Below are 72089 nucleotides of genomic sequence, written 5' to 3'. Positions count from 1 at the left end.
TTTCATCAAAATGAATCTAAAATCAAATCTCGACCAAAACATTTAATTTGATTCTAATGCCAAATTGAATCTACCAAATTCTCTTTAGAGAATAAAGAAAATAAGACATTTAAGATGTTTACATGTATTTTTAATTGAAAAACAAAATTAGGGGGCGTGTCCTGGAGCTCGACCAAGATGGCCGCACGTTGAGTTGCTCCTGACTCACCCGCCGAGAACTTCCGCTTTTTTCAGCGCTAAACGCTATTTATTGCGCCCCATCTCGACAGGCAAAGATGCCTAAACATCCCCCGAGGGATTCGTCGACTGCGGTCGCTTCTTACTTTCGGAAGAAGGATTCCGCGACACCACGTGCCTCGAGCAGCCCGGATCCTGGGGATGAGGATTTGGATTCCCCGTGCACCAAGAAGGACATAGCGGACCTTGCTGACCTCCTCAAAACGGTCAAAAAGGACCTCCACCGTGATATCAAGGATGGTCTGACGACCCTAACCAAGGAGGTTCGTGACCTGCAAACCCGCACCACAGAGCTCGAACACGGCCACGTGGCTATGGCCGAGGATCACCAGGCCGCTGCCGCGGACATGGCAAACCTCCGGTCCAAATACCACGCTTTACAGGAACAAGTCGAGGATCTGGACAATCGGTCGCGACGCTGTAATATTCGGGTACGTAATGTGCCTGAAACGGCTCTCTTACCTGATTTTATTGACCGCTACCTCCGCCTTCTCTTGCCCGGGGCCTCGGCTGAGGATTTACATTTGGACCGGGTTCATCGTGCGCTTCGGCCGCGTCCTGCACCGTCGGATAATCCGAGAGATATTATCCTTAAATGCCACCACTACACGACGAAGGAGGCGATCTTTCGGGCGGTTCGCAATGGCTCTCCGTCTTTGGACGGTATTACACCTCATCTTTACGCGGACGTCGCTCCATCTACGCTGCAGAAGAGGAAGGTGCTTAAACCCATCACGGAGCTCCTTAGTTCGAACGGGATAAAGTACAGATGGGGGTTCCCGTTTCGCCTTATTGCGCACCATGGCTCCACTCTTCATGTTCTCCGGGACCCCTTCGAAGGCCCGGATTTTCTGAAACACCTGGGGATCACCGCCACCCAAGAAGTCCTGCGCCTGCAACATTTGATGGATCCTCGTCCTCGGTCTACTCTGGCTGCTTTGTCCTCTTCCTCACCCGAGACTGTTTTGGGGGCCGCTGACATTGTCGAGGATCCCGCTCCGGCGCTTCCTACCCAAAGGGACTAAGAGCTTTTTTGGGGTTCTTTTTCCTTATTGCTCGCTTTTTCTGTAATTTTGGTTTGTTTGGGGTTTTTTTATTATTATTATTATTTTTTTTTTATTATTATTTTTTTTATTATTATTATTACACGTATGTATATCTCCGGTTGTTTCTTTTTACATGTGCGTTCTCCATTCCTTTGCTCAACTGCTCCCCTGGTGGCGCCTCTCCCCTTAGGGGGTTACAGCCTTTGTAGGCGCATGCTCTACTGTTCATGTCAGGGGTAGATAGGCTCCACCTACGTTGTTACTATGTGCTCTGTATACCTTTAAGTTTTTTGTTTTTTTCTTGTTTTTTTTTTTGTTTTTGTTTTTGTTCTCTCCCCCCTCATTACATTTATTTCTCCTCAAATTGTAGCTTTATGGGCCCTGACGTCTCTCGCCTTAGGGGGCTTCAGGTTGCTATTGCCTCCGATCCTTGACCACCCCTATTAATTTTTTTATTTTTTTTTTTTAATTTTTTTATATACACATAAGTCTGCACACACCACGACACACGGCAGTTTTCCTGTTTGAGTTAACATTCTGTTTTATTTCCGTTGCGCTATATTATTCTCGGCGGGGGGTTCCGTCTGGTCTCCCAGGTCCCCCCATAGAACAGGCTCGCCGGTCTCGGTGTGGGTCCTGCTCTTCGTTTGTGATCTCAGTTCATAGGCACTCCCTTTTCACTCCTGTGATTGGGGTGCTTATCCCTTGTTACGTATTGTTTTTTTGCTACATTTATACTTTTCTTTGAGATCGTTCCACGATCCCCTTTACTGGGCTCCTGTAGGTGGATTCCCCTTCCCAGCCCCTGTGGTACCCCCCCCCTTTTTTTGTTTTTTTTTTTTGTTTTTTTTTTGGTTTTTCTCCTCTCTCCTTCCTCTGTTCTTCTTTTCCCTTTTATTTATTTTGTGTTCTTCTTTTCAAGGGTCACCTCACGCCTCTTTGATTTTGAGCCGGCCGGCTGTGGTGCCTGATGGATCCGCTGGAGTCGTCTGGGGGGTCCACCCTGAAGGTAATAACCCATAACACACATGGCCTCAATTCCCCACAAAAACGTCTCAAAGCTATCAAAAACTATTCTGCCGTTCGCGCGGACGTAGTCCTCTTGCAGGAAACCCACTTTAAACATGACCATGTCCCTAGGTATTGGGGCAAACATTACCTCCAACACTTTCATGCTACCAATCCCACGAAACACAATGGGGTCACGATTCTGTTACACAAACGGCTCGATTTTCTCCTTACTGGTTTGGTCAAGGACCCTGAGGGCCGATATTTACGCTTACAAGGTACCTTGTTTGGCAAGGACGTTTGTATCCTCAACGTTTACGCGCCCTCTCCCAACCTCTCGGGTTTTTATTCGCGTCTGGAGGCTCTGCTTGACGTGCCCAGGTCCACCGCCCTGATTGTAGGGGGGGACTTTAATGCCACTCCGGACCCTTACCTGGACAGGTCTGACTTTCGTCGTGTCGCTCTCCCCCGGTCTTCGTACAAACCCCTTCAACTTTTCTTACGCCGCATGAATCTGTTTGATGCCTGGCGCGCGCTCCACCCCAGTGACAGGGACTACTCCTTCTACTCCAACCCTCATGATAGCTACTCCCGCATAGACCACATTTTTATATCGCAAAATTTATTTGGCTCTTTGTTGTCTTCCCGAATCCATGAGATCACCTGGTCTGATCATGGTATAGTCGAAGGGACGTTCTCTGATCTTTCCCCCCGTCGCCCGAGCTCCACATGGAAGCTGAATGACTCCTTATTAGCGGACCAGACCATGGGTGCTTTTGTGGCGGACGCCCTGGAGGAGTACTTCCGCTTGAACTCCTCCCCCGATTTGGCTGTGGGGACATTGTGGCAGGCGCACAAGGCAGTTATCCGCGGCACCTTTATTCGCCTGGCCTCCCAAAAGAAAAAGGAGAAGCTCCGTCAGGAGCTCCTCTTGAGGACCGAGATTTGCGACCTTGAACGTAGGCATAAGTCGACTGGGGACCCTCAGGCCCTTCGTTCTTTGTTAGTCAAAAAGGGGGAACTTAATTTGATCCTTTCGGCTGATGTTCTGAAGGCCATTAGCTGGACGAACCAGAAATTTTTTGAAAAGGGCAATAAGCCCGACACCATGCTAGCGAGACGCCTTCGTTTAGCCGCGAGATCCCATCATATTCGGCAAATACATACGTCCTCGGGGGGGACATCCTCTCATCCGGATGTCATTTGTAAGCAATTCACTAACTATTACACCTCGCTTTACGATGGCCATAAGACCTCTCATACACCCCACACTGCCCAATCTATACGGGATTTCCTCCGTGACTCTCGGTTACCGTCGCTTTCCCCGGCCGATGCGCTTCATTTATCCGCTGCGATCACTCAGGAGGAGGTAGATTTGGCCCTAAGTACCATGAAGGGCGCTAGGGCCCCCGGTGTGGATGGGTTCACGGCCGCCTACTATAAACGCTTCAAACACATTCTGTCCCCACATTTGACTGTACTGTTCAACAAATTCCTCTCGGGATCCCCGATACCTCCAGAGATGCTTTCCGCCAAAATTGTTGTGATTCCCAAGGAAGGGAAGGATGCTTCCTTTTGCTCCAATTACCGTCCCATTTCCCTCATTAATGTGGACGTTAAACTCTACGCTAAGATTCTGGCCATGCGGATTGCCCCATGCTTACCAAGCCTGATCCACCCGGACCAGGTGGGCTTTGTCTTGGGTAGGGAGGCCCCTGATAACATCCGCCGCGCCCTGGGTGTCGTTCATGCGTCCCGGTTGGCTCGGTCTCCGACCTTGTTACTTTCTCTGGATGCGGAAAAAGCGTTTGACCGGGTCGACTGGGACTACATGTGGGCGACGCTCGGGACTTTTGGTTTCACTGGGGGTATACTCACTGCTCTGCGTGGTCTTTATTCTTTCCCTAGCGCGGTGGTGGACACCAGAGGGGCAGTGTCTTCCCCGTTCCCTATCCGCTCTGTGTATTGAGCCTCTGGCAGCTTCTATTCGCCTGAATCCCGACATTAAGGGGGTGCAGGTGGGAGGCTCTAATTACAAAGTTAGTCTCTTCGCAGATGATGTGCTCCTTTCCCTCACATCCCCCCTGGTGTCCCTGCCGAACCTGTATGCCCTTTTGTCCCGCTTTTCGGCCATCTCGGGCTATAAGATCAACAGCTCTAAATGTGAGGCGTTGAATATCTCATTACCTTCCCACACCGTTGAACTTATAGCCTTGAACTTCGATTTTAAGTGGCAGCCTCATCGGCTTTGCTATCTGGGGGTATACCTGACTGCCCGCCTTCCCGACCTCTATGCTGCTAATTATCTCCCGATGCTGCAGAAGCTGAAGGGTGACCTCCGTCGGTGGATGCCCTATAATATTTCTCTACTCGGTAGAGTTTATAGTGTTAAGATGACACTTTTGCCTAAAATTCTCTACCTTTTTCGTTCGCTCCCTGTCCCTCTGGTGCTTCGGGACCTGGACCTTCTGCAGGCGGAGATCTTTCGCTTTGTTTGGAGGGGGGCCAGGCCGAGGTGGCGACGTGCTCATCTCTACCGGTCGCGCGTTATGGGGGGCCTGGGGGTCCCTCACCTTCTGTCCTATTTTCATGCTGCCCAGTTGGCGCAACTGGCGCTGGTCCATCTCGGTTCTCAAGCCCCTAGATGGGTTGCCCTTGAGGGGGCTCTGTGTCACTTACCTGATGTCTCGGGGGTCTGTTGGCTGGGGGGGAGCGCGCGCCCGTCCTGTACCGATAGCCCTACGCTGTCCTTTTCCCTCTCTTTATGGGACCGACTTAAAACGAGCCGCGCTTTGTACCGCACGCCGTCTGCCCTTACCCCTCTGTTCCACAATTCTGCTTTTCCTGCAGGGTTGGTGTTGGCTTCCTTCCACTGGTGGAGGTCTCATGGTTTTTCGAAGGTTGGTCACCTATATCACCAGGGCTATTTACACACCGTGCGTACTCTCACTGGCTCTTTTCAGATGCCCCCTGCGGAAACGTATCGTTTCCTTCAGCTTCGCTCGTTTTTGGCGGGGCTCAAGCTTCCCCGCACCTTCCCTCTTATGACTCCATTCGAGCGGCTGTGCTGGGCTGGGGAGAGACGTCCGGGCGCGATTTCGCAGCTTTATGCCCACCTTACAGCGCATACCTTCTCTGCCGCCCCTTCCCATTGCCGTTTGTGGGAGAATGACCTTGGGATATCTTTCACTCAGTCAGACTGGACGGAAATATACACTAACACGTTCTCACTTACCGCTAATACTCTCATTAAAGAAGGCGCGTTCAAGGTGGTTGGCAGGTGGTATCTTCCTCCTTCCCGGGTTGCCCAGATGTTCCCGGGCTCCGGTGATGGCTGTACGAGGGGTTGTGGAGAGAGGGGCTCGTACTTTCACATGTGGTGGACGTGCCCTCTGGCCGTGGATATGTGGACCTGGGTCTTTGATCTTCTCAGTGAACTTGTGGGCACCCGGGTTGATAAGTGCCCTTTGACGGCTTTACTCAATAAGGATCACCCTGACCCCCAATTTCCCAGATGCACCCAGCGGCTCATTCACAGGATATGCGCGGCGGCGCGACTCTCTATCGCTAAACATTGGAACACATGCATCCCTCCCTGATCACTAATTTTATCTAAGATTTGGCATATTATGCACATGGAAAAACTCACTGCATACATACACGATACTACTGAACGCTTTCTGAAGGTGTGGACCCCCTGGATGTCTTCCGCCTACGCTGATGGCTCCACAGGCCGGATTGCTGCTCTGTGAGGTACCATTCGGGTGCATGGTGTGGTCTCTTTCTTCCCCTTCTTCCCTTTTTTTTTTTTATTTTTTTTTTTTTCTTCTCTTCTTTTATTTTGCTCCCTCGCTTTTCCGCCCTGGTTTCCCTCTTCTTCCCTCCCTTTGAGAGTCCCCCCCTTTTTTTGGTTTTTTTTTTTTTTCCCCTGGTTCCTGTGCTGAGACCTCTGCCCAATAGGGCTGCTCCGCCTTTCTTTTTTGCTGCCCAGTGGTTTGTGAGGTGTCCGCCTGGGGTTTCTGCCTACGGGTTGGCCCGTTCCCTGTTGAGGTTTCCCTTCCCCTGTTTGTTCCCACTACGAATTATCGTGTTCTTGTTTTCCGGGCATGCTCCTGGGGGCCGCTGTCTATGGGCCTTTTTTCTCCTATTTGTCTCCTCACTACCACCTTATCTTGCTGAGGCCTGTGACTTTCCGTGACATTAGTGATGTCGATATTACTTTTTGTATGCACTGGTTCAATGATACCTATGTTGATGACTGCTGATGTTTCTGCTACTTGCACATTGTTATCATGTTAACAAAAAAAAGGAAATGATGTCTAGGCGCCGCTTTACTCTGACCTGTACGATTTTTATTTTTGCATATTCTGTCGTCTGCTGTGCCTGGATGTCAATAAAAAACTTTTCAATCGAAAAACAAAATTAGAATATAGCTAAGAACTATAGCAATATTTAGAGAAAATATATATATATGTTTGTGTGTGTTGATTATAATCGGTGACATACCCTAAATGAATGTTTTACCCTTTTTCAGTGGCGGCATCATTTCCAGAATTTCTCGATATTTATTTAACATATATAATATATACACATTTATTAATACATACACTCAGACATGCACATTTACACGTATTCACACATACTGACACTTTTACATGTACACAGACACACAACCCTACTTTTTAGGAAAGTCTTATCTAGCAGCCAGTGACAGCTCTCTTCTGCTTCTCACTCACGGCCCACACTCACTCCCCGAGTCTAGCTCTGGAAATGACATGGCTGAACGAGGCCTGATGAGACTCAACCTATCAAATTTAATCAGCAACAATTTGATTTGAAAAATTCTTTGCAGGGCTGTAAATTTTCCTTTACTCCAAGCAGCAGTTACGTTGTTTGGCCATTCTTACAACGCATGCTGTGGCGTAATTACGTGATACAGTTGCTTACTGCTTATTTGCATTTTGGTTGAGGACAGTTGCTCATTTGCTTTTAGTCTGGGGAATTTAATTGCTATGTTTATACATAGAAAGGCTGCCCTGCATTTATAAGACTTGATTTATTCAGGTGACTTTATTGAGCCCACTGTTTGCACCTTGCTAATGAGACACAGGACATAATTCTCAAATTTGCAAATTACTAAATGAGATCATTCCATTGTTAAGCCCATGTAGGGACAAATAAAGCCATGGGTGTTTTTTTTGTCCCTGAAAAAAAGGCTGACTAGAGCAGGTTCTCTTACATCCCTGGCTTCATATTGTTCAGCTGAATCTGCCTAGTGTGCAACTGGGGGAATTAAGCATTGCCAGGATCTTATTGTGTTAGAATCTTAAGTGTTGTTGTCAGCGTATATGCTGTTTCTGTGATGCACTTAGCTTTCCCGCTATCTGTGACAAAACGAGGAAACTATTTTCAGTTATCAGTTCTTTTCCTTAAGGGAAAGTTTCATGGAAAAACAAGTGTTTGTCCCTCAGCATTAATTATAGTCCCGTGCACAGGACTTTATTTACTTGCAGAACTGGAGGCTGCTATTGTAGGTTGCCTTGTGATGTTTTGAGTGACTTTCCCTTCTCAAACATCACACTCAACCGACTTGCCGTGTGATTGGCCATTCTTTACATAACATTGTATGCTGGCTATAATAGTTACCCCACCACTCATGTGGCACATACCCTGTGTTTCACATGTTGCCATTTTCAACTTTCATTCAACAAAACAATGGAGGTGGACATATCTGTTACAAAACACATTTTATTATTATTTGTACACACGTTTGACACTGTCTATAGTTCATAAATATTAGTTTATACTTAAATACAGGGATGTTGACAAAGGGGCCAGATGAGTTTTTGTTATGCAAAATGGTGTATCATGCCAGAATTATGTTAAGGCAACAGCTTTTTTGTACCACATTGTTCATCAAAGAAAACACGTGGGAAGAGGCAGTCTTGTTCCTGCCAGCTTGGAGAAAACACATCTGTGGTATGGCAGGCCCATCCTAAAAAAGTCAGTAAATTCAATGCAGCCCTTTTCTTTTCTCGTAAAGACAGTTACTGAACGGGTTTCACCTTATCGAGGAACAAGACAGATGCTTCCTTTAGAAATTCCCTACGACTCAAGTGGACACTGGGATCATTATTACGGAAAGCCCCATCCATGACTACAGCCAAACAGTCTGGTCCCAGTTTAGAGCCAGCTTCTAAGTAGCTCGCTGGGACACAGAGGTCACTAGCAACCAGTGCTTCTTCTAGAGTTGTCAGCACGGCATGGCAAAGTCTTTGGTCAGCCTGGCTAGGACCATCTAAAATAGTGAATAAAGTATCCGCTTTGCACATAAACTCCAACATCACAAAGCAGGTTAGCACACCATATCGGAAGACATCAAATGGTACAGCCTCATGGTCTCGGCACTGTATTTTCTTTAGAAGTGCGGATGATATTTCCTCAGGAAGGTCACCGTCTCGGCATATCCTACGTAGCAACTCTCCGTAACTCTTCCCGTTCAGGCCAGGCATTCTTTTCTTCCCTCCTGCACTCAGGCACTCATACGCAATGCTTAGGTTATTGTTAAAGGCCGTCCTGTTAGAAGACACGGGTACAGTCACCATTATCATATCTTGTAAAACATTACTTGTAAAAATGAACAATCCTTCAAGACAACATAAATGTTTAACGAAAAAACCTGCAGCCGCTTCAAAATATAGAATGTGTACGCATTAAAAAGCCACCTAATGCGTATAACATTTCCTTCTCTCAGGTCATTTTTTAGGTTATTGGTTCTTGATTTGTTTGGACAGCCCTTGTAAAGGTGAATGAGGAGGGGGGAGAAAACTTTAGGAAGGAAAAGAATTAGACAATTCTATCTCAACTACAGATCTAAACTTAGTGAACCAATAAACCAAATATCTCAGAAAGTTGTTACAATGAAGGGAATGATCCCAAAACATGTGATGGTGACAGAAATGTGCTTATAAAAAGGCACACTCCAGTGTACCAGGGAGCCCCTGTACTTAGCATATATATTTACATTGTTTTAAGGTTGGAAAAGATAAATAAAAAATGCATGCCTTTGGCAGATTTTAAAGATTGCTCCATGCATCTGAAATGGGGACGAACATAATTTTAAAGACTTGCAGCTGTCATATGCTTAAAAGTGCATACAATAGCTTGAGTGCCCCTTTAATAAGGATCGATGCCATAGCACATATGGAGCAATGAGTGATGTTCATTAACTGGATCTTTATTAGGGCCATATAATGAACCAAGGTAGGGAGGGACGGGTGTACTGCGTTATAAATGTGTGTATTTCAACTTGAGGAGCGGATCACAGGAACACTGTATTGTGTTAAATACCAACATTTTCGTTTGATATCAGGATAGTCATACAAACTCGCAATATCAGTGCTAAGAGCCAAACACAGCACATCTCCATGCGCTTCAAGAAATCGGTGTTCTCTATTGAAGACAACAAAGCAAACCTACCACACCCTTTCAAGAACAGCCAGCATTAACCAAGCACAAAGCAACCGCCCTCCACGGTGTTTAGCAGACTTGCCGAAAAGTAAACCTTCTATGCCTTAATAATCTAATGCCTTTAACTAGGATAACAGCCTTCCATTCTAACCTCATCCCCTACAGTGTCCTGCAAAACCCTACATACAGTGGATCAAATTCACTGGTGTTTTCCACACCAACCATAAAGCCTGCAGCCTCCCCAAGCAGCCAGGCACCACTGGTGTCTCCCGGACCTTTGTGAGTGATGTGCTAGCCTCAGGTACCACATGGCACGCCCGAATCGCTGCTGCCCCGGCAGGTGTGATCCCTGTTCCCCAGGCACCGCTCGCCCATCTCCCGACACCTGCCCCATCTTCTCGAAGTAATCCGCTAGGAAAGCAACGGGCTCCTCTGGCCTGGCTTCCAGGAGCTTCAGCACAGCCTCCCTCAGCATGTCACGAACCCCTGTCTGAGCTAGAAAGTCGGCCTCGCTGGCAGGGCTAGGGGTAGGTCGAGGAACAGGGGAGCCTCCAGCCGCACGTCTTTTCTCCGTCGCCATCACTACGTTCTAATGAAACCGGACAGGTGCCATCTCACGTGATGGCAACAGGAACCTATCGTCCACAATCGGGTGTCGTGTCATCGCCATCTTGACTACGGGATTTGTCGCCATGGCAACATACACTTGCCACTGTTGCTAAGGATGCAGATTTGATGTCTTAATAGGCAGCCTGTGAATACCAAGAGGCTCTATTTTAATTAGTACCGTTAAAAGGCAATATAACTAGTCAATAATTACGATTAATTAAAACTTTAAATACATATTTAAATATATTTATGGTTATTTGACATTTTAATTGTACTTGTAATACTATACATTCTCTGGAATACCTCTCCAGTCTCCACCATCACCATCACTTTTTTCTTGTCTTCTGATTTCTTGATTTTCCTCCCCACACACAAAACTATCTGGCAGCCCCCATTCTCCCCCACTACCATCCTTCAAACACAACATGATGGGCAACCCAGATCCTGCTCTCATACTCACCTGTGAGAATAGAGTTAGTGGTTAGGAGTATTTCTTTGTCCCTCCTAAATAACATGCACCATACGCCAATACATACTAACTCTAATACCATGCACTCATCACCCCAGAGTCCTTGTCCTTCAGTGTATCACACCTATCTTTCTCTCCCTCATGTAGCAACCCCTGAATACTGTATAGATCAACTGAATAACACATGCAAACCCTCTAGTTTAGGTATGGATATCTAAACAACACATGAACACAGAATTGCAGGTATAGATCAATTGGAGAAGACATACCGTGGTCGCAAAGGTCGCACACCCCTGACACTATCCGCTAAATCATGCTAACACCATACATGCACAACCTTGTAAACACAATGGGCAAATGATGTGGCATGCTATCTGACAAACACACACTATCCCGATCTGCCGCTTCTGCGTGTGGCCAGCAGTTGGATATGGCTGGCCCCATACAGCTGGTTCTCAAACATATACACCACAACTTGATCTTTCATTCCGCTTTCCTACAATCTGCAGACTATCGTTGGCTTCTTGTATAAATCTTTTGCATTTGCATCATTAAAGTATTGATGGCTCACTGATTTACCATTAGGTATTTATTTAACGACTTGGAAGTGCACGCATGTAGCTCCCCATTACTGGAGCCTTCCATGTGAGTTTATCCATTTTTGTATTTTTTTACATTTTTCATACAGTTTAGTGTTTATTTTTTCTACATTGCAAAACGTTTCGCTCTTTCGTTTCCTGGAAAGGTATAGTATACTATTGGATTATACCTATAATCTGGAATCAGTCTTATTTTTGTAAATTCAGATTTTTTATAGCACTATTGGGTGTTTTCACAGCGTTTTCTGTATGATCTTGTATAGGGCTATCTGGTTTTGTGTTTGTATGCAGTAGGTGTTGCGCACTATTGTTACCTCAGCTGCATGATTTAACATCCTTTTTGGCCACAATTCATCCGTTGTTCTTCTGTCTGGGATCTCCGACTGCGCCCCCTGTTGGCTGATTGCATGCATTGTGATCCTTGCTTGCTGATCACAGTGTGATCAGTGCAGGGGAGAACAGAGGAAGAGAGTGAGGACAAAAAAACCCTAAGTGTTATTTTATTTAACGCCTTAATGACAATTGCCGGTTCTGACACGGCATGGAAAAACAAGTCGATTATGACAAATGACGTGCCAGAACCGGCACGCCTTTAAACGGGTGCAGAAAGCGATCTACGTTCGCTTTCTGCACCCAAACGGTGTTGCTGTAACGCCTCGACCTCGAGGCATTCAGCAACGCCACGATCGGCCATGTCTGGCCCCTCCCCGGGACGCCCGTTTTAAAAGCGTTTAGCAGGCGATCAACGATCACCTCCTAAACTTAAATGGTGTCGCTGGAATGCCTCAATCAGGAGGCATCCAGCAACACAAAACACTTACCTTTGGATGGACTGTGACCGCTCCGGAGAGCGGTCACAGCCGCAGCTGCCGGTGAAAAAGTTCGCTAGACGGTCTCCTGACCCTCTAGAGAACTCTGGCTCCACTTGCAGGTTGAATACAGGTACTGCATTCAACCATGCAAGTCAATGGAGCCCAGCTTTCTAATCACAGTGTGATTAGTAAAAATAAATTAAAAAATAAAATAAAATTAATAATAATTAGAAAAAAATAGTAAAAAAAACAGTAAAATGTAAAAATAATTTCCCACTGATGTCACTATCAGGGGAACCTTCAAGTTGAAAAAAATTTTTACATTTTTTTTTAAAAAAGGCAAAAAAAATAAAATATATATATAAAACTATATTTTTGTGAGCAAGTCCTAAAATTAGCACATTAGCTTAAAACAATTCTCGCATGGAAAGAGTTAAAATACTGGCATATTAAATGCCCATGAGGTGTCTACTTTTAAAAAATTTATGATTTGATGGGGTAAATTGAATTGGCCGGGTTCAACAATGTCCCAAATAACACGGGGGGAAGGATGGCCACACATCTAATTTCCAATTAGAAAAATGCACACGTACCAACTGTGGCCTTTTAGTTCCCCCAAAAAATGACAAACCCATGCATGTGGGGTATCACTGCGCTCAGGAGATGTTGCTGAACACATATTGGGGTGTCATGTGACAGCGGCATAAACCAGGAGCTGTAAATTCATACATAAAGTAGGTGTGTGGGGGAAAAATACACACAAAAAAATACTACTGCAAACTTTGAAAAAATGCTGGTGGTAAAATGTGTGCATGCAAAGAGTTAAGATACCAGCATTTAAAATACCCTGGGGTGTCTAGTTTTCAAAAATATATGGCTTTATTGGCCACACTGAAATGGGCCGGCTCAAAGATGTACCAAATAGGGCATGGGCAGTGGATCCCCAAATGCCAAAGTTCAACATTGAAAAATGCGCATGTCCCAAATGTGGCCCTTTTGCCCCCAAACAGCCTGGCAAAATCATTCATGTGAGGTATCGCTGTACTCAGGAGATGTTGCTGAACACATATTGGGGTGTTTTGTGATAGTGACATATACCAGAACCTTTTAATTCATACCTGAAGTAAAATGTGTGTGGAAAAACAAATGCAAAAAAATGACTACCACAAAGTTTGACAAAGGCTGGTGGTAGATATGGTGCATGGAAAGAGTTAAAATACTAGCATTTGAAATACCCTGGGGTGTCTAGTTTTCAAAAATATATGGCTTTATTGGGCACACTGAAATGGCCCGGCTCAAAGATGTACCAAATAGGGCACGGGCAGTGGATCCCCAAATGCCAAAGTTCAACATTGAAAAATGCGCATGCCCCAAATGTGGCCCTTTTGCCCCCAAACAGCCAGGCAAAATCATTCATGTGAGGTATCGCTGTACTCAGGAGATGTTGCTAAACACATATTGGGGTGTTTTATGATAGTGACATATACCAGAACCTGTTTATTCATACCTAAAGTAAAATGTGTGTGAAAAAACAAATGCCAAAAAAATTACTACCATAAAGTTTGACAAAGGCTGATGGTAGAATTAGTGCTTGAAAAGGGTTAAAATACTAGCATTTGGAATACCCTGGGCTGTCTAGTTTTCAAAAATATATGACTTGATGGGGTAAATTGCATTGGCCGGCTTCAAAGATACCCGAAATGGCACATGAGGGGAAGAATTACCAGATTTGGAAAAAATGGCTTTGAAATAGCAAAACGCTACCTGTACTTTTTGCCCCATAATGTGTAGAAAAAAGCAAAAAAACATAAAAACATTGGGTATTTCTAAACTCAGGACAAATAGTAGAATCTATTTAGCAGGTTTTTTCATTACCTTTTATAGATGAGTAAAATATTTTTCAACTAAAAGTTAGAGTCATTTTTTTCTAAATTTTTCACCATATTTTATACTTTTTTTAATAGTAAATAATATGATACAATCAAAACAATGTCATCTAAAGAAAGCCCTTCTTGTCCTGAAAAAAACAATATATAATGTGTGTGGGTTCAGTAAACGGGAAAGAAGAAAATTACAGCTAAACACGGGCAGCGCAGAAATGTTAAAACGGCCATTGTCACGAAGGGTACAAAAAGTAAAATCAGCCTTTGTCACGAAGGGGTTAAATTAAATATTAACAAAACTTAAAAATAAAATAAACAATGCAGTCATGACATCACTGGCATACATAAGATGGAAGATTGTTCGTTGGTGGCACCTACTGTTTAGAAAAAAATCAGCGTAAAATTGCAAAAAATATTGTTAGTATGGGTTTTTTTCTTTACATATTAGCACTCACAATTATTATTTTTTGTGTGTTCTGAAATAAAACATGTACAATTTGTGTGGGTACATCAAATATGGAAAAGGGGAATCTTGATTAAACCAACATATGGGAAAAATGGGAAAAAAATGCACGGTACATAGGTTATTAAAAAAACACAACTCAGTAGTGAAGGGGTTAAATCCCACCTTTTAAACTGTGATTATTACAAAATAATGTCTTATGTATATGAATACATTTTACATTTTCTTGGTCAAAGTAGGTATACAGGTAGATCTCCTAGAGTCAGCCGTCACATTGACTCTTTTCAGAATATTACTATTATTATATGACTTTATTATTTACATTTATAAAGATTCTAGTTGATCTCTCTCCTCTGCAATATGTATATATATATAATGTGTATGTGTATATATAATGTGTATAATAAACTATAATATAATATCTTATTGCTGTCAACAACCGAACTTCCTGGTTGGAAGAACTAAATTCTAAAACTGCAAGTCAAGCAACAGCTAAACCGGAAGTCGCCTGGGTCCGGAAGTGTTTGTGATAACCTATGTAACGCTGTTTAGCCGATAAATTTAACGGGGAGGAGACAGACGGTGGATGTATTCCGGTTACTGTTTAAACGTTCCCCGAATAACGAAAAAGAAAGACCTGGCTTGTGTATTCGGTGCTGGTAAAATATTAATATTGACTTCATGCGACTTATTTGCAATTACCGCAGTTATTAGTATTGCGAGGGTAATTAGGGCATGTATATCACCGCATACGGTTTCTCTTACTTCATCGTGGCGGTGGTGTAATGTTTCACAGCCCGGCATCTGTTCGGTAAGTGAGAATGTGCCGATATATTGATATAAATATTAATTAAATCCAGTGTTGCAATGAGACGTCTCATAGCTGAGCATCGTGCATTTGCTATAAAGGTTATATTTATGGTTAATCTTTCCTGCGGTAGCTACCATGCCTGCAGCTATATGTGTAACGGCAGCTGCTCTTAACCCCTTAAGGACAATAGGGGTTTTTACTCGTAGTATATTGTGGGACAATGGCTCTTAACATTTTTCAGTGTTGCTGTTTAGCTGTGATTTTCTTCTTTCTCATTTCATGCTCCCACACATTATATATTGTCTTTTTTTGTCAGGAAAAACAGGGCTTTCTTTAGATACCATTAATTTGATCATATCGCCTAATTTACTATAAAATAAAAAATATATGGGTATTTTTTGTTAAAATTACTTTTTCTCACTTTTTAAACAAAAAACTTTTACTCGTCTGCAAAAACGAATGAAAAAACCTGCTAAATAGATTCTACTATTTGTCCTGAGTTTAGAATTACCCAATGTTTTCATGTTTTTTTGCTTTTTTTTTTCTGCACGTTATGGGGCAATAAGTACAGGTAGTCATAAAGGGCCTCTGTACTCTTATTAAGAGGCATACGGAGGCCCTTTATATTCCATTAAAATCAGAAGTAATATATATATATATATATATATATATATATATATATATATATATATATATATATATATATATAGGGCTGAAACAATGAATCGATAACGGTGGGGGCAGGGCAGGAGACTGGGTGCAGGACAGAGTGGGGGGGCAGGGTGTGAGTGTGGGGGCAGGGCAGAGTGGGAGACTGGGTGCAGGGCAGAGTGGGGGTGGGGATGCAGGGCAGGGTGTGAGTGGGTGCAGGGTGTGAGTGTGGGGGCAGGGCTGGGTGCAGGGCAGAGTTGGAGACTGGGTGCTGGGGCAAAGTGCTGGGTGCAAAGTGCCAGGGCTGGGGCAAAGTGCTGAGTGCTGGGTGCAAAGTGCTGGGTGCAAAGTGCCCCCAGTAAAAGTTTGGTGTTTTTTTTTTTTTTTTAAGGAAAAAGTTTTGCAATAGATATGCTGCCACTCTGCCCCCCCCATATGCTGCCACTCTGTCCTCCCCCCCTCAAGATATGCTGCCACTCTGCCCCCCCCCCCGACTTACCAGAGCAGACTCCTGGGTGTCTTGCGGGGCCGGAGGGGGACATCTACGCAATACGCGTATACAACTCCCGGTGCCGGCACTCAGTGGAAGTGCCGGCACCGGAAGTTGTATACGCGTATTGCGTAGATGTCCCCCGCAGGACACCCCGGGAGTCTTCTACGGTAAGTCTGGGGGCAGAGGTAAAATGCATCGTGCGGACGTTCACCGGCTGCGGCGATGCGAGTAAACGACCTCCGCTGCCGGCACGTCTGCACGATGTGCTTTAACAATCTCCATTGCAGACATGCCGGCAGCGGAGGTTGTTTACGCTCGCATCGCTGCAGCCGGTGAACGTCTGCGCGATGCGCTTTGCCACGGGGGGAGTGCCGGCACGGGAGGCTGTCTCAGTGTATCAGAGAGTAGGATACGGGTTCCCTGCACCGCTGCGGGGGATCTATATCCTAACCCTGCTGCCTGCAGGGTTACCCTGCTGACATGCAGTTACCGGGCGTCGGGCGCTAGACCCCGAATATAGGCCGCACCCCCACTTTAAAGACTTAAAGTGTGGGGGGGGAGCGCGGCCTATATTCGAGCCAATACGGTGTGTGTGTGTGTGTGTGTGTATATATATATATATATATATATATATATATCTATCACACACAATCTCTATAAAATATACACACGCACACACTTGAAAATTATTGAGAATTGTTCAATTTCCTAAAGATGGCAACTTTTCTAATTTACACTCTTCCACAAACATTATTTACTCAAAGAAATATTTTTCTTCCTATCAGATCACCATAAACAGGCTTATGGATAGCACAGTGGCAACAGACAGCAGGTCATTTGGACCAGACATATGTTCTCCTTCAGAAGATCTCAAGCCTTTAATGGGGTGCTCTGAACTTGTTTCCCCATTTGTTGTAACCAAGCAAGTAGATGTGAGCCCTAAAGAGGAACCCTTGGAATGGCTGATATCTGATGTGAGGTCTGTGGCTGAAACACAACTTAAAATAACTTCTGGAGAATGTCTTGGACCAGAATCACTCTTACCGACAGTAGAGCAGGTTATTAAGGAGGAGCCAAATTTGCTGCCCAATGCACAAGATTATAGCTCAGTAGTTACTAACATATATATTGAAAAAGAACAATTTGAAGAAACCACATGTGCAACAGGAAAATTGGAGAAAGAAGTGCAAAATGTGAATAATGTGTGGAATTCTACAGAGGAACGGAAGCCTTTAAAATTTGAGAGGGAAGAAGGATGCCTGCATTTAAAAGGTGAACTCAGCAGTTGTGAGATGTCTAAGCAGAAGCTTGGGCCAAGAAGGAGCATTCGCCTTTCATGCAAAGCTAAAAAATCATGTCATCCGCCATCTAAGGCCCCTGTGATGCTCTTTAAGCGTGAGGCGTGTGATAAAGTCTCGAACCATCTGGCAAGCTTCCGGGAGCATCAGAGAATACTTTCAGGAGAGCACCCCTTCAAATGCAAGGTACGGGAATATGTGCATGTGTTATATATGTATGTGTGTGTATATATACAGTATCTCGCAAATGTGAGTACACCCCTCACATTTTTAAAAATATTTTATTATATCTATTCATCTGACAACACTGAAGACTACAATGTAAAGTAGTGAGAGTACAGCCTGTATAACAGTGTAAATTTGCTGTCCCCTCAAAATAACAACACACACAGCCATTAATGTCTAAACCTTGGCAACAAAAATGAGTACACCCCAGGCCCAGACTGGCCGTCAGGCATTTGCCCGGTGGGCCAGGCGGCCCAGGGCCGGATTGACGTAGGGGCTGATGGAGCTGCAGCTCCAGGCCCCTACCTTAAAATAGGCCCAGTCAGGCCTCTACGGCTGCATTAACGCAGAGGAAAAGGGCCCGCCACTCTAGGGGGCCGGCAGCCCCCACCAGAGCCGGCCTTAGGGGTGTGCGGCCGCACAGGGCTTAAATTAAAACATCGGATTTAAAAAAAAAACAAAACAATTTAACATCCTCCATGTAAAACAAAAAACAAAGTCCCGGGCAGGGGCGCTGATCGGTCGCTCGTGAAGTTTTGCAGCAACTACTCGGCGCCCCTCACTCTCCGTGACTCTGTCGCGGTGCCGGCATTTCATGCTGAGCGCCGGATGGGGGGGGTGCAGTGAGAAGGGGCAGAGGTGGTAGATAGTGAGAAAGGTGGAGAGGGTTTAGATAGTGAGAAAAGGGGGGAAGTGATAGATAGTGAGAGGGGGAACATAGTGAGAAGGGGCAGATAAGAAGGGGAGGGCTAGATGGGGAGAGGGGGTAGTGTGAATGTGTATGAGAATGAATGAATTAATGTGTGGATGAATTGCTTGAATGATTTGTGAGACTGCATTAATGAATATGTGTAAATGATTCATGTGAATGAGCAATCATGAATGTTTAACCCCTTCAATCCCAGGGGTTTTTGGTACCTCAAAGCCCGGAGCAATTTTGCCATTTTTGGGGTATGTCGGTTTAGCGATTATTCTCCTTTCCTGTGAATAGTGTACCCATGTAAACTATATATTGTTTTTTCAAGGAGAGATTGAGCTTTCGTTTGATACCATAGTTGGATGATTAGCTGAAAATTTAGAATGAGAAATTTACTAAAAACTAGCGAAGATTAGAAAAATAAACAGTTTTTTTACATTTTCCCTCTGAATCCTCACAAAATTAGGTAAAGTGATGGAAAATCCCCTCCAAGTTTATCAATTCAGGTGTCCTGATTTCAGAAATACCTAATTTATATAGATTTTCCAGACTTTCCCAGCACCAGGGAGCATACTATAAGGTGTACAATTTTGTATACTTTTTATGCCTATTGCTTAACGGGTTTGGGGGCTGTGAACGGGGGCCGAAGGGTTATACTGGCTAGCTGTTATGCTAGGGCAATGGGAAGTAAGGTTTTTTAAAAAAAAATTTTTATATATATATATTTTTTTTAATTTTTATTTTATTTACATTTTTTAACATTTTTTTTTGTTTGTATTTTTTTATATATATTTTTTTAACACAGAAATGGTTAGAGGTCCTCTTAGGGACCGCCTGAACATGCCAGTGATGTCACAATGACATCAAAGCTCACATTATAATTTTTTTGAGTATTATTTATATTATTATTTTAATGATTTAATATTTTTTTAATGAATTAACTTTTTTTTTGCCAGCTTTTCTGTTACAGGACGGGAGGGGGAGTGAGAGACATGGTTTCTCACTCCCCTCCCCGCGATCCCCCTGCACCGATCACACTGTGATCTCTATGCAGGTCCTCACAGACCTGAATAGAGATTGCAGTGTCTCTGTGCCTCATCGGAGGGCAGGATATCCCCGCAGGGAATGCCCGATCGCGCGTTTTGCAACTGCGCGATCGGGCAGTTTACAGTGTAACAGCTTACCGGCTTTCATGCCGGAAGCTGTTACAGGAGATCGGACAGCAGAAAGCCGGCAATGCCGGCTTCTGCTGTCAGTGGGGAGTCCAGGCTGTTAAACGACATCCCTGACGCTGCACGAAGGACTGGACGTACCGGGACGTCCATAGGGGATTCTTAATAGGCGTTTTTTTGGACGTCCCGGTACGTCTATAGGGGAATGAAGGGTTTAAGTGATTTGGGGAAATGCAAAGATGGTACATGAAGGGTGGGCTGTTTGCCGACAAAGATGTCTTACACTGGGCTGTTAGGGGACAAAGTTGACTCATGCTGGGCTGTAATGTGTGTAATCTGGGTGCTGATCAAGTTCTATGTGGGCAATGTGGACACCAGGGCTGGCTTTGGGGTGTGCAACCTGTGATCTATGCTGTAATTTAGGGGGTTATCTATACCTGTAATGCTGAATTTATATGTGAATTCCAATTGATTTTATAGTTGCAAAGCTGGGTGTTTGTTATTCTGTTGATCTGTATCTGGTATGGTTTCCATACATTATTATTTAGGGCTGAAACAACGAATCGCTAAAATCGATAACGGAAATCCTTGTCGATGATTTCCGTTATCGATTAACGAGTGATCGATTCGTTGTTGGAGCACTCTGCTCGTTTTACCTACCTCCGCGAGCGTTTCCCCGATTCTGCTACGCGCTCTGCAGTCTCCGCCTTCTTTGAGCTACGTGACCTCGGATGTGACACGCTTCAATTAAGAAAAGGGTGTTGGTCTGCAGTTCAAATAAAGTTTTCAACTTCTTGAAGGTTGGAAGTGGAACGAGTCCATAGCGGAGGTAAGTGATTCTCTATGTGCGAGTGGGAGACTGGGTGCAGGGCAGAGTTGGAGACTGGGTGCAGGGGGGCAAAGTGCCAGGGCTGGTGCAAAGTATAGGTGCAGGGCAAAGCGCTGGGGCAAGTGCAAATATGGGTGCTGGGAAAACTACACTGCAATAATAATTAATACACCAAACTTATTTTTATATTCTAGCTGCAAAGAACACCGCACATAATAATAAAAATGGCTGAGGGTTCTGGCAAGGCAACCGCTGAAAAAAGTGTGCGACCCAAGTCCTCTAAGGCATGGGAGCATTTTACTTTAAATGCTGCAAAGAAGGTTGTAACCTGTAAAATTTGCAAAACGGAGCTTGTGTGGCACGGAAGCACGACCGTGATGAACGAGCACATGAAAAGGAAACATGTGGACTTCACGCAGGAAGGTGAAACATCAGGACGGTACGTTAAACCCAAATGATAAATTGAGTTACACAGAAATAGCTTTTTCTGCATTCTACTACCAATCATATAATCTATAAATATATTAATATATATATATTTTTACTTTTAGGAAGAAACAGGGTACCATGACAGAATGTGTGCAGCAAAATCCCCAGTGCACTCCACAGCAAGCAGCGCTTATAACCGATTCCATTCTGAAAATGCTGGTAACTGACATGCGGCCGCTATCCATGGTTGAAGACCAAGGATTCAAAAGCATGGTCAGTGTACTAAACCCCGGATATACTCTTCCCTCAAGAACTGATTTCACCAAACTAGTGGAGAGGAAGTACCAAGAGGCATTTCAGAATGTGAAGCATGCCATCAGCGCTAATGACTGCAGAATTGCTTTTAATTGCCTAGAGACCCCCATATTAAATTATCTAAACATAAACTAGTTTAACTTTGAAAGAAAAGAAAAAAAAGTTTAAGTATTCTAGCTAAATGATCACTGTGGTAGCCAATGTTACCACAGTGATCATATAGCTATGAAAAGTCACATTCCCTTTTTAAAAATGGCCGATACTAACTTTTAACCCCATGATCCCTTTGATCATGGGGTTAAATTTAGCCAATGGTAGAGAAAAGACATTTTTGAAATCTTGATGAACTGTAAATATTAGTAAAATCAGCCACTTAGCCTGTGCGGTACGTGAGTAACCATCTCATCCTTGGAGCTCCTTGCGTTTTTACTGCAAAACTTATTTTTGCTGTTTAAAGTGATTTTTATTTTTTTTTTTCTCCCTTTACCATCATTTCTTTGGGATTGTAAGGGGAAAGAATGGTGTGTGTGCTTCTGTGAGTGAATGTACGGATAGTATGGTGTGTGTTTCTGCGAGATATGAAAGGCGTGTGAATGGTTAGTAATTAGGGTTGAAGCCTTGACGTGGCATTACTGCTCGCGTAAGAAGTTAAATTATGGCACAAAAAGTACACATTTGCACAAACTACACCCCTTGACGCATCAAATGAGGGGCTGTATGTGTTTTTAGTACAAACCTGGAGGCAAGTGCAAATATGGGTGCTGGGAAAACTACACTGCAATAATAATTAATACATCAAACTTATTTTTGTATTCTAGCTGCAAAGAACACCGCACATAATAATAAAAATGGCTGAGGGTTCTGGCACGGCAACCGCTGAAAAAAGTGTGCGACCCAAGTCCTCTAAGGCATGGGAGCATTTTACTTTAAATGCTGCAAAGGAGGTTGTAACCTGTAAAATTTGCAAAACGGAGCTTGTGTGGCACGGAAGCACGACCGTGATGAACGAGCACATGAAAAGGAAACATGTGGGCTTCACGCAGGAAGGTGAAACGTCAGGACGGTACGTTAAACCCAAATGATAAATCGAGTTACACAGAAATAGCTTTTTCTGCATTCTACGACCAATCATATTATCTATAAATCTATTAATATATATATTTTTTTATTTTTTTTTTTTACTTTCAGGAAGAAACAGCGTACGATGACAGAATTTGTGCAGCAAAATCCCAAGTGCACTCCACAGCAAGCAGCGGTTATAACCGATTCCATTCTGAAAATGCTGGTCGCTGACATGCGGCCGCTATCCATGGTTGAAGAACAAGGATTCAAAAGCATGGTCAGTGTACTAAACCCCGGATATACTCTTCCCTCAAGAACTGATTTCACCAAACTAGTGGAGAGGAAGTACCAAGAGGCATTTCAGAATGTGAAGCATGCCATCAGCGCTAATGACTGCAGAATTGCTTTTACAGCAGACATATGGACAAGTGTAGCTACTGAGGCTTACCTTGGCATTACATGCCACTACATAGGGGATGACTGGAAGCTGTCTTCTCTCTGTCTCACTACAATGCCTCTTGAAGACAGACATACAGCCGCAAACATTGCAGAATGGATAGAGGAGGTCGCCGCAAAGTTTGAGATTCCAGATAAAAAAATAATTGCCATTGTACATGACAGTGGTGCAAATATTGTGGCTGCTGTAAACATCCTAGAGGACAAGCATGGGTGGGCCGGTATCCACTGCACTGGCCACACATTGCAGCTGGTGATCAATGCTTCATTAGAGCACTCTGGAATTCAGAGAGCTGTTAGTGCTGCAAGAGGAGTAGTTGAACATTTTAAGAAAAGTGAGCTAGCCAGCAAAAAGTTGAAGGAGAAGCAGAGGCAGATGGGTACACCAGAGCACAAACTTCTTCAGGATGTAAGCACTAGGTGGAATAGCACTTACTATATGGTTGACAGACTTATTGAACAAAGGTGGCCCGTAACTTCCACTCTGTCTGACCCGTCTGTTACTCAAAGGGGCAAACATTATTTGGAGTTAAAGCCAGAAGAGTGGAATCTTCTTGAAGAACTTTCCACCGCTCTTATGCCCTTTGAATGCGCCACTGTATTCATGAGTGGCCAAGAATATGTAACTGTATCTTCCATGCCTGCACTTGTGAAGGGGCTGTTAAGGTCCAATGAGGTTGCCTGTTTTGAATCATCTCCGCTGAAGAGCTTCCAAGCCACAGTAACAGACCAGCTTCAAAGCAGATGGAAGGGGATCCTTTTTGAAAACGTCCCAAACACTGTTGTTATTTCCTCTGCCCTGGATCCACGATTTAGAAGACTGAAGTTTTTAACACCAGAGCAAATTATAAGTGTACAGGCAAAAGTGCAGACAGAGGCGCTTGCTGTAAGAAGAGAGATGGTGCAGCAGGAAACAACCTCTTCGCCTGTAACGAGAGTTGACGTGCCCTCAACATCTGCTGCTTCTCTACTTGACTCACTCCTTGAGTCTGGGGGCAGCAGTGAAGAGGGGAAACTTGAGGAGGAGGATATTCATACTCTAGTACGAAATGAGGTCCAGGCTTATTTTGCAGAGAGGCCCCTTGCCAAGGAGAGAAGCCCTTTGAATTGGTGGAAGACCAACCAAGAGAAATATCCTACCTTGGCAAAACTGGCAAAATCCTACTTGTGCATCCCAGGCACCTCCACTCCATCAGAGCGCCTCTTCTCTGCTGCAGGCAATATTGCTTGTAAAAAGAGAGCCAGCCTCAGCCCTGAGCATGTGGACATGTTAACATTTTTGCATTCTAATGCAAAGTTTCTGGAACAGTAATAGTCCACCTCTTTTCAGAATGTTTGGGGTTATTTTGTTGAGATACTTGGGAACCCATGGTTTAGGTATTAAAACTAGTTTGATAAATATTGTGTTTGGGTTCTTGTACTTTGAAAATATTGTTTTATATTACATCATAACAAAATAAGAACGTTAATGTAAATTTTAAGTTGTTTTTTAACATCCAGTTCATTAAATTATTTTAACCCCTTGATTGCTAACGACGGCATGGTGCCATCGCTAGCAGTCCCAGGCAGGTGCTAACGACGGCACGGTGCCGTCGCTAGCACTCTTACCTTGATGGCGGTCTGTGGACCCCCCCATCACCACCTACCCCGGCGAACTGCCCCTCACACTGAAGGGCATCACCGGGGCCACCCGATCCGGCCAGGTGACGGCACGCGCAATGACATCACCGCGCAACTTTATTAATAACTGACAACTGTCAGTTAAAGCGGTATGGGGGCATGCTGCTTAGATACCCGTATCTAAGCAGCTAGAGACCCCCAACATATACCGTTGCAAAGGTAATCGCCTCACCTTTCCAACGGTATAATGCGTGTGAAAAAATAATAAAAAATATTAAGTTAAAAAAATAAAAATGCAAAAAATGATTTGGGGGTCTCTAAAGGCAGATAAATAAAGATCAAAATTGCCTAGAGACCCCCAAATTAAATTATCTAAACATAAAAAACTAGTTTAACTGTGAAAGTAAAAAAAAAAAAGTTTAAGTATCCTAGCTAAATGATCACTGTGGTAGCCAATGTTACCACAGTGATCATATAGCTATGAAAAGTCACATTCCCTTTTTAAAAATGGCCAATACTAACTTTTAACCTCATGATCCCTTTGATCATGGGGTTAAATTTAGCCAATGGTAGAGGAAAGAAATTTTTTAAATCCTGATGAACTGTAAATATTAGTAAAATCAGCCACTTAGCCTGTGCGGTACGTGAGTAACCATCTCATCCTTGGAGCTCCTTGCATTTTTACTGCAAAACGTATTTTTGCTGTTAAAGTGATTTTTTTTTTTTTTCTCCCTTTACCATCATTTCTTTGGGATTGTAAGGGGAAAGAATGGTGTGTGCTTCTGTGAGTGAATGTACGGATAGTATGGTGTGTGCTTCTGCGAGTGAATGGAGATAAGAAAGGCGTGTGAATGGTCGGTAATTAGGGTTGAAGCCTTGACGTGGCATTACTGCTCACGTAAGAAGGTAAATTATGGCACAAAAAGTACACATTTGCAAAAACTACACCCCTTGACGCATCAAATGAGGGGCTGTACGTGTTTCTATTACAAACCTGGAGTGCGCACGACACAAATGAACATGTCGCTATGGTTAGAAAAAACATATTTTCTAGCCAAAGCGACATATTCCGTCATTATTTGTGCACTCAACTTTTGTCCTAGAAAATCATTTGAAGCTCCAAGGGGTGTAGTTTCTTGAAATGTGTACTTTATGTACCCTAATTTAACTTCCCAGATGTCTGGACCAACTTAACTTCAGAAATGGCAGATTTGAGAATCTTGTTAAAAAATTGTCTTAAAACATTTAGGGGTGATGCCTGCAATTGGACAGCTCTAGACAGCTGGGAAGTTAAATTATGGGACAAAAAGTATACATTTGCAGAAACTACACCCCTTGGCACATCAAATGAGGGGCTGCATGTATTATTAGTAGCACAAGACTGGAGTGCGCAAGACACAAATGAACTTGTCGCTTTTAATTTTGTGATGCTAATACAAATAAGACCTCATTTGCTGGGGGTGTAGTTTCTAAAAATATATAGTTTTGTTGGCATATTTTAACATCCCGGGCAGCTAGAGCTGTTTAATTGACGGCAGCCATGCATTAAATTTAAAGATTAATTTTGTGATAGTCTAGTAAATTTAGAACTTTTAGCAATAAAATATTAGAAAAACAGTCTACTGTTCTCAATGTCTGTTTATTTTAGACCGGTTACCTACTACAAATATTTAGCAACACAGGTTTTGATATTAGAATTTAGAAAAATTAAATTACAAACTCATTTTTGAGTCAGAAGTGAAAAAATAAACCTTTTGGCTTTATTTTGCAAACCTAATGACATACACATATAAAAATGGTATATTTTTTTGGGGGAAAAAATGTATGGTTTGTATAGTTTATTCCCAAGAAATGTACTTCTAAACGCGTTTAAATGAGAGATGCACCAAAATGCCGAAAACCAGCTTAGCATCCAGGTGGGAAATGGCTTAGCAGCTAAGGGGTTAAATAAACAAAATATTTGCATATTTTTTTTATCTAATTAATCGAAAAAATAATCGGCCAATTAATCGATTATTAAAATCGTTATTTGCAGCCCTATTATTGTATACCTACAAATAGAGGGATTGTATGTCTCATTCTGTTTATTTATCTATACCTTCAACGCTGAGGTAATATGTGATTTTTCAATTGATCTATACCTGCAAAGCTTGTTTTTTGTGTTGATTCTGTTTATCTATACCTGCTATGCTATGTTTCCATACATCATTTATGCATACCTACAAATATAGGGTCTGTATGTGATCTATACATGCAGGTGCTGTTTATATGTGTTTTGATCTATAGTTCACAGGGAGGAAAGAAAGGAGAGGTATGGCTTAGTGAATGAGGGACTGGGAATGATTTCAGGGGAGAGGACCTCTCATGGTCAGGGTGAGAAGGGGGGGGGGGGGGGGAGACTGCACTGACTCTCAGTCTTCCCCTAATCTGCAGTCAGTGTGGCAATTTTTTTGGTGTGGGAGTGATTATATGCTAGCAGGGCTGGTCCAAGACAAAATGCCGCCTGGGGCGAAGTTTAAAATGCCGCACCCCCCCCCCATTATCTACCATTCCTCTCCCTCCTTCCCTATTATCTACCCTTACTCCCCCCCCCCCCCCCTTGTACTTACCTTTCAGCAGTCCTGCGGCGAGTCTCCCTGTACGGTCTCGGTGCCGACTTGTAATGCTGAGTGCCGGAAATGACGTTATCGTCCGGAGCTTAGCATTACAAGCCGGCACCGAGACCGAACAGGGAGACTCGCCGCAGAGGAGAGAGAGAGGGGCGCCGAGCGGGTACTGACAACTTGACCACTCCGTGCCCCTGCCTCTTCCGCTTTAAAAAAAAAAAAAAAAAAAAAAAAGCGCTTGGGGCAGCAAAGTGCCACCCCGAGCCGTTGCCCCACTTGGCCCCATTGCCGGGCGTCGTTGGGTGTCGGTGTGGCAGAGCCTGTCCTGATGTGTGTGGGTGTCAGAGCCCGTCCTGGTGTGTGTGTTTGGGTGGTGTGGCAGAGCCTGTCCGTGTGTGTGTGTCTGGGTGGCAGAGCCTGTCCTCTGTGTGTGTGTCTGGGTGGCAGAGCCTGTCCTTGTGTGTGTCTGGGTGGCAGAGCCTGTCCTTGTGTGTATTTAGTCATCTGTTTTCTGGCCCTTTACTTTCTGTAGGAATAAATTGAACTATTTAATTTTTACTTATACAGAGATAAGACGCCCTCCTGAATTTCTAGTCACTTTAGAGGACAAAGCATTCTAGGCTCAGAAATCAGTGAGAGCAAAAGTAAAGGTATTGTGTTATGTACTCTATTTCAACCTGCGTTTCTTATTAAAAAGGATTAGTGGCAGTAAATTGTGGCTTCAGGCGTCCCGTGTAAGATTACTTTTTTTAGTCACATTGCTCTGCCTAGAGCAGGGCTTGACAAATTTGTTCTGAATCTAGGCGCCAGGTAAAAAAGTTAGGAGCCAGGATTTTTTTAAACTAACAGTTGGTTAGGAGTGATCTGATCATCATCAGTCCACTTACTAAACTCACAGCGTTTGACCTGGAAGCACCCTGGACTTTCAGGTCAGTGCTGGGGGGGGGGGGTTATAATTTTTTTATTTATTTTTTTTTTAACACTTTCAATGCTGATGTTCCATTGGAGCACAGCATTGACTGATATTTAGTCCCCACAAGCTTGTGGGTACAAATGTTAACCCCTGCAATGCCACGAATGTGTCATACACAATTGTGGCATTGAAGGGGTTAACGCTGCACTGTCGCTCTCAGGGAGCGATCAGGCAGCAGGGGAGGGTTGGGGCTGCTCTCCACACTCATGTGGAGACCACAGAACCCTCTCCCCTGTCCCTGAAGCTGCCTCTGGCAGCTGGGACACAATTACTGGTCTATAGACCAGCCATTGCAGGGGTGAGTCTCTGATGACTGCTGTAGGCTTCCATGCCTACAGGAATCATCACAGGGCTTGTGGGGGCTCGTTTTAGCTGTTGCTGGCTTGCCTGGGCTTCCAGGCAGACCACCAGCAGCAGAGCCCCATACAAAATGGGAATTAACCCCTAAATGCCGCAATCGCATGGAGCGATCAGGTAGCTGGGGGGTGTTGGGTCAGGTCACCCTGAAGCTGCCTGTGGCAGTTAAAAACACGATTGCTGGTTTTGCAGCAACCGCGTTTTCAGCCTACAGAATCACTCCGTGGATCTCAGGCTCGGGGGCGGGCTCGGAGTAGCGGTGCTGTCTGCCCAGACTCCTGGGCAGACAGCAGCAGCGCCCCCGTGTGGTGACAGCCTCTTACATCCACAATTTTTTCTGGATGTTAGAGGCTGACAAAACCTAGACGCCAGGGCAAAATTCTCTGTCGCCATGGCGACCTGGCGCCTGCGATTTGTCGAGCCCTGGCCTAGAGGATTGGCTGAGCTGCAATTCATTTGGGGTGGTCTGATTTTCTTCCCTGCTCGTCGTGAGGGTGATCTGACCAACCAAGGCCCAAGGAGTGCCACGCTGCCACTAGTTTGCCAACTAAATGGTCAGATTAGTTACTGTTTTGAGTCTTTCATTAAAGATATAGCGCTTCATAAATTGCATGATGTTATGATTTATTAAATATTTATGTAATGCTAATTAGTGACAAAAGCATGCTGAAATATAATTAATAGACAACAAGAAATGGTATATTAAATTTGACAGAATTTGGTTTAACAAAAATAAATAAATAAATAAAAATAAATGGGCTGCTCAGTCTTACATGCCCGGGCCTATTTTTTGTCCCAATCCGGGCCTGGTACACCCCTAAGTGGAAATGTCCAAATTGGGCCCAAAGTGTTATTTTGTGTGGCCACCGTTATTTTCCAGCACTGCCTTAACCCTCTTGGGCATGGAGTTCACCAGAGCTTCACAGGTTCCCACTGGAGTCCTCTTCCACTCCTCCATGACAACATCACGGAGCTGGTGGATGTTAGAGACCTTGTACTCCCCCACCTTCTATATGAGGATGCCCCACAGATTCTCAATAGGGTTTAGGTCTGGAGACATGCTCGGTCAGTCCATCACCTTTACCCTCAGCTTTTTTAGCAAGGGAGTGGTCGTCTTGGAGATGTGTTTGGGGTCGTCATCATGTTGGAATACTGCCCTCTGGCCCAGTCTCGGAGGGGAAGGGATCATGCTCTGCTTTAGTATGTCACAGTACATGTTGGCATTCATGGTTCCCTCAAATAACTGTAGCTCCCCAGTGCCGGCAGCACTCATGATTTAGTGAAATAACCTGGGTTGCCTTCTCTCTAAATACAAAGTAGACCTAGCTGTTCAATACTGTACACGTAGCACATTGAAATGATCTACAGACTTTGAGCTCTTTCGTTGTCCAATATATATGTTTTTTTAGAATTGACATAAACATGATTTTTAATAGAAAAGCTGTTCCTTTTAATATCAGCTTCATTGGAAGAGTATTTGGTGGACAGGGACATGAGTATGAAATTAGTCGTGGCAAATGCACACTTTAAAAAGACCTACATCGATCTCTGTGTGGAAAGACATTTTGGAGTGGTAGGTTCCAGGCATTCTCAGGTTTCTGTAAACAGAAAAATATTAGGTGAGAAAACACATTGAAGACTCAGATCTTCAAATAAAACTACCAGGTGCAGAATGGCCTGCCTCCCTTGGGCTCAAGGCCAGGTTTTATCAGTGCATATTAAAGCCTGGTTCTTGTAACAGAGAACCACTTTGCCTTAAAAATTCATGTACATTTATGTTTTTTTGTTGTATTTTTATGCCCTCTACCTTTACTTTGTTTCCTTGAGAAAAATGCAATAAAGTGCATAAGAAGTTCCCTTTCCTTACATCAACTTCCTGGCCTGGTCACCAATATTTTCATGAGCGTGCTTATGATGATTTCACTTAGACAAACCATTATTTGCAATTTCTTCTGTATAAAGGGAGTAAGCTTTAGCATATGTTATTTTAGTCTTTTCTCTGAATAATTTATCACAGAATATCAACACAGAATACTTAGATATCTTACTTTTTATGACAACCCATTTTTGTGTCACATTACATGTGTTAAGGGATTCAATTATTCATGAGGCAGTATTTTACTTTATTAAAGAAATATGTCTGAAAAAAGGATTTGGATTTGAATACCATAATTGATACCTTAATCAGTGTTAAATTTAGGAGAATAGATGGTATAGAACACTGAAATATTTTTCTTTCCTTCAGATCACCAAAAACAGGCTAATGGATAGCACCGTGGCAACACAAAACAGGTCATTTGGACCTTCAGAAGATCTCAAGCCTTTAATTGGGTGCTCTGAACTTGTTTCCCCATTTATTGTAACCAAACAAGTAGATGTGAGCCCTAAAGAGGAACCCTTGGAATGGGTGATATCTGATGTGAGATCTATAGCTGAACCACGACTTGAAATCATTGCTGGAAAATGTCTTAGATCAGAATCATTTTTATTGAAAATAGGGCAGGGTATTAAGGGTTTGGTGCCCAATGCACAAGATTTTAGCTCAGTAGTTACTGACTTAGATTTTGAAAAAAAAAAGTTGGAAGAAACCCCATGTGTATTAGGAGAATTGGAGAAAGAAGTGCAAAAAGTGAACAATGTGTGGAATTATACACAAGAACTGAAACATGAGAGGGAAGTAGGATGCCTGCATGTAAAAGCTGAACTCAGCAGTACTGAGATCTTTAACCAGATGCTCGAGCCAAGAACGAGCAATCTCCTTTCAAAGAAATCATGTCATCCACCATCTCTGGCCCCTGAGCTGCTCTTTAAGTGCGAGACATGTGATAAAGTCATGAAGAATCTGGCAAGCTTGCGGGAGCACCAGAGAATACATACGGGAGAGCGTCCCTTCAAATGCAAGGTACAAGAAGGTACATCCATAGGCTCACAGTGTGTGTAGGTGTAATCTATAAATATTACTCACACAGTGTCCTCTTAATATTGGTACCTTTGGTAAATATGAGCAAAGGATGCTGTAACTATTGTCTTCATTGTTTAACCCTTTGATCTTTTACCCTCTGCTCTTTATCAAAATAAATGTGTGGCAGTTATTTGCACCTCTTTTGTGAAGATAAGAGCTCAATCTTCTCCTGTAATGCCTGATGAGGTTGGGAAATACATGGCAAGAGGTCTGAAATTCATTTTGTGTCCAGTAAACCATTTTTGTGTTGCTTTTGATACATGTTTTGGACCATTGTCCATCTGGAAGATCCAACCACGACACATTTTAAGAGGAAGTCGGGTGTTCTTTTAATATCTGATGATATTTGATAAAGTACATGATGCCATGTATCCTAACAAAATGTCTTGGTCTTCTGGCCAAAAACACTAAAGAGCCACCACCACTTGTATTTGAATTGTAGTTTTGGACACTTTTTTTGTTTTACTTCCTTGAGGATGTTTTATTATTATTATTTGTTTTATATAGCGCCATCATATGCCGTAGAACTGTACAATGGGCCACTCCTCTTCACAGTGTGTTCAGACAATAGAGACAAACATCCTCTTCTTGTTGGTTCATAACATTTCCAGTTGACTGAACTTCTCACACTGATTGCGGATATAGGCACTTAATGCTTTTGCTATTTTCTTATACCTTAAATTTTTCTTATGAATTCATAGAGGTGGCAAACATATATTTTACTTTTTATTTATTTTTTTAAAACCCAAGTTTTCAGTTGTTTGATATCCACGAAAGCGTATTTGTGTTTTTTTTTTGTTTTTTGGTTTTTTTTTTTAGAAAACAATGAAGGCAATTTTTTTCCACACCCTCCTAATGTACGCACACTTTTAAAAACATTTTTTTACACCTCTACATTTGTTGGGTCAAGACAGCTGTTCTGCTCCTTTGCAGTCCTCGTGCAGCTTGCATCTGAGTGACAGGGAAATTACGTCAGTTATGCTCAGGCTTGATGTGCTGGGACTTCAATATGCCTGCTCCATGGGGTGGGGGGGTCGAGGGGAAACCACAGTGCTGGTGTTGAGGGCTACCTTGTCAAACCCTGGGCGCCAGGAAAAGATTTCTTGCTGCTATTGTGCATGGGGTTTGTGAAGTCCTGCTGTGTGTGTGTGTGTGTGTGTATGTATGTGTATATATATCTCAGTACTATGCAGAACTCTAGGCAGGTGTAGCATTCTGCTGTAAAGTAAGAATGCTTTCAAAAATAGACATGTTAAAAGTTTTTTTTTATCATTTAACAAAATGCAAAGTGAGTGAACAGAAAAAAAATCTAATTAATATTTGGTTTGCCACCCTTAATTTAATTCATTAAACTTGTGACACCAAGACTCTATGTAATAGAATGAAGACTGAGTAATAGAATGGCATTTTGTAGTTGAATGCTGCCTGGTTCTCATTCATACTGGGACAAAGATGCAGAGATTACTGAAAAAGGTAAATCATGTCACTGTGGAGTTGTAATCATAAGCAGGGTATTTTGTGATCAAGTTACTTTAATTGCAACCCACTAAAAATGCTTTCCCAATGATCAAACATTTTACTTGTTGTTATATCCATAGGTGTGTAAAAAGCATTTTATCCGCTGCGCAGACCTCATCAAACACGGCCTGGTTCATTCCAACAGTCGTCCACACAGGTGCAAAGAATGTGGGAAGAAATTTAAATTGGCTGGAGACTTGCGCAAGCACAGCAAAGTGCACTCTGATCAATTTCCTTTCAAATGTGAATCGTGTGAAAAAAAGTTCAAGAGGGCAGCCTGCCTTAATAAACACATGCGCGTCCACACCGAGGAGAAACCATTCCCTTGCCCTGTATGTGGCAAATGCTTCAAGTGGGAGTCATCTGTAAGAGAGCATCAAAGGATCCACTCAGGAGAGAAACCTTTTCAGTGTCCAGACTGCATGAAGAGGTTCACTCACTTGTCCACTTTCCTCCAGCACAACAGGATTCATAAGGAGAGTCCTGCCTTCACCTGTGACATTTGTGACAAATCTTTTAACCACAAGTCAAACCTTCGGAAACAACAAAAAGCACTTCACGCATGATTGTATCTGTATTAATAATGGGGGGGATGCCCTCTTGAGACTGACTTTGTTAAAAAGTGTGGTTATACATTATGCCCAATAGCGGTTAAATTAAAGCAACTTGTCACTGTTAACTAAAAATTTAACAAGAATCAATTATTAGAAAAAGGATTGATATAATTTTATCGTAGAAGACATAATAAGGATCTTTGTGGTTATTTGAAACTCCATTATGAAAGACATTTTTATGTTTCCTGTAACTTTTATGATGCACCCTATGGTATAATTAGTGATTTGGTTATTATGGCCATGATGTTTTCATATGTGGAGTCATGTTTTTGTCATCAGCTAACACATGGAGGTATGGGGTTCAGTTCAAGATGAGAATTATTGTGCGGCATTAAGTTAAGAGGTTAATGCTAGAACGTATCTAAGAAAATAATACATGTTATTTATGCTTAAAACTGTGACCATTAAAAATGTTTAACCCATTGACTTTCTTTATGTATTACTTTGCGTGGCTACATAGTTCCATTTTCTTTTTGCCAGTTCCCACTGATATAAGTGAGTTACCTTATGTAAACATTAATAGTTACAGAAAACAGGCATGTCAAGAAAACACAGTTAACGACCAATGACGTGTCTGGCGCGTCATGGCACTAAATGAGCTTACAAAGCTGTCAGAGACTCCCCAAAAATAATGCAACACAACAGGTTCTTACTGTTAAGGGGGACGTAGATGTGAAAAGGGTTAATGGCAAAAACCAGACTGTAAGCTCACTGCGCTTTCTCTGCAGGGCCCAAAGCGACTACGCCTTAACCCCAAACCTGTTCGTTGCCACCACCAAGTTCTATGTAAGGTTTAAAAATATTTGAGTGCCTTGGTAACCCCCTGAACTGCTCAAACTATAGGAAAATCTACACAAAAACAACAAAAATAAACACAAAAACTACCAAATTATGACAAATGGTAACTGGCTATCCCCGGAAGCTGTGAGTTCAACTTGGAGCACAAAGACAGAACTGGTTCATTTATATTAAATTTGACAAAACCGTCACAGTACTTTCCAAAAAATATATATAGAGAAAGAGACATATAAAACAGTATAAAATAGGGATAAAACAAAACTCAAATCATGTGTGGGAATTTCCTGATGATACGGTCCCTTGTGAAAATATAAAGAAATTCTAAGTTTTAATAGGACCCTTGTTCCTTTTGTCTCTGGGAGTCCACCCATTAGGTGTAACCTGGGGAGGGGAGTCTGTAGCCTAGGCACTTTACAAGTTTGGTCTCTAAAACCTGCCTGATATTTTAATACTGCGTATTTTCCTGCCATACAGTGGCAGTACGATCGGGGTATAGCCTCTTCATGGACAAGAAGACGCTACGGCTAAAAAAGGTTTAACAGATAGCAACCCTCCCCCTACCCATAAAACCAGGCTCACCCTGAACGCATCCAGTTTTCTTCTTGTCCCGTTCAGGGACGGACATTTGCTACGGCTGGGGATGTTTCCCCGAAGATCGTCTGTCTGGTGAGGCGCACGGGTTGCTGCCTGGGGGTCTTCATCCTCCGATTGCTCCCCGGGTGGAGAACAGAGCGAGGTCCCCTCCGTAGCGTTGGAGTTACGGAGGGGTTTGGACGGATCGAGTTTTTCTTTGCTTCCGGCTTTGGAGTATGCGCAGTGAGTGGAACGCACGCCCGGGTGGCGTTGCGTTCCACTGAAGATCCGATCGCGCTACTGCGCATGCGCGTATCGGATCTTCTGGAGGGCGCCAAATTCAAACCTTTAAAAGGTTTGAATTCATCCTGTCTGTCTGCATGGGCATTGTTCAGCACATGATACCGTGTCACCAGCCCCCCCACACGGTTCAGAGGATTTGGAGGTAAGATTTTTTATCTTTTCCTTCATTTTTTCTCTGCCTCCAGAAGATTATTTGGTTTCTGTATATATATATATATGTATCTTTTATATATGTGCATGTATGTATGTGTATATATATATATATTTTTGGGGGTTTTGTTTCTACTCTCACTATTTGTTGTCTTTTGCCAGATGTCTAGTCCGGTTTCTCCTGTGGATAAAGACAAGAAACCTGCTCCCATTCCGAGGAAGGCCACTTTTAAATCAAAGGTTTCGAGTAGGTCCTCCCACAAACGCAAAAGATCTCGGTCATCTTCCAGATCAGAGCTATCATCTGGTGAAATCTCTCAGTCCTCAGGCCTCCTGTTCTTCCCAAGCTGAAGCAACTTATGGAAATACCCGGGGAAGAGGGTTTTTCTATCCAGGCATTTTAAACACCTTTTCAGGCTCCAGAGTGAAGAGTGTTGGGATGAGCCCCCCAAAGTTGACGTCCAAATAGCTCACCTGTCGAAAAAAACAACCATTTCCATTGGAGGAGTCTCCGGTTAAGTAAGTCTCCTTAAACACTCGATGGATAGGAGGGTTGAGACTTCCTGCAGGCGTATATTCCAGGCATCAGGTGCCCAATGCAAAGCTGCTGTAGTTATTGCAGCGGTCTCCAGGGCTCAAAGCTATTGGATACAAGCCTTGGAAGAGTGCTTACCGGACGATCAAGACTCCGAAATTTCTCAACTACTAAAGAATTTGAGATTGTCCAATAGTCTTCTTACGGATTGATCTCAGGAAATGGTGAAGATTTCAGCTCGCAATATGGGCTTATCCTCGGTGGCCCGCAGAGCTTTATGGTTGAGATCCTGGTCGGCGGATACAGCCTCTAAGGAATCACTCTGTGATTTACCCATTGAAAGGAATAAATTGTTCGGAGCTCCTTTGGACAACTTGATTAAGCAAATGTCTGACACTAAGAGGGCTCTTCCTCAGGATAGACGTTCCAGATGGAATAGAAGGTATCCATTTAAAACCTCCAGGCCCTTCCAGTCGTCTCCAAGATTGCAGAATTTTCAGAGTTCCTTTGGAGACTGAAAGTTCCAGGATCGTCCCAAGAAACAAGAAAAGAGAAAATTCTGACAAAGTAGGGGGAAGGCTGCAGCGGTTCACTCATGTTTGGGAACGGACGACGCGCAGCAAGTGGATTCGGAATCTCATTTCAGAGGGATACAAGATCAGTTTCTCGTCAGTTCCTGATTTCCTCATACCCATCACAATTTAAAAATTTAGCGCTTCATTCGGCTTGCCTGTCTCTCCTTTCAAAAGGAGTCATAGAGACTCAGCATGGAGACGTCATGGCAACCTTGGACCTGAAGGACGCATACCTTCACGTCCCAATTGCACAGTCTTCCAGAAGATTTCTCAGGTTTGCAATCCGAATACGTGGAGTCGTTCATCATTTCCAATTCAAGGCACTCCCGTTCGGTCTATCCTCAGCCCCAAGAATCTTCACAAAGATTATGTGTCCATTGACTGCATCGCTGCGAGAAAAGGGGATTTACATAGTTCCCTACCTCGACGACTGGCTCATCAAGGCCGAATCTCCAAGGAAGCTCCGGGCAGACCTTGCCACCACAATGCAGTTTCTGGAAGATTACGGCTGGATTATCAACCGCAAGAAGTCCAACCTCATCCCTTCCACCAGGATCCAGTTCCTTGGCTTAGGAGTGGATTCAATCTCTCAACAATTTTTTCTACCATCATCAAAAATCAAGAAGATCAAAAGGAGATCAGGTCCCTTCAATTACACCCAACAGGAAAGCCATGAGCATCCTAGGTCTCCTGACGGCATCCATCCCGGCGGTCAAGTGGATAAGAGCTCAACTGCGGCCCCTTCAATGGGATATTCTACAGAACTGGTCAAGACGAGAGGAAGACCTGGATCTAGATGTTACGATCGCGAGTCAGGTCTTATCCCAACTTACCTGGTGGAGGATGCCTTCACATCTTTCCAGAGGCCTTTCTTTTCGTTCCCCCAATTGGGTAATACTTACCACGAATGCTTCCGGCATCGGATGGGGCGCCCATTTAAATTGTCTCTTCCGACAAGGCGTATGGTGTCCAGAAGATTCGCGTTGTTCATCCAATTTTCGGGAATTAAAAGCGGTTCTTCTTGCCCTAGTAGCCTTCAGAACCCTGTTGGAGGGTCGTGCAGTGAGGATACAGTCGGACAACGCCACGACAGTCGCATACATAAACAGGCAGGGGGGTACACGGGTAAGGAGCCTTCAGGTTCTTTGCTCTGTGTTGATGAGTTGTGCCCAGCTGCATCTGGAAGACATATCGGCTACACACATAAGAGGATGCGACAATAACAAGCAGAGTGGTCTTTAACCAAGGGAACCTTCGCCTCCCTGGTGTCAAGATTTGGCCTCCCAGAGATAGATCTGATGGCGTCCAGGAGAAACAGGCAAGATTCGCCAGACTTCCTGGACGGTCTGTCCATGAAGTGGGATTTCCGTCTGGCTTATGTTTTTCCTCCGGTCGCATTGATTCCTCACGTCCTCCAGAAGATCCCTTCAGACTGGGCGCGGGTCTTAGCCGTCATCCCATATTGGCCAACTCCCTCCTGAAACAACTAAGTCTAACGTGTTGGGAACTGCCTCCTTCAGATCACTTGCTGGACGATGGGGCTGTGCATCTGGATCAGCTCCAGATGTTCAAGTTGACGGCCTGGCTACTGCAAGGATGATTCTGCGGGGTCAAGGTGTTGAGGATGATTTGTCTGACTTGAGGCTCTACTTCAAGGATTTATTTTCGGATCTGGAAGAAGTTCCTTCTCTGGTATGCCTCAAGGGACTTTTCGGTTTTTCCTCCTACAGTCAACTCCATTTTACTGTTTTTAAAGGATGGATTTTCCGCAGGCCTCAGTGTCTCTACCCTTAAAGGTCAGATTTCGGCCCTTAGTCATTTCTTTCTGGAAGACCTAGCTTCTCATTTGTTAGTCAGACGATTTTTTAAGGCCATCACCATTCAGCGTCCGCCAAGGAGGGCTCACTTTCCAGCTTGGGATCTTACGGTGGTTCTTCACTCTCTCTGCTCGCCTCCATTTGAACCTTTGGAGGAAGTTCCATTGAAGATCTTATCATTTAAGACTGTGTTTTTGGTTGCCATTACTTCCGCCAAACGTGTGGGAGAAATCCAAGCCCTTTCTTCCTCGGAGAAGTTTACCATCTTCCATCAGGATAAAGTTGTACTCCTCCTTCAGCCTTCCTTTCTGCCGAAGGTCTTATCCAAATCCGCTATTAATCAGCCTCTGGTTCTTCCATCATTTTTTCCGTCTCCCTCCTCTCCGGAAGAAGCTAAATGGCACATGTTAGATGTCAAGAGAGCCCTTGAGTTTTATATTTCTAGGACTTCCTCCATCCGTTCCACTGACCAATTGTTCATTTCTTGGTCTGGTCGTTCGGCGGGGAAGGCTGCCTCAAAGGCTTCCCTGGAAGATGGATCACGGGAACTATTCGTATGGGCTATCAAGTCTCTGACCTTCCTCTTTTGTCTCCTGTCACGGCCCAGTCCACCAGGGCTGTGTCTACTTCGTGGGCTGAGAAGGCTTCTGCTTCACCAGAAGATATTTGCAAAGCGGCTACGTGGTCATCATTCAATACCTTTGTTCGTCACTACCGGCTAGACGTCTTCTCATCCTCTGCAGCGGATTTCGAGCGTAAGGTGCTCCAGGCGGTTGTTTCCTAGGAGTTTGTTGCCCTCCCATTCTTTAGGGATCTTGGTACATCCCGATCGTACTGCCACTGTATGGCAGGAAAAATGGAAATTTTTTACTCACCGTAAATTCCTTTTTCCTTAATACAGTGGCAGTACGGATTTCCCTCCCTAAATAAATTATTTTTTGCATGCAGTTTTGGTGTTCTTGTTATTTATTGGAATTATTTACTCGTTGAGGGTGAGCCTGGTTTATGGGTAGGGGGGAGGGTTCCTATCTGTTAACCCTTTTTTAGCCGTAGCGTCTTCTTGTCCATGAAGAGGCTATACCCCGATCGTACTGCCACTGTATTAAGGAAAAAGGAATTTATGGTGAGTAAAAATTTTCCATTTTTTCTGTTACGGTACCGTGTATGTTAATAACTCTGGGGTTATCATTCCCCCCCATGTTATTAGAAGAGTACAGGTACTATTTAATTCCCTCCTGCCATGTTTGATGTCATTCTGAAGGGGACACTGTCAACACAAGAAACGTCTTCATGTCATGATTCCACTATGGAAACTCAACCATATTATATGCTCTTCCTGCCCTGCTCATTTTACGATAGGATCTGGCCAGGAATCCAGATGAAATTTATGGCAGGATGTGGCCTAAGAAAACTAATTTTCTCTTCTTCATGCAAGATGCCTTGTTAATCCTTTGTCATGTAAAATGCCTACATCAAGGATTGCTTTCTTTGCTCAAACGGTATTGCTGTAATGCCTTGATACGGAGGCATTCGGCAACACCAAAAACTGCTGCAGCATGTGTACCATATACAATATGGTAGCGACCGTCTGCTTTGATAGAGCTTAGGAGTGCAAAAAATGTTGCTGAAATGCCTTGATATTGAGTCATTCGGCCATACTGAAAACCCACCCAAGGACATTGCTGAACACATATTTGGGGTGTTGAACGGCAAAAGAGTTAAAATACCAGCATTTGAAATATCCTGGGGTATCCAATTGACCGGGTAAATTTAATTGGTCAGGTTCAAAGGTGTCACAAATAGGACATAGAGGCAGGATGAGAATGTCAAAAATGCACATCTCCCAAATGTAGCTGTTAAACTCCCAAACGACCTAACACAACCATGCATAAGTGGTACCTCTGTACTCGTGATATGATGCCTAAAACGTATTGGGTGTTGTTTGGAAATTACTTATACCAGGAGCTGTAAATTCATAACTGAAGTACAATGTGCGAGTTCTGAACGGACAAATATCAGAATCTTTTTAGCAGGTTTGTTCATTAGCTTTTGTAGATGAGAAAAAGCATTTCAAATGTTTCACTTTATTTTACTTTATTGTTTTTATAGTAAATTAGATATTATGATCAAATATTTATTGTCCTGAAGAAAACAATATATACATTAAATGAGAGAGAAGACAATTACAGCTAAAGACAAGCACCTCAACAACTTTAAAACAGTCTTGGTCACAAAGGGTACAAAAAAAACCCAGCCTGGTCCTTAACCCCTTCACGACAAAGTTCGTACATGTATGGGCTCACAATGCAATGCTATTAATGGGCATTGTCCCGCTGTCCGTAAAGGGTTAATACAATAAAATCCAAAGATTTTTTTTTTTTTGAGTAACACCTAGTACCAGTTGTTGAGCTTGTGATGATATGGACCAGTTTCTAAGTATCTATGCTGATTTGCCATTTGTGGCTATAACAATAATAATGTCCTTTGTCCTTTTTTTCAGTCAGTCTGAACTTCCCAAAACATTGAGATCTAAATTAAACTTTCTCTACTCAAAGAAGACCTCTTGGGTATCAAATGCTCTCGGAATGGATTAAATGCTCCCAGAAGGGTAAGTGCTCAACTCAGAATCATCTAACCATCTCACTGCCTTTGAACATTTCAGGAACAGTCTTTGCCCTCAGACTTTCCGAAACACACATTGACTCTCTGCATATGCTGTGTTTTCCTTTACAGTTGTTTTGAAGGATCCCCCACGACTGATGCGTCTCCAGAGTTGAAGAATCAGCAAGAGGCTGCCCATTATGCCCATGGTTGGTAAACTAATCCACAAAAGTTCTAAGCCGCCTGGAATATAAAATAAACCTTTTAATATAGGCTGTCAAAAATAAATTTCACATGCTGCATCCTGAGTCATGCACTTAGTAAACAAAAGTAATGATTATTTACCTTTCCTTGGAGCTACATGCATCCCATATTTTCCTTGCCTGAGGACTCTCATGGAGCTGCATATGAGGGGCTTTATATACGTTTGTCTACTCTAACTATTGTCTAACAGTGGTTCTATCACCTATCTTGTATTAGAAATGTAGTCCATTTTGTTCTCTGCATCTTGAATTGATTATTCAACCCAAAGGCTCCCCATCTTTAGAAAACATAGTGACCATTTTATTACAGATAGCTGTCCTGTCTGTATACTATATATACAATTATGCTTAGTTATGTTGACTGGTCTTTGGATTTTTGTCATAATATAATTTTATATTCTGATTTCTCCTGGCTACAGCCTGCCTTATCTCTCTTAAATAGTGTATGTGTATAATAGTAAGCCCCTATTCAATCTATGTTACCCAGAATCTGACATAACATCTTTCAAATAAGCAAAATATAATTTAGCTTTACAAAGGCTAATCCTGCTTTTTTACTATAAATTTAAAAATAACAGTTTCAGGAACAATGAATCCAGTCCATCTGGCACATTTTAAAGGAAAAATGTATTTTTTTTTTATAATTAAAGCACAATAACCATTTTGCAGGTTGGCAATAGTTAACACCTACCGTCCTATTTTATAGCTCCGTAACCACAGACAGTTGTCCGAAGATCATCAGCTGCAGCTTATATGTAAAAGTACATAAATATGTCTTATGTTATACAGTAGACTTGTGCATTCAAATTTGTACAAATTTAAATTTCATTTCATTAATTCGTATAAATGTCCGAGAACGAAAAGGAACCCCCAACAAAACAAATGAAAATGAAGCCGAGAGTTCCAAATTTTAATTTGCATTTGGTTGTTATTTTCTATCTCTATCTTACACTTTCGACTACCCCAATCGCTTCCTTGTCTCCGTCCGGAGATCAGGGAGAAGAGGACCAAAGAAGAATAGAGAAGACAAAAAGTAGAACTGCAGAGAAAGAGACGGGGACACTGAAGGAGTTGGCAGATAAGGTAGGGAGCCACTGACACAGATCGTTATTGAGGGTGTGATAGAGTGAATTAGAGAATCAGAAATTCACAATCCAGTATTACCTATGGATGTTGCTGGGTTGGGGGGTTCCTCCATAGTAGGTGTTGGGCTGTGGCTTATGGATCCATGTGTTTTCCATGACTGTGTCAGAGAATCCATCGCTTTTTGATTCGGAAAGGTTTTTGAAGATCTTTCCGCTATCACCTGTGTAGTCCTGCTGTCCAAGGCTTGTTCAGTGTTAATGCTTGTTGGAATACTGCTGGTGGTTCCTACAACTTGGGGATTTGTACCAGTGGTAGTGTTTTCAGCTGAAAGTATATAGATATGTAATATACTGAGAGATTTTTTTAGTTGAGCCCCTCCAAGCACTGCCACTACCACAACAGATCATTTGCATCGGGTGAAACGTAATGCTTTTGTTACCCAATTATAGGGGGTGATTACTTTATTGTATATCTAGGTTTTTACAGTAAGCAAGTTTAGGCAGCTCAAAGAATACAGAGCCCAATATTTGCATTAGTACACTTGTCTTGGACCTCCGAGGTTACCAGAATATGTGAAGATACAAAATAGATGTGTTGCTGTTATCAGTTTGTAATATCCATAAATAATTATGTATGTAACTGTGGCCCAAGTATGGCTTTGAAAAATGTAGTACATGAGATATAGATAAATACAGAGAAAAAAATTATGAAATAGAAGCATTTCTGTAGGGCTGCAACTAACATTTATTTATTATTTTCATAATCGATTAGTTGGCCCATTATTTTTTCGATTAGTCAATTAATCAGATAAAAAAAATATGCAAATGTTTTCGTTTATTTAAAATAATTTAATGAACAAACTGGGTGTTAAAAACAAACAGCAGAATAAAAAACGTAAAATTTACATTAACGTGTCATTGTATCTCATTATCACAATGGCATTTCTCTAAACACCTTCCTATTTTACTGACATAATAATAAAAGCTATATTTTAAAGAACCCAAACATAATACTTCTCAAACTAAGTTTTATTACCTAAAAATGTTTTACCAGTAAATATTAATTTACATGTAAACTATTTTTTCATATTTAATAAAAACTGATTGAGAAAAATGCATTTCTTGTTTTTATTTCCTTTTTATTTTCCAACCTGTCTCCAAGTTGCACATCTGCCCCCAGGCTTGCCACTCTGCCCCTGATATGTCTTATACCCTCCATATGCCTTATACCCCCAGATATGCCTTTTGCCCACAGCTATGCCACTCTGCCCTCCAGCTATGCCTTCTGCCCCTCTGATATGCCTCATATGCCCCTATATGCCACTCTGCCCCCAGATATGCCTTATACCTCCAGATATGCTACTGTGCCCCCTGATGTGCCTTATACCTCCAGATATGCCACTGTGCCTCCTGATATGAATTATACCTCCAGATATGCCACATGCCCCGCTGGTATGCCACTCTTCCCCCCAGACTTGCCCCCTGATATGCCACTCTGCCCCCACCCCAAGAAGTGACCTTCCGGTGCTCCATCATAGAAACCCCAGCGGACGTGCTGGCAGCAACGGAGTTTGTCTACGCGCATCGTGCAGACATCCACCGGCTGCTAGAGAAGAGGATCCAGGTCCCCTGCAGCGCTGACAGATCGTTAGTGAGGGTGTGATAGAATGAATTAGAGAATTGGAAATTCACAATCCAGTCTTACCTATGGATATTGCTGGGTTGGGGGGTTCCTCTATAGTAGGTGTTGGGCTGTGGCTTATGGACCCATGTGTTTTCCATGACCGTTTCAGAGAATCCATCGCTTTTTGATTTGGAAAGGCTTTTGAAGATCTTTCCAATGTCACCTGTGTAGTCCTGCTATCCAAGGCTGGTTCAGTGTTAAGGCTTGTTGCAATACTACTGGTTCCTATGACTTGGGGATTTGTACCAGTGGTAGTGTTTTCAGCTGAAAGTATATAGATACGTAATATACTGAGTGATATTTTAGTTGATCCCCTCCAAGCACTGCCACTACCACAATAAATAATTTGCATCAGTTGAGTTTGAGGCAGCTCAAAGAATACACAGCCAAGAATACTCAGACTTGCCCCCCTGATATGCTACTCTGCCCCCACCCCAAGACTTGCCCCCATGCTCCAGACTCCCTGCTGCCTAGTGGGTGAAAGTCTGCACGATGCACGTAGATAAACCTCTGCTGCCGGCATTTTGCTGGAGCTTCTATGACTAAGCACCAGAAGGTCATGTGACGCTAGTGCTCCATCATAGAAGCCCCAGGGGAAGTGGAGGGCAGTGGCAGAGGATGTCTGTGCGTATTGCTCAGACGCCCACCGGCTGCCATAAAGGAAGATCCAGGTCCCCTGCAGTGCCGCTGGGGATGCTCCCCTCTAGCAGTTGGTGGATTTCTGCGCAATGCGTTTAGACAGCCTCTGCTGCTGCCGGCACTTCTGCCGGGGCTTCTATGGTGGAGCCCTGGCGTGACGTGACCTTCCGGTGGTCCATCATAGAAACCCCAGCGGAAGTGCCGGTAGCAGCCGAGGCTGTCTACACGCATTGCGCAGACATTCTCCAGCTGCTAGAGAGGAGGAACCAGGTCCCCTGCAGCGCTGCGGGGTGATCTGGATATTAGTCAGACTATTGGAGGTCGGACTATTTTAGACCTCTATTTGAGGTCGGATTATAAAATGAGGGGTATTTTTCAGAGCGTTTGCTCTGAAAAAACCCCTCATCTTATATTCAATAAAACCGATTCAACTAATTGATAATGAAAATCGTTGACAACGATATTCATTATCGATTATTAGTTGTTGCAGCCCTACATTTCTACACCGCTCTTTTTCCATGAATCCATCTACATTATTCTGGCCCACTGCTCCAATTGGGGGAGAGGGTGTGTGTGATGGCTCCGCCCTTTTATCAATGTGCCCCAAGGGCCTGGACAACACTGCAGATAGCAGGGAGAAGAGGACCAAAAAATGGAGCTAAGGAAAAAGGAGACAGGGACACGGAGTTGGCAGATAAGGTAGGTGGCCACTGACACAGATTGTTAGTGAGAGTGTGATAGAGTGAATTGGGTTGAGTGACAACAAATTTTGTTACTTAATTGAAAAGCTCTCCGAATTTCACCTAAACTCAAAGGCCAGGGAACAAAATTTGTTGTATGAAAATGAATAGACATTACATACATTCACACTCCAATCTCTGGAGATCCCGCAAAAGGAATTAACACTTGTGGGTTGTGGGTGCAGTTAGCCGGAGTGCTGCATTATTCTTGAAATAATTACTTGTGGGGTTTCCTGTATGGATAGGCTTGACTGTGGCACACAGATGTGGTATTGGAACTGGTCCTGTCACACTATGGTGTGGTTCAATATTGGACAATATATTGGAGCCTGTCACACCTTGAACATGATAATGGGAAGTAGAGTGCTCTTGTACCAAATGTTCAGCCTCAGTGTTTGCATTGTTAGGGTTTTCTATAATACTAGTGGAGTTATACTTCTTTCTGTATAGAATAAAATACATTTCATAAAGGACCTATAATATACTGACCAGGTTCTACCCTGACCCTCAGGTCACCTCAGGTCACCTGCACTATACTTTCATATTTAATTTATCTGCATTGACACACATACAAGGAACTGTACACAGAGACCTAAGACGATGGAGACTACTATATACACTAGACAAACTGTGTCTTTCAAAAGGGCTTGGTCCAAGACAGTACTAGTAGCACAGATCTTGCAAATAGATTAAGTACAGTGTTTAGTGCCTAGCGAAGTTATAAAATCTGCAGAGAATTAGGAAATTCACAATCCAGTATTACCTATGGATATTGCTGGGTTAGGGGTTTTCCATGACCATGTCAGAGAATCCATCACTTTTTGATTTGGAAAGGTTTTTGAAGATCTTTCTGATATCACCTGTGTAGTCCTGCTGTCCAAGGCTGGTTCAGTGTTAAGGCTTGTTGGAATACTGCTGGTGGTTCCTACGAGTTGGGGATTTGTACCAGTGGTAGTGTTTTCAGCTGAAAGTATATAGATATGTAACATACTTAGAGATGTTTTAGCTGAGCACCTCCAAGGCTCCAAGTACTGCCACTACCACAATACATCATTTGCATCAGGTCCACTTTTCTTGGACCTCCGAGGTTACCAGAATATATTTTAGGAGGCAGAATAGTAAAGATAAAAAATAGATGTGTTGCTGTTACAAGTTTGTAATATCCATAATCATATATGCAACTGTGGCCTAAGTATGGCTTTGAAAAATGTAGTACATCAGATATACAGTATCTCACACAAGTGAGTACACCCCTCACATTTTTGTAAATATTTTATTATATCTTTTAATGTGACAATACTGAAGAAATGACATTCTGCTACAATTTAAAGTAGTGAGTGTACAGCCTGTATAACAATGTAAATGTGCTCATAACTCATCACACCCCTAAGTGGTGGCAATAATACAATATTTACAAACATGTGAGGGGAGATACTGTAGATAAATAGAAACAGAGAAACCAAAGCATGCCTAAAACGGCTAGGAAATACGGCCTTTTATCTTATGATAAACCTGACTTTATATCGTCACGCAATACAGTTGTGCCTATTGGCAAAACAGACATTAAACTGGAGTCATGCTCCATGCTAGAAGTGAATAAGCTGGCCCCGGAAGTCTACCCACCCTCTACAGATATACATCTGGGCTTGAAGCATGACATGAGTCTGGCCCAGCTGTAGATACCATCACCAGAAAGCCATATAAGAACTCAAATTATTTCTCTACCTGCTACCTTTAAAGAATCATAGCAGCGCATGATTTATTTTATCATTGTGGTATTTCAAGAGTCTGACAGAATATGCTTTGAGTTGTAGTTTATTAACAGCTGCATAATAGTAATCTGCCTGCTCAATACAAGATGGGGTTAACCAGTGCACTGTAATTAATGAAACTGGCTAGCAGAAGCGCCAATGTAAAGGGTCTGCTGTAGACAGTGGCGTCTCCAGGTTTCATATTTAGGGGGGGCACATGGGGGGCCAGGGACCAAAGTAGGGGGGCCAATTATAAAACGGTACATATACACTATATATATATATATATATATATATATACACACACACACACACACACATTAGACGTGCATTTTTAACTACATAATATGCACTTATCTCTTTGAAGTAAAGACTGTGATTAAAATATGATTTCAAAATAACAGCTAAAGTGACAGTTATTTTTCATTATTTAATATTAGCCCCTGCTGACAATATATATAAATATTAGACCCTGCTGCAGATATATAGAAATATTAGACCCTGCTGCAGATATATATTAATATTAACCCCTGCTGCGGATATATATTAATATTAGCCCCTGCTGCGGATACATACTTATATTATACCCTGCTGCCGATATACATAGAAATTATACCCTGCTGCCAACATATATTAATATTAGCCCCTACTGCCGATATATATTATTAGTCCCTGCAGCCAATATATATAAATATTAGCCCCTGCAGCCAATATTTATTGATAATAGGCCCTGCAGCCGATATATATAAACATTAGTCCCAGCTTCCGATATATATTAATATTAGCCCCTGCAGCCAATATATATTAATATTAGACCCTGCTGCCAATATATTTGCCACACTGACTGCAGATCAGGGGAAGACAGTGAGAGTCAGTGCAGTGTTCCCTCCTTCTGACTGCACCGTGACATTGAGAGGTCCTCTCCCCTGTAATCATCCCCAGAGTCCCTTTGTCCCCTCATTCACTAAACCATAGCGCTCTTTTACTTACACCCTGTAGTTCAGGTATAGATCAAATAAACAACACATGGAAACAGCACATGCAACTGAATGAGATTAAAAAAAACGTATTTGCAGGTATACATAAATAATGTATGGAAACATAGCATTGCAGGTATAAACCAACAGAACACACAAACCCAGCATTGCAGGTATAGATCAACTGGAAATCACATGTACACTCAGCACTGAAGGTTTAGATCAAATAATCAACACATGGAAACAGCACTCCAGGTATTGATCAACTGAATAAGACATGCAAATCCTATATTTGCAGGTAAACATTAATAATGTATGGAAATATAGCCGATACAGATGAACAGAATGACACAAAACCCAGCTTTGCAGATATAAATCAATTGGAAATTACATATAAACTCTGCATTAAAGGTATAGATAAACCCCCCTAAATTACAGGCATAGATCACTGGTCACACACCCCAAAGCCAACCCTGGTGTCCACACTGCCCATATAGAACCTGACCAGCACCTAAGTTACACATTATGTCAACTTTGTCCCCAAACAGCTGAACGTACGCCGTTTTTGTCCCATAAAGACCTCTCCCTCCCAATCTATCCTATCTACCCCCTCTCCCTCCCAATCTATCCTATCTACCCCCTCTCCCTCCCAATCTATCCTATCTACCACATCTCCCTCCCTTTCTACCACATCTGCCTCCCAATCTATCCTATATACCCCCCTCTCCCTCCCAATCTATCCTATGTACCCCCCTCTCCCTCCCAATCTATCCTATCTACCCCCTCTCCCTCCCAATCAATCCTATCTACCCCCTCTCCCTCCCAATCAATCCTAACTATCCCCTCTCCCTCCCAATGTATCCCATCCACCCCCATCTCCCTCCCAATCTACCCCCTCTCCCTCCCAATCTATCCTTATCTACCCCTTCTCACTTCCTATCTACCTCTTCTCTCTAACCCCCTCCTAACTTTCTAACCCCCCCTTTGAAGTTCACTTACCTTGGGCTTGTCCAGCGGTGAGATCGCGAGGTCTCTGTATCCCTGGTTCTGCCGGCTTCACTGCTGGGCGCCGGATATGACGACATATACCGGCGCTCGGCTTGAAACCAGGAAGAGGCCTCGCGGTCGCGGAGAAGAGTGAGAGGCGCCGAACGGTTGCTCAGAACTTATTCCTCAGCAACCGCTCGGCGCCTCTCACTCTCTCCTCCGGGTCTATTAAAAAAAAAAAAAAGCCGGCGTTTCAATTGGGGGGGCACACCGGGGGGCACAGCATGATGTAGGGGGGGCCATGGCCCCCTCTGGCCCCCCCCTGCCGACGCCACTGGCTGTAGACCATTGCAGTGGTTTGATTGTGCCACTTTACTTCAGCATGTTGCAAGTGATGGGGTCTAATTGGGAGCCTATGTTTAACTATAAAATACAATAACTGCCTTTAAAAGGGTATAGTCTGTGATGTTATAATCAATATTCACTTCTATGCATAGAATCCTCTTATGCATTGCAGGTAAATGAAAATAAATAAATAAAACAGCCAGACATAAACTCTTATAGGCCACTTCCTTTGTATACCTTTGTTTGGCACTTGTATGGTCCCTTCCCGGCTGAACACATGGCCACCAACACTCAGCTCTGCTTTACACCTGTAAATTGTCCCTGGCAACCACTTTTCCTCTATACTGCTGGTCAGGTTTATCAGCTCGTTACCCTCTTCCACAAGCATCTCTTCTCCAGAGATTTCCAATTTCTTGGATCCACGGAACCAACTCAGCAGAACAGTGGATGCAGGGTAAACACCATAAATGGAGCAATTCAGGGTGTTAGAATGTTCCTCAATATGGGAGGTCAAGTGTAGATATTCAGGCAGGGCTGCCAGAAACAAAGGGAAAAGAACACATCAAGATTCCAATGTATGAAAGCACAAGCTCTGCTTCTGAAATCCTGTCTTCAAGTTTTTATGAACTCATCCATGCTAGTTAAAGAAGTAATTCAAAGCATTGATTGCAATCTGTACTATGTTAAGCAGAAACTCCACATTGTGCCATTTTATCCCTTTCTCTGAAGGTGTCACAGAACAATTAAGCATCAATGGCAATTTTTACAAAATGTAAAAAAATTAATAAATATATATATATATATATATTTCTGTGAAGGGTTTGGGCATAAATCAGTAATGGGAAATATGTTTTTAGTACTGCATTTATTAACTTAAGTTTTAAATTTAGTTAAGTAGGTGGAACAGCACCTTTGAACAGTAGTTTTGTCATTGGCTGCAAGAGTTTGTAGCATACACTGCAGTTTATTCTAACACTACTTATTATTATTATTATCTTTTATTTTTTATCTTTTATTTTTTATTTATATAGTGCCAACAATTTACGCAGCGCTTAAGACAATACATATATTCAAGGGGTATGACAAGACGAGAATTGACTAAGACAAACCGATACAGTCGGTGGAGAGCGCCCTGCTCGCAAGCTTACAATCTTGAGGGAATGGAGTGACAAACATAAGGCACAAAGGGTGAGAGGTAGTGTGGTGGTTGTATCAATGACAAGGAGGATCTAGCACTCTTATGTCTTTCTGATAGTAAACAGTACAGGGTAAATGTCTATGACTAACACATGCACACATTAGCTCCTGTTGTATAATGTATAATTAGCTCCTGTTGTATAATGTCATGTAAATTAGTGAATTTGCACAATGTGCCCTGCCCTGCTCATACATAATGTCATAGGCTTTCTTACCATACATTTCCAGTCTGACAGTCCCATAGAGGTTTTGACGGACTCCTGGGCAGCTTCCCACACAGACCCTGATGCCCTCCATGGACATTGTGGCATTTTGGATGGCCAGTATACTGTAACCTAAACCATAATGCAGATGACCCAAGTTTGTATCAAGCCCCTTCCAGCTGGTGGAGCCTCCCTGGCAATTAATTGAGCAGTTCAGATTAATGGATCCTCCAAGAGACACCACAGGATTCACAGGATGCAAAGTTAAAATGTTCTGAGCTGCGGAGAGGAAACACCAAAGAAGCTGTTATGTGAAATAAACATTGTCACACAATGTCCAGATATCTTAGCGATCCAATCCCTAAGGTTGGATTTCATATACTCTACAAAAGTATGCATATGCTAATATGGCAATCTCTAATATCTATGTACACTCTAAATGGGAAAGGTGAAGCACAGTAGAAACATTCAAATATATGATGACATTAAATAAAGTCCAAGACAGAGGTCTTTTGAATACAAAGAGGAATGCCAGTACTAGAGAGGATGGTTTAGACTTTGAGAAACAAAGTCTTCACAGACCCATTGTACAACACTACGGAATATGATGGACACTAAAACACTAAATAATAATAATTAATGGTAAGGTAATATATATTTTTACATTTTATTAGCTGTGTGCAATCTCTAATGGGTATGTTTCTGTTTATTGTTTTTAAATGCCCCCACCTCTATATTTAAGTGTTAATAAATATTGCGTTATATGTATGAATATGTTTAAAAAAAATATCACCAGCTGTCTTGAAAAAAAATATATAATTAGTGTGAGTAACCTGAATGTGAAAGAGGAAGATTACAGTGGAACAGACATAGCAGAACTGCTGAAAATACATGTTATGAAAATGGCTAAATTGCCTTAAGTGGTAAATAATGTTTCTAGAACCTTATCTATTAAAAGTATTACAGAGAGACTGCACTATTATGAAACAATGGAGAGTGTAGTCCCTCTTTCCCTAGCCTCATTTATAGATCTCTTGCTAACTTTAGTGTGTGCTGTGAAACAATCAAATAAGTCCACTAGCTTTATGATTGTGTTGATAGATTTTTACTCTTAAAAGTGTATAAGTGCCCGCTCAGTATTAGGACTCACCAGTGCACAGAAGGACCAGATGCACAATAATGCAGAAGCTCTGAAAGGGAGCCATTGGATCTGCTCTGCTGCCAGGATCAGAAATTGTTTCTTCCTGTGTGTGCTCGCTTTCTGAGTGCGGATTATATACAATCCCCTCTGTGACCTTGGCTTGTGTAGGGATTCTTTGGATTTAGGGGAACTGAGGTTACACTGGAGACAGTTATTATTAGAGGAATTCTTGCTGCCAGGGTTTCCCAAGCCATTTCATTGTACTTTCTTTTGTATATCAAACTCTGTGTCATAACACTTTGCCAGAAGTTATAGTAGTGCGTGTGTTGGGTTTTCATTGTTATTACCAAAGTTTGCTTCAGTGCTATCACCAGACCTGGGAACAAGTTTCTCAGGGACTCCAATTGAGTGTCAGTCTCAGGAGGGCTGAAGCTCTGTTTGACCACTACCTGCCCAGATCCTACCCAATGCCCTGAGGGGGTTAGCACTATTTATATGAACCTCCAGCTCTCAGGGTCTCTCAGGGACCTCAGAGTCTTCCCAAGAAATCTATGGACAAATTAGCATTGGTCAGAGCTGTGGAGAAAGGATTTTAAGAGGCACATACTGTATGAGCGAGTGCCCAAAGAACTGCAAACCTTAATTACACATCACGCCCACTACCAACATGAGGAAACTTAAAATTGTAGTCCCCCTTGCAATTCAGAAACTGGAGAATGGTCATCTTCAATTTATCTTTCATGTCTTGGTCTTCTCCAGAGTCTTCTTATCTGCAGTGGACCGTGGACTCAAAGGTAGCTTAGTGTCACAGGAGCATCTGTGGCAAGGTTATAGGGGTCTGCTAGGTAGGCACCTTCCCTATTGGTTGCTACAGCCACACCCCCAGATATCCATATATGGTAGGGAGGGTAGCTCCCCTTTTGATTGGTCCCTAAGTTAATGAGACGTGGGCCACCCCTGACCACGCCCCCTGTACTGTGATCGGTTGCTCCCTGTTCTAGCTCTCTCCTGATTGGTGCCAGTTAAAGTGTTTACGCTAATGTATTTATGTATTATTCTTTTCAAGATGGTCCCAGGTATGAAGTTGGTGTTTGGTGCACAATAAAGGAGATTCTTACCGTGTCTGTCTCTCAGATTTGAGGACAAGGGACACTTCATCGTGGAGTGTAACTACTTGGTTACTGGAAGTCTGGCGTATACCGGGGGGGGTGGCCATAGGAGATCGCTGGAATTATTGACGGCAGAGATCATCCATCTCTACAGAGTCCATCGTACTTAGCATAATTGATTACCCATCACAATCTGCAGTCTGACATGATGTAAAAGTGTCTAAACACTGTCAGTAGCCAGTTATCCATGTAGGGTACAGTAATGACCACTATCTAAGACGGGCTACTACAACGAGGAGGCAGATGACAAACTAGAGGGTAAAATTTGCAAACGTAGATGATGTATACCCTTGGATATTGTGATTACCTGTTGGTGAATTTATAGGGATATACATGTATGCATCCATGAAATCTATTGTCATTAATGTTGCTGATTCCAAAATGTTTGCATCACAGAGCCTGCTTTAAACTTAAAGGAGGACCCTAATTGTTTAAACTTAAAAGGGGAAAACACGTGACACTGTTACATAAAGTAAGTATTTAAATAGATGTGTAACAGCTTGTATATAACCCATGGCAAAAGAAATCATGACTATTCATTTTAGTACACACACATGTATATATGCATATATACATACATTCACACACATCCTTCATTTACATTGTTGGTGGACAGGAGATAGATTAGCTGTACTTACTTATATCAGAAAAAAAATCTGTTTATCTAAAAATGTTAAAAAATTCTTGGCTGCGAATTCTAACAATTTCCTTCAGGACGTACATGCTTATTTTATGGCACCAGGGCACAAAGCGAATTTACGGGAACGGTCAAAAGGAGGATAATGCGAAAACTACCCGGGATCAATCATACATGAATTTGTCTGGGGTAGGAAATTACTAAGTAAACAAACTACATGACTCCCACTAGAAGCAGACTCTGATATAGGGCTCAACATTCTTCACCCTCCATCTGTTTTGGTGCCTTGGGGAAATGGGAATCATAGCACTAAATGGCTATCCACCATGATTTACGTGTGTGTGTGTGTGTACACACCAGGTTGCAATCAAACGCTAACATTTTCCGCAAGCGTTGTTTACATCTTAATTTAAAATTAATCAAAAGAGGAAAGAATAGGGAAAACGTTTTTGTTTTAATTCTGTACAGAGAGTAGCTGGTCAGTCAGACCAAGGTGAGAGCTCTTTATCCAACTCAGACCTCTCAGGGGCTACACACACTAGTGCAGGGGTGAGATGCATAGGAAAATTGGAAAAATCAAAAGGTAGAGAATAATTCCTGCTTACAGCTCATTCAATAGTAAATCTTTAAAAACAAGGAAAGGGCATTTATTCCATTTATACCGTATCCATTTGGGATAGAGGCAAATTCAGGTTTCACTGCCTGGCTTTGGCAACTGATAACCCAAGTTGGTCACCCCTTGCCCTGACAGCATAGGCTGCACTCCCCACCTTCAAAAGTGACAGTATAAGCCCCACGAATCTCCAGATGTTTGCCAGTCCGTGCTTGTTTTCACAGGTTTCTCACCAATTTGTAATATTTCTGCTTGGATAAGTGGCATAATTGATTGCTGTTGTAGTGTACTTGACAGCTGCCACATCCCATTCCCAGGCTGTGGGAAAGAGAAATGTCCCAATCCTTGATCTTCTGTAGTTTGGTCCCTGCTGGGTCTCCCCACACAGATAATAGCACAGTACATTGTGATGCCCTTGTGTAGTCTCTGGTTCCCATGACAGAGTCCTTGGGTCATACACTGCTGTCATCCAGCAGTGGCTCTTTACCTTCAGGTAGGTGTGTTGGTGGAAGTAGGGCATGGCTCTGTGCGCCATTACTATGCTTCTTGTGAGCCCCAGAGCGCACTGCGAGACTAGTGTGTTCTGGGATAAAGAGTGCAACAAGCAGGGACAACAGCACAGAGCAGGCCCCAAACAGGAAGGGAGGTCCTGGGATTATGCTTCTCTGTAAAAGGAAGAGGGCACAAAAAGTAATAAATCTTTTGAACCAAGAAATATATTTTCTACATAACATTATTACTGCATTGGAGTAACATCCGTTAAACTGCCACATCCCACAGCCCTGTTCCCATTTACCTCATCTGAAGGATTGGCCATATTGGGTTTAAGAGCTTTGCCTGCAGGTTCCACATCTGCCATTTCATTAAGCTCTACGTGAAACAGATAAAACACAAATCCATAGAGAGCAGGCCCCAGCCCGTTACATAGGCCACGAATTCCAGTCACCATCCCCTGCACTACACCTGGGGAGATAAAAACAAAAACAAAAGAAAAGCTGCTACAAAACTCCTGCCATCCACAAAAGCCCTCAATGAAACTCACTTAGTAGGCATGGTATAAGCCAACACCGTTACAGAGCACACTGGAAATGCACAAGGGCAATGCGGAACAGTTCACTTGGAGCATTAAATGGGAGCTACTTACTAGAATACCTACTTCCATGTCCTCATCTTTGTAAATTGGATTTAATGTTTCTCTGCCACCTCTTGCCCCAAGAGTGCATTGACCAAATTTCATTGTAGTAAGCATCTTTTGTCCCTGGGTTCCTTACCTTGCTGGTCTGGATCTGCATTGCGAGACACCACTGCACTGATAGCTGGAAAGGTGATGCTTGACATTGCAGCCACAGCTCCAGCAGCCCACATCATCCTGGAACAAAAAATAGGGAAAAGTGGAAACTCAGACACCTTTGACTTAGCCCAAACCTGACACATTTCAAGATATCAGACAAAGGAATAAGTGTATTGTATACATGACATGCAAATATGTCAAAATAGAGAGCATACTTTGCTATAAGTTGTCTGCATATATGAATAATATACGCTTGTATGCATAATGTGCGCACCGCGCGGGCTATACCTATGGTCTGCATGTCTACTTAATGGACGTATTACAGAAGCAAATGTTAATAAAAAGTCAACATGCTGAAGACAAAGATTAACAAACAATCCACAAAAGAAACTCTGCCAGGTTAAACAAGGACAAACTACCTAAAGGCCTAATATGGAAAGTAACAGCTGTGCGTGTAATGTGTTGCATAGTGTGCTCTTGTTTTAACAGAAGCTGAGTTAACAAACCCTAATACAGAACTCGAGTTCCTCTGGTGTTCGAGAGGCAAACTGCAATTAAAAACCTAATGCTTCCACCTGGCTTTTCAGAGGAGTAAACCAGTTTAGACAACCCAAAAAGGCTGCATTTGAAGCATATCAATATCTTTTCCAGAAGCCCAACTAGAGATCTATATGTGCTGTGCATCAGAGGTTAGTGTAAAAGCGGGGAACCAAAGTCTATTCAAAGCTGACTGCACAGAAATTACAACTCCTAGGAAAGTGGTATTTACTCAGAAAAGGATCTACCAGCATATTTTTTATAAGGAAATTGCTACCTAAGTATTAAGAGATACGTCACAGGGTTTGCAGTAGGAAATTGGCTTTAAAGAATGACAGCATGACCATTATCCACCATATTACCAGAGTGAATTGTTAATTGTGCCTGGACATACAATCCAACACAAAGGGAACAGATTTTTTTTTTGTGGAAAATATCTACCTACAAGCAATAAGACAGTAGTCAGGGTTATCATCCATGTCGTGGTGTAGTTACCATTGCATATTCACATTTTGATCTGTCTTCTTAGCACTTAAAAGAATGCCCTACTGAACTCCATCCAGGCATGCTAAATATACATTAGGCCACTCACCACTGCTGAGAGCCAAAGCCGTACCAGGCCAACTGTAGAATTTGGAAGCCGAGTCCAAGCAGGATTGTGTTTTTATTTCCGATAGATCTCATAAGGACTCCCAAAACCACTGTCTAAGGACAAAGCAGAAAGGGTAGTGACCTAAATACTGATTTTCTTAAAATGTATTTAAATTGCAACACAAACTGTAACCCCCAAAGATATACTTACCCCCCACATTTTACATGCTATAAAACAACTCACCTGAGCCAAGATTGACAGTATTCCAACAACACCGATAAAAGCAGCTACTGTTTCCGAAGTAAAGCCAATAACCTTTCGGAAGAGGGAGTGGATAAGACAAATTTTTCCAACGCATTACAAAATACTTGATATCAGAATCTATTTAAAAAATTGTGCAAAAAAGTAGCCTCTAAAAGTGCCAGACTACTACTTCTATACAATACAGTCCAGGTACATTAAGATGTATTCTTGGTACAATGAGAGTTCCATCTCTGATAATCATGTAATCCTTGTTCAGGAACCATTATGATGCAAATCCTCTCTGGATACAGCTAACATCTGGTTACATATTTATAGGGGAGCTGTGACCTTCCCTAAATTCACTAAGCAAAGTTACCCACTACAATTCGTGTAATAGCTTTCCAGATACTTAGTTTGAAAATTCACCTTATAGATGTTGAGATCAGAGGTAGCTTGTGCAAGATTAACACTAACCCATTCATGACAATGGCTGATCTCTCACTATGGCGCTTGTGACCACTCTCCGATGTCATTGAATGCTTTGATATCAAAGCATTTCAGCAAAACTGTCTAAGCTTCTTTAAAACAGGCATCTGGCACCATATTTAATGTGGCACACATTGACGTTCTGTGGAGCTTTCAGGCAGGGCCCCTGACGCAGATTTCATTGTTGCTAAATGCCTCGATATCGAGGCATTATGGCAACACCATTGGGGAGAAGATCTAAGATCACTTTCTAAACCCGTTTAACTACATGATTTGCCTGGCACATGAATCGCCGTCAAAGGGATGTTCTTCCGTGACCTGCCTGACACGTCAGTTGTCATCAAGGGTCAAATTATCAGCTGCCCATCCTGAAGCCCTGTCAAAAAAGGCTAACTGAACCAATTTACAGCAACTTAAGACAATAGAGGAGGGATGACAATGGAAAGGAGTAATTATGTGGCCAATTTTAATTTGTAAACATTACATATCTTTGAATATTGTTTATAGCAATTGGAAAAAAGTGACAGATTCACTTTTACGAATGCGGTTTGGCACATACGTTCTCGTTCTGCACTTACCTGTCGTAGATACAAAAAGAAGCTTGAGTACTGTCCAGCCTCGGGTAGGTAAGACAGGAACACAGTGATACAGATGAGGAGGACAGTTGAGTCCTGGCCCACTTTCCGCAAGGACTGGAAGACAGTTAATGTAATTTTTAAAAGAATACATAGTAACATAGTTCATAAGGTTGAAAAAAGACCAAAGTCCATCAAGTTCAACCTATATACATATTGTGTCCCTACTGTGTTGATCCAGAGGAAGGCAAAAAACCCTTATGAAGCAGATGCCAATTGCCCCATACCAGGGGGAAAATTCCTTCCCGACTCCAAATATGGCAATCAGAATAAATCCCTGGATCAACGTTCTGTCCCTATTAATCTAATATCCATAACTCTGCATACCTCTACTGACACTGCTGTCAAATACATCCCTTTTTAAAGGATCCGACTGTATTGAGGAAGAGGTAAACTTACTTTTTTTCTGTGTTCAGGAGCTAATTGGGTCTGGTTTACAATATTCTGCGACCAGCTTACAAAATGGGTGATGAGGGAAATTTTTGTTTAAGGGGGAGTAGAGCAGGGCTTTACAGATGGTTAATTGGACTTTGTGACAGAGTGATTTAGTCAAGCAATAGAAAAGATTTTAGAAAAAAAAAAGCATATAGTATTTTATTCACACAATTTAACCCATTACAAAATAGCAACAATAGCAATATTAAAGGTATAAAGCATTCAGGATACCGCATCTCTGGTATCTAAATATATTACATAATCTGTCAAATTCTTCTCATATGTTGACCTCATCAATTTGCAATAATGCACACCAAAGCTCAGGCCTTTAGGGTAGTTATAAAATGGTCACTCAGTTGGCCACCAGATCAGCAGCCTAAAAGTGCTGTTTGGGTTATACTTACCGCAAAGGGGTCAGCTTGCTCCCAAGATATAGGTGCACCCCAGGACACCGGTCGCATCTCCTCAGGCAATGACTCCGGGACAGCAAGCAGGATGAAGCCAATATCCAGCAGGGCCACAACAGAAGCCAAAACTACCACCAAAGTGTCACCGTAAGCACGAGCCAGGTATGCACCAATGGCAGGACTCGTTACTAAGCTGGCAGCAAAAGTAGCAGAGACCTAAGAGAGACACATGGAGATGTGGCAATGTAGCAACATTTTTCATACTTGCACAATGAAGTACGAGCATCATTTTTTAAAATTTAAAATAATCGCAAAACGCACATACTGTGTTAAAATGCCACTATTTTCATACCACATCTCTGAGTAGTGGTGGTCATGCTAGTGACACAATGTTAACAAGGTTAGTCCTGCCAACCTTGTGTAGCAAATGGTAAATGAAAACTGCCCTGGTAGATTTGTATCTGACTGGCTATGTGCATGTCTAGGACCAAGCTTATTATAAACAATAGTTACCTGGCTCATACACAGAAACAGTAGTTAACTGTGACCTAGGCAGACTAGGCCTAGGGTGGCAGCCGCACTTTTGCCCCAAAACAGGGAGCCTATTGCCATTTTCGGGCAATCAGGCTCCATGCAGCACCAGTGTTTAGTGGACAAGGATTAGAAGTGAGATTCACCGACCTGCCCGACCAGCCTACTAACACTATGGAGGAAACAGTCGGTAAAGTCCTCCACAGTTGACTTCGCCCTGCCCTGTGCGTCTTTAAAAAGGAGGAGCGCTGGCATATGATGTTATATCACTGTGCTCAGAAATAAGGAAGGAAGCATGGAGGGGACAGCTGCTGGCACTGCCCGGGTTAGTCCAAGGGCAGTACAAAAGATAAGATCGGCGACTGCATAGAAGTATTTTCCTTCATGCACTGAAAGACATATAGGACTTGTGTGTCACTTATTTGTTAACATTAAACATTTTATATGCATGGCAGCATATTAAATTTACATTGAAATACATATTTTCTAATGTTTTTCTCCAAATCCTTTGCAATACTGTGAACATCACATGATTTCTAAGTGTTAGGAATTTGTGTGTTAAAGAAGGTAGTCCCAATAAATTGAATACCCATGATGGAGAACTTCCAACATCATGCCCAATTTAAAAAAATTAAAACATTAAGTATCTAAGCAATACATTTTTAATGTTTTAGTTTAAATCTTTTTTTTTTTTTAAACTTACCTAAAGCTTTAACAGAACTACCCACCTATGCTTCAAGCACTCTATAGTGTCTGTGCTTGGTAAAAAGCACGTCTTTTTTTGGCTCCGTAGATGTAGTTTTAGTGTATGTGATTATAGGGTTTCTTTTGGGTTTTGTAATCCTGCAGTTCTTAGAAGCGGGATGGTCTGCTATATCCCTGCAGTTCAAGCAGGTTAGACACTGCTGGCCAGTTAATGCAACCCTGCTGGTTAGAGATATCCGATTTGGGCTGCGCTCCACTGAGATAGGTGTGCTTTATTAACTGGGTGGTTATATCCGACGGGCTTCATTTATACATTCTTACTAACGTTACTAAAGGGGATACAGGGAAATTCAATATTTCACTGTCGTGAAAATGATGCATATGGGGTATGTAGGTCTCACCAGGCCATATGCAGTGCTCCTTTCATGCTCCTGTGTGATGTCAGCAACATATGCAAATATTACAGAGAATGTGACAGCAAAGACTCCGGACATGGAGATAACTGCAAAATACCACCTGAAGAAGAAAAAACAGACAGTTAACACAACCAATTATTGGACAGCAGCAAAAGTGCTTAAAAAAAAGCCTCTATCAATGTTACAAAAAAAAAGAAAACAAAAGTGGTGGAATCTGTAGTTTCTAAAGTACAGTTGCCTTGAGTTTCCTGAAGCCTTCCCCGTCTATAAACTATAAACTTTTGTTGTTCTTTTTCACAAACTTACCACGGACTGATCTTAAGCAAGGGGATTGGGGCACAGGTGAAAAAGACAGTGAGCAGAAGGAAGGACTTTCTTCCCCAAACATCTGACAGTGCTCCAATGAGGGGGGCACTTAGGAAAGACAGGATACCCTGAAAGACAAGAGAAATAATGTTATATTAGAACAAGACAAAAAGTGTGTGTGTGGGCCTGAAGTGTGATCATTGCCACATTTCTCTCACCTTTACTCCATGTATCAAACCATTCATAAGGAAGGTGTGCTGGGGGAAGGTCTGGTGCAGCACCTGCATATTACAAATGTCAACTTCAAAATTTTGTAAAAAATAATACTACATATGAGAATATAATTACACTCTACCCTTACCGTTAACATAGGAGTTGTCAACAGACCCCAGGCAAAAAATTCCAGGAATATAACCACCACAGCATGGTAGACGCTTGGTTCACCAACCCCTTGCCTCTGTCAAGAAAGCAAAAAACTGTGAAGTTCCCATTTATTATAATTTAATCATTTATTATAGGCATAATAATAAATTCTGTACATTTTGTAAGCACTTTGAGATGCATATGCTTCATGTGTATGTGCTTGTGGCGGAGGGGGTTCATTTTGGGCCAGTTAGACTCACGTAGATGTGCCACTAAATGCACATAAAAGAGCTAGGAAGCAGAGAAAGAGGCAAATACATGTGAGGATTCAGTCATTAAAGTGCATACTATGGCGGGAGTCTCCGCAACATATTGTATATATGTAAAATAGGAACATACTCCCAGGTTTTAAAAAAAACAGACTCATTTAGAAAAAAAATATGTTTTATGAATGAGGCTTTCCTCTACAGCATGACATCAATGGGGAAAATATGCAGCTACAAAGTAATGTTCATTTTAAAAAGTCTGCTTGTTTACTGCTTGTTGGTGGCAATTCATGCATAAGAAGCATTCAAACTTTTTTTGCAAGTTTAGATAATGCAAGGCCACAGCTCTGGTATAAGGTAAACAATTCAAGATGCTAAAGGACAGTCCCTGACTTTTAGAGAGGATAGATGACACAAACAGTAACAAGTTCTTAAGTTAATATTTGCTTTGCATGCAGCTCTCACATGTTGGCAGCTAATCAAATAGCACTGATATACTCCCAGATTTATTAACCCCTACCTACACATTCTCTGTTGGTTTTCAACGTGTAAATTAGGCAATATTTTGGTATGTTTAGTAAACTGGGACATTGCGGGGCTACTGAACATTTCAGTTCCCCAATAACAATATTATAGAGGGCCAGCCCCCTTGCAAAACACGATGCCCTTATTTATTCCTTAGAAAGCCATATAAAATTGAGATATTATAAGTAAAAATGTATTTGTTCCTGGTCTTGTATTGATGAAAAAATATATTGATCAGTGGCATAACTAGGCAAGCGTAGTTCCCTCCAGAGAAGGACTAAACTGTTCTCTCCACTTGTTGGGGATGACCTCCTAACTCGCCCAAAAAATAAAAGCAGTGGGAGGTCTGAAGCTCCCTTGTGCTGTGCCCTGTCCATCGATGCGGAGTACATATGAAAGTGTGATGCTCCGCACTGATCCCGAGCACACTGTAACCAGGATTGTCTGTGTGTTTTGAAAGTGTTTATGTGAAGGGAGGTTTGTATATTAGGGCAAGTGTGGCTGTGTAAAGGAAGGTAGGCAAGCCACACTTGCTTGCTAGGATGTTTTTATATAAGGGCAAGCTTCAGTTCAGGTGGATGGGCGGGTGTGTGTGTGTGGGGGGGGGGGCACGTATGTGTGTCTTGACACCCTAACTTTTACTACTTTGTTTTGAATCTAAAGGGAATAGAATGACGAATGTGTGCACAGGGGAGATATTTAGCATTGTTTCAAATAATAATAATTGAATAAAATAATAGCGTCCTTCACTGGTAACTTTAAAAACGTCTAACGTGAAGCACACCTGTGCCTAGCCATGGTCATGATGCTCAAGTGACAAAGCATCTGTGTAGATTTGTAACGTCAGGGGTCACACGATGCTGCGCTGCAGATTGTTCAAATAATTTTTCCATATGAGGGAGGAAATCATAAAATTATCAGTCCCGGCTTTTAATAATCCATCTGGGGAGTTCCCACCGTCATCTGCTCATATTACCTGTATAACAGCTGTGTAGCCTCCCATCTGGTGCTCTCAAGCCACCAGAAACTGAGACATCCCACACAGGAGAGGCTACTCTCATTCATCACTTTTCAATAAACATTATTTTCTTAACTTTATACTTTTATAGTGTGGTAAGAATTAGGACCTGTTGTTGTTCCCATGTGTTAAAACCCACTACCCCTACACGGACCTATGACCCCACTTTAGCTGGGGTTAGGCACTATCATTATGTCGCTGTGTTATTCAACAACTCTTAAGTTGTGACAGCCTCTCCTCCTGGACCACTGTTGTTTTTTTTAGGATGTCTGCCACAATCACACACACGTGTTGGAACACAGGCAAACGTACAGACATTCAGTGACACCACAACATCCCATCTCTATCACCTACATGGGGCACAAAATGTTAGAGGACTGTGACAGCTCTCAGGAACGACGCGCAGTCAGCAACAGTGGCCACCATATGTTAGTCTGCCCCTGTGAACCAGCTTGTGTATCACCAATCTCCGACACACAGATGTCATCACGAGCCTTCTCGTGACATAACCATTAATATGTCGTGACATACTCACCGTCCCTCCATCTTTAATGATGATTTTTTTGGCCAGCAGGATGCTGCGATTCAGCCTCTTCTTCTTTTTCTTTTCCCCGGTCATGGTGAGCTCAGGCCCGTCATCCCGCTGCCGGGAAAGGTTCCTCTGCTAGGCCCTCACAGCTCACCGGGCCACACTACCATGGAAACGGCCGCCCAACCCGCATCACCCACTCCTTACTGCCGCTTCCGGCCTCCGCCGTTGTTTCCGCCCAGCGGCAGCAAAGTGACCAATGGTAATCAGCCACCCCTTAACGGAAACGTGATTTGCCGAGCACGCTTACGCAAAGGGGATAGCGTAATAAAGAGTGTCACCATGTTAAGAGTGGCAGTAGAAGTGTTGGTCTCGTCTGATTATGTTTTCGCATATGGTAGGAGGGAGGGATGGACGGCGGGCTGGAAAAACACCCTGACGTATTATACGTAAACAATACATGCACTTTGAAAACTAGCTCAAGTCTAACTACTGATATATCGTGTATTTTTTATTTGTGAACCAGTATATTCCTCAATATTCATGTACCACCTGGCTCTCATCTTCTGACCCTACCTCCCCTGACGTTACCTTTGGTTGTTGCTTTGTCTCTCCCCACTACACCTCTCAGTGTTTACCACCAGCTTCCTCTGTCTGTTCCTTTTGAAGTTCTTTCTAACCAAACATCTCAATTTCCCTCTGCTGCATGTCTGTCTCCCTTTCTTTACTATCCCCACACTGGGTGTTTTTAATATATCAATTGACAATCCCATTTCCCTCCCTCTAAACTATTATCCCTCATCACTTCCTTCAGTCTCACAGTTGGCCAACAGCCCCACCACCACCACACAGTCTTAGAGCGAGCAAAATGACCTGTTCTTCTAACATTGTACGTTCTCAATTATCACCATCTTCTCTGTGACCAACACCACCTTGTGACTTGCAACCTTGGTGTACATCCTTCTCCTTTTTAAAGACCTTCACAAGAAGAAACCTCCATGACATTAATTACTACACTAATAGCATGCTACTACCTCTCCTCTCCAACCCCCTACCTACTAATGCCCTGACCTTTGCCTCAGTCCAAGACCACGTTGCTACTGCTGTTGTGTGCCTCACATTCTACTTTAGCCACGTTGCTCCACCAGACAGATCCTCCACCTCTAAAAGGTGCTTTCATACTGCTGAGCGTCTGTGGAGGAAATCATGTTTAACCGAGGACATTTGTACACTACAAGTTAATTCTCTGTTTCTATAACTTAGCTCTCTACCATACGGAATAACTTTTTTTAATACGTTCATCCCTTCCTTACGTCTGTTTTCCACTTTTAACATCCAAGATTCTACTGCAACCTCTCACCCTCTGCTGTGCCCCTCTGTTGAGCTTCTAGCCCCCCCCATTTCCTCCATGTCCAATTCTTACATTATCGTGGATAATTTCTCAAACTACACAACATTTCAGCTTTGCTACCTTGGTATTACACATCACTGTTGTTTCCTTGGCGCTCACAAAATCCTGTTGTCGCCACCTTCAAAATATCTGTTGAACTTTCCTCACGCAAGACAATGTACTAAATAGGGGAGCGGACATCCTAAAAAGCATAAAAGGCATATGCATTCAGATTCCCAGGTGGCTGCTAGAATAGTAATGACCAATAAGTGCACAAAACAAAGCATCATGGTGTTGATTGAAGCAGCAGAGAGATGCAGGCGTATTAGAAGGGAGCGGTGACTTTTAGCTTTGGCAGAGAGCAAGTCATTGGGTACTTTTGTCAGAGCCGTTTAAGTAAAGTGAAGACAGTTGGGGTTCAAGGAGGGAATTAGAGGAGAGGAAGCTAGTATGGAGAATATACATGGTATGTTCAAGCAAGTTAGACATATAAAAAAGGAGGGACAGAGATAGAATGGTGGTCAGATCTGAAGGAGGATTTTTTTTAGAATGGGTGTGATTAGAGCATGCTTAAAGGTTGTAGACACAGTTCCAGAAGATAAAGGCAAGTGATGGACAAAGGGAGGGGGATTTGTGGTTAAGTTGTTGTGAGAGCAAGAAAGAGTGTCTAGCTCTTCCTCAATAGTAAGGGAAAAGGCAGTTACTATGGGGTGAGCAGGGGGAGTGATGGTGTAGGAAGGGGTTGCAAAGAAATATGCTTCAACCCATTCATGACTATTCAATCCTATAAAACATGGTGACTAAGGATGTTATAGTAGGTCGTTGTTTATGCACCAACTGGACTTTTCCCTGCTAGTATACAGGCTGTTGTTAGCCCCGATTCCTTCTATGAGCAAGAGCCAGTACCTCTGCTTAAGTTTTGTACAATGTCAATGATGCAATCAACGCCCTGTCCCCACAAGCCTTTGTGTCACCATTAACTTTGTCTTAGCTGGTCTCCCCATACACGTTTTGCCTCCTTACAATCTAATATGGAGAGCTGCGGAATACAATGCTCTATATCAAACTCTATATCAAGCAAAATCTTCCTTACATATTGCTGTGTCAGTATAGTTTCCATACTTACATATCCTCACTTATCCCCAAATATACTCCTACCCAGTCTCTCCGCTCATCTAACGATATTTGTTCTCTGCTATGATTTCCTTTTCCCATGCATGTATACAAGACTTCTCAAGGACTATCCCCATCCTCTTGAATGCCTTTCCCCACATTATGCGACTCTCGCCTTGCTTTCAATCCTTCAAAGAAATCTCTCAAGACCCACATCTTTTAGGCTGATTAACTGACAGGTTAACTACCTTCCTCCGAGCTGCATCTAGCTCACCTTTCCTAATATCTCTCAACATTTTTAAGTTTCCTTAACCATGATTCTACTTTATATTTTTTCCTGCATCTGCACAAATTATATATTTTTTTTAATGACAGAGCTTTCTTTTGATAACATTTTTATAGTCCAACATTTAGTACACCTTGCTAGTACCAAATTGGACCCCCTTTTGCTTTCAGAACTGTGGCATGATTTCTACAAGGTGCTGGTAACATTCTACCGAGATTTTGGTCCATATGGACATGATGGCATCACGCAGTTGCTGGAGATTTGTCGGCTGCACATCCATGATGCAAATCCCCTGTTTCATCACATCCCAAAGGTGCTTTATAGGATTGAGATCTGGTGACTGTGGAGGCCATTGGAGTACATTTAACTCATTGTCATGTTCAAGAAACCAGTTTGAGATGATGTGAGCTTTGTGACATGGTGCATTAGCCTGCTGGAAGTAGCCATGGTAAGATGGGTACACTGTGGTCATATTGACATGGCCAGAAACAATACTCAGGTAGGCTGTTACGTTTAAATGATGCTCAATTGGTACTAAGGGGCCCAAAGTGTGTCAAGAAAATGTCCCCCACACCATTACACCACCAGCAGCATTAACTGTTGATACAAGGCAGGATGGATACATGCTTTCATGTTGTTTACGCCAAAGTCTGACCCTGCCATCTGAATGTAGTAGCTGGAATTGCGACCCATCAGACCAGGCAACATTCTTCCAGTCATGCATTGTACAAATTTGGTGAGCGTGTGCGAATTGTAGCCTCGGTTTCCTGTTCTTAGCTGACAGGAGTGGCACCCAGCATGGTCTTCTGCTGCTGTAGCCCATCTGCTTCAATGTTCGACGTGTTATGGTTATTTGAGTTACTGTTGTCCTTCTGTCATCTTGAACCAGTCTGCCCATTCTCCTCTGACATCAACAAGGTATTTTCATCCACACAACTGCTGCTCACTGGATTTTTCTCTTTTTCGGACCATTCTCTGTAAACCCTAGAGATGGTTGTGCGTGAAAATACCAGTAGATCAGCAGTTTCTGAAATACTGGCACCAACAACCATGCCATGTTCAAAGTCACTTAAATCCCCTTTCCTCCCCATTTTGACGCTCGGTTTGAACTTCAGCAAGTGATTAGCTGGTTAGCAAGCAATTGAACAGGTGTACCTGAGAAAGTGGCCAGTGAGTGTATATTAATGTTAATGTGTTAAATTTGCATAACCCAACATGCATAGGTATTTTTTATGTTTTTTGGAAATTCCGGGGAACAAAATGGATCATGCATGTTCCCGGTTCCCAAATTTTATTGTGTCTCATTGCGGCACAACCGCTCAACCCCCTCCCCAAAAAAAATATTTTGGAGAGAAGACAACCCTGGGTATTGGGACACTCACCATGCAAGAAGTTGGTTACCAATTACTCCTAAAGGGTTGCTTTTTTTCACCAAACTTTCCATGTTTTTTTTTTTGTTAGGATGATTTGCACAGATTATATGTAACTGCAGAAAAACCCACAAAAATTATCCAGCTGCATCTCCAGATTACGGAAATACCCCACATGCATAGGTTTTTTTTAATGAGTTTTGGGTTACAGGGCACAACATGCCCATTCCCTTTTCCAAACTGAAAATTTTAAATTTTTATTTTGTAATGCCTATGTCTCATTTGGGACTGTTTAGCAGCCAGCCAGCTCAAAATACAAGGCAACCCAGGTGATTTCACTAGGAGCATATGCAACCAGTTCTGCACCAATCCTTGACAAGAGCAGCTGTAACATTAATTTTCTTTGCTTTTTTTCCGCCAAACTTTCCATGTTTTTTTGATTGTTTGGAAAGATTATGTGCAACTGCATAGAAACCCACTAAAATTTATTCAGCTGCATCTCCAGATTACACCAATACCCCACATAGGTTTTTGTATATGTTTTTAAATCTACAGGACATACTAAATACTACATTTCACTAGGGCTGCAACTAACGATTATTTTCATAATCGATTAGTTGGCCGATTATTTTTTCGATTAATCGATTAATCGGATAAAAAAAACAATATGCAAATTTTTCATTTAAAATAAAAACGTATAATTTACATTAAGATGTGTCATTAACACTGACATAATAATAAAGCTATATTTTAAAGGAACCCAAACACACTATTTCTCTAAGTTTTAATACCAAAAAAGTTTTACTAGTAAACATTAATTCATGTAAAGTATATTTATTTCATATTTAATAAAAACTATGAGAAAAATGCCTCTTGTCTTATTTTCTTTTATTTGCCAACCTGCCCCCCCAGTTATGCACATCTCACTCCCAGCTTGCAACTCTGCCCCATATATGCCTTATACCTCCTATGTACCAGAGATGCCACTGTGCCCCCAATATGCCTTATACCTCCTATATGCTACTGACATGCCACTCTGCCCCCTGATATGCCACTGTGCCCCGATATGCCTTATAGCCCCCTATATGCCAGTGTGCCCCCCTGATATGCCTTATAGCCCCCTGATATGCCACTGTGCCCCAATATGCCTTATACCCCCCTATATGCCACCGTGCCCCCCGATATGCCTTACACCCCGATATGCCACTGTGCCCCGATATGCCACTTTGCCCTGATATGCCTTATACCTCCCTATATGCCACTGTGCCCCGATATGCCTTATAGCCCCCTATATGCCTTATACCCAATATGTCACTGATATGCCCTTTACCTCAATATGCCACTGTGCCCCGATATGCCTTATACCCCCTATATGCCACTGTGCCCCCTGATATGCCTTACACCTCCTATATCCCACTGTGCCCCCTGATATGCCTCATAGCCCCTTTATGACACTGTGCCCCGTGATATAAAAAAACCTGACAGCGCTTTAATAAATATAGAAAAAAAAGGATAATACACAATACAATATAAATATATATAAATATATGGACAATACAAACAATAAATCATATATTACAGCAATCAAAAAATAAAATACACAAATTAAAGAATGCACAGACATAATTAATAGATCCGGAAAAAATTCTACCTGCCCCACCAGGGGTTAATATATCAACAAAAGAAACACAGGACAAATAAGCATAAAAATAAAGATAATACGACATGCTTACCTTACCCAGTGGTGCTTACTTGTTCCGTGTTGCTATATTAACCCCTGGTGGGGCCGGTAGAAGTGAAGGGAAGTAGCTGAGGTTGCGCACATCGCGCACTAAAACCCAAATCCCCTGCAGCGCTGCACGGGACCTGGATCTCCAGTAGGGGTCTGTGCGATGCGCGCAGACAGCCGCTTCTCCCCTCCGCTTCCGTTGGGGCTTCCATGATGGAAGCCGCACCGGAAGGTTACGTGACGCCGGGTTCAGTAATAGAAGCCCCAGCGGAAGTGGAGGGGAGAAGCGGAGGATGTCTGCGCGTTTTGCACAGACCCTCACCGGTTGGCAGAGAGGATCCAGGCCTCCTGCAGCTTTGCGGGGGGGTCTGCATTCTACTGTTATAATCCGATCTCTATTTGAGATCAGATTATAGAAGGACGGCAGTTTTTCAGAGCATTTGCTCTGAAAAACATAATTTTATAAATCGATAAAAATTGATTCAACTAATCTATTATGAAAATTGTTGACAACGATTTTCATAATCGATTATTATAGATTTTATAGATTCGTTGTTTCGGCCCTACATTTCACAGTGAAACAGCACACAGAATTGAGCAAGGTAGGCACACAAAATAAAGGGTTAAAAGATATACACTATACAAACAAAGCTTCGATAACAAAAGATACATTTTCACAAGTATGCCAGCCTTTTGCTTTTCTCGTGCACGAAAGCGAGTGTATAATAAAAGTGCCGTAATGTCTGGCAATGTCATAATGTATGGTCCCCTGTATAAGTATAGATCAGCTTTCAGCCCGTTGGCAAATTTATTTATTTTTTGCTTCTTTTTAAGTTTATTTTTAATTCTTTTTTCCCCTTTTCTGAGCACACACTCTGAGAACCTGATTGACCTATTCATAAAGGAAATTGTGCAAAATTTCCAGGATTGGTAGGGTTAACAGCAGTTCCTGAGGACCATCCACCATGAACCACTGTTGACAGGGAACCAGCCTACCGCTGGATAACTTAATTCTTAAAAAAAAAAATATATATATATTTTTTAATTCAGGGCTCGACAAATCCCAGGCGCCAGGTCGCCATGGCGACAGAGAATTTTGTCCTGACGCCTAGGTTTTGTCAGCCTCTTACATCCATAAAAAAATGTGGATGTAAGAGGCTGAGTAACCACACGGGGGCGCTGAGCACAGCCACTCAGAGGCCGCCCCCGAGCCTGAGATCACTCCCACGGAGTGATCCTGTAGGCTGAAACCGCGGTTGCTGCAAAACCAGCAATCCTGTTATCAGCTGCCACAGGCAGCTTCAGGGAAGGGGGTTGTGTGTTGATTGGTTCCCCACACAAGTGTGGGGACCTGATCCAACACCCCCCTGCTGCCTGATCGCTCCATGAGAGCGACAGTGCAGCGTTAACCCCCTTCAATGCTGCGATCGCGGCATTTAGGGGTTAATTCCCGTTTTGTACGGGGCTCTGCTGCTGGTGGTCTGCCTGGAAGCCCAGGCAGACCAGCAACAGCAAAAACAAGCCCCCACAAGCCCTTTGATGATTCCTGTAGGCATGGAAGCCTACAGCAGTCATCAAAGACTCCCCTCCCTGCAATGGCTGGTCTATAGACCAGCAATTGAGTCCCAGCTGCCAGAGGCAGCTTCAGGGACAGGGGAGAAGGTTCTTTGGTCTCCACATGAGTGTGGAGAGCAGCCCCAACACCCCCCTGCTGCCTAATCGCTCCATGAGAGCGACAGTGCAGCGTTAACCCCTTCAATGCCACACTTGTGTATGACACATTCGTGGCATTGCAGGGGTTAACATTTTTCCCCACAAGCTTGTGGGGACTAAATATCAGTCAATGCTGTGCTCCAATGGAACATCAGCATCGAAAGAGTTAAAAATTAATAATAATTTAAAAAAAAACAGCACTGACCTGAAAGTCCAGGGTGCTTCCAGGTCAAACGCTGTGAGTTTAGTAAGTGGGCTGATGATGATCAGATCACTCCTAACCAACTGTTAGTTTAAAAAAATCCTGGCTCCTAACTTTTTTACCTGGCGCCTAGATTCACAACAAATTTGTCAAGCCCTGTTTTAATTTCACTTTACTGAGGCAATCAGCAGAACTCACTTTACATGAATGGAGCATCCTATTGAGCATGGGGATCATTAATGGTGGTTCCAGGGGACTGCCTCATCATGATTTTTGGGTCAAGTTCTATTCCGTCCCAAGATTTTAAGAAGTTAACAAGTGTTTACAAAAATATACACTTATGTGGCTAAAGAGCGCTAATATATACTTACTCCTTCTAGTTTGTAAGCCCTCCTTGCTTTTTGTTTCCGGAAATGCAGTGTATGTAAAAGTATCATGCTTGAAATAAAAGTACAGCTTATTCAGTCAATAGTAAACTAAATTGCTTTTTAAAACTAGTTTTTGTTTCAAATGGAACAACAAGGTCTGTATATG

The 72089-nt window shown here is 42.6% G+C and overlaps 3 protein-coding genes across 3 annotated transcripts; 1 reads left to right on the top strand and 2 right to left on the bottom strand.

The window, feature by feature from the left end:
* Positions 1-8338: 8338 nt before the first annotated feature.
* Positions 8339-10341, bottom strand: LOC149289425 (tubulin polyglutamylase complex subunit 1-like). Its single transcript, XM_089490514.1, has 2 exons — positions 10037-10341; positions 8339-8867 (listed from the first exon to the last, which is right to left on the bottom strand). The coding sequence occupies exons 1-2, from the start codon at positions 10339-10341 to the stop codon at positions 8339-8341; spliced, it is 834 nt and encodes a 277-aa protein (XP_089346640.1).
* A 12176-nt stretch (positions 10342-22517) lies between these two features.
* On the top strand, positions 22518-33636 carry LOC149289424 (uncharacterized). The gene is made up of 4 exons (XM_089490513.1): positions 22518-22579; positions 22705-22855; positions 31358-31492; positions 33151-33636. The coding sequence occupies exons 1-4, from the start codon at positions 22518-22520 to the stop codon at positions 33634-33636; spliced, it is 834 nt and encodes a 277-aa protein (XP_089346639.1).
* A 21283-nt stretch (positions 33637-54919) lies between these two features.
* LOC149289423 (solute carrier family 71 member 1-like) lies at positions 54920-63842 on the bottom strand. The gene is made up of 12 exons (XM_089490583.1): positions 63759-63842; positions 61413-61508; positions 61270-61332; positions 61052-61179; positions 60731-60845; positions 59091-59309; positions 58195-58308; positions 57131-57202; positions 56888-57000; positions 55739-55836; positions 55264-55430; positions 54920-55132 (listed from the first exon to the last, which is right to left on the bottom strand). The coding sequence occupies exons 1-12, from the start codon at positions 63840-63842 to the stop codon at positions 54920-54922; spliced, it is 1482 nt and encodes a 493-aa protein (XP_089346709.1).
* Positions 63843-72089: the final 8247 nt, after the last annotated feature.

The sequence above is a fragment of the Sceloporus occidentalis genome, unplaced genomic scaffold (genome assembly GCF_023333645.1).
Source record: "Sceloporus occidentalis isolate IW3139 unplaced genomic scaffold, rSceOcc1.0.p SCAF_45, whole genome shotgun sequence".
Taxonomy (NCBI): domain Eukaryota; kingdom Metazoa; phylum Chordata; class Lepidosauria; order Squamata; family Phrynosomatidae; genus Sceloporus; species Sceloporus occidentalis.
This window is presented reverse-complemented; position numbering and strand designations above follow the sequence as displayed.

Coding starts and splice junctions, on each gene's coding strand:
- LOC149289425 (XM_089490514.1), bottom strand. CDS start 10,341: ATGGCGACGGAGAAAAGACGTGCGGCTGGAGGCTCCCCTGTTCCTCGA. Junction 8,868..10,036: donor CTAGCACATCACTCACAAAG/GTCCGGGAGACA, acceptor GTCTTCTAACAG/GACGGCCTTTAACAATAACC.
- LOC149289424 (XM_089490513.1), top strand. CDS start 22,518: ATGAACGAGCACATGAAAAGGAAACATGTGGGCTTCACGCAGGAAGGT. Junction 22,580..22,704: donor GAAGGTGAAACGTCAGGACG/GTACGTTAAACC, acceptor TTTTACTTTCAG/GAAGAAACAGCGTACGATGA. Junction 22,856..31,357: donor AACAAGGATTCAAAAGCATG/GTCAGTGTACTA, acceptor CTCCTTTCAAAG/AAATCATGTCATCCACCATC.
- LOC149289423 (XM_089490583.1), bottom strand. CDS start 63,842: ATGACCGGGGAAAAGAAAAAGAAGAAGAGGCTGAATCGCAGCATCCTG. Junction 58,309..59,090: donor AGCAAGCTGACCCCTTTGCG/GTAAGTATAACC, acceptor ACTGTCTTCCAG/TCCTTGCGGAAAGTGGGCCA. Junction 55,133..55,263: donor TGGCCAATCCTTCAGATGAG/GTAAATGGGAAC, acceptor TTCCTTTTACAG/AGAAGCATAATCCCAGGACC.